General features: G+C 38.8%; 3 protein-coding genes across 9 annotated transcripts in view; 1 reads left to right on the top strand and 2 right to left on the bottom strand.

The window, feature by feature from the left end:
* Positions 1-3,990, bottom strand: part of fgf17 (fibroblast growth factor 17) — a 6,508-nt gene extending 2,518 nt beyond the window's left edge. Inside the window, exons 1-4 of one of the 3 annotated variants that reach the window (XM_043246272.1) lie at positions 3,034-3,990; positions 2,643-2,679; positions 1,895-2,042; positions 545-651 (exon numbers count right to left, since the gene is read on the bottom strand). In XM_043246272.1, coding sequence (XP_043102207.1) covers positions 545-651; positions 1,895-2,042; positions 2,643-2,679; positions 3,034-3,065 — 324 coding nt within the window. In that variant the 5' untranslated portion in view covers positions 3,066-3,990. Of the gene's footprint in view, positions 1-544; positions 652-1,894; positions 2,076-2,642; positions 2,680-3,033 lie in introns of all 3 variants that reach the window. The other 2 variants (XM_043246271.1, XM_043246273.1) reach the window with 2 other exon arrangements.
* Positions 3,991-31,247: 27,257 nt separating this feature from the next.
* On the top strand, positions 31,248-53,080 carry adgrd2 (adhesion G protein-coupled receptor D2). 3 transcript variants are annotated; one of them, XM_043247884.1, is made up of 26 exons: positions 31,249-31,501; positions 36,104-36,153; positions 36,252-36,312; positions 36,620-36,865; positions 37,692-38,321; positions 39,343-39,471; positions 39,582-39,667; positions 40,413-40,691; positions 41,612-41,723; positions 41,812-41,937; positions 42,035-42,143; positions 42,503-42,608; positions 43,775-43,827; positions 43,934-44,057; positions 44,200-44,303; positions 44,426-44,528; positions 45,393-45,546; positions 45,643-45,776; positions 47,180-47,295; positions 47,735-47,855; positions 49,656-49,697; positions 49,831-49,884; positions 49,964-50,114; positions 50,207-50,265; positions 51,715-51,745; positions 51,923-53,080. In XM_043247884.1, exons 2-26 carry the CDS (start codon positions 36,112-36,114, stop codon positions 51,928-51,930), a joined length of 3,180 nt encoding a protein of 1,059 aa, XP_043103819.1. In that variant the 5' UTR covers positions 31,249-31,501; positions 36,104-36,111; the 3' UTR covers positions 51,931-53,080. The 3 variants fall into 3 exon arrangements, with proteins under 3 accessions (XP_043103818.1, XP_043103820.1, XP_043103819.1); XM_043247883.1 differs by having other exon boundaries at positions 31,248-31,501; positions 51,715-53,080; XM_043247885.1 differs by lacking the exons at positions 49,656-49,697; positions 49,831-49,884; positions 49,964-50,114; ... (1 more) ...; positions 51,715-51,745; positions 51,923-53,080 and adding an exon at positions 48,590-49,312 and having other exon boundaries at positions 31,248-31,501.
* Positions 52,643-63,850, bottom strand: nr5a1a (nuclear receptor subfamily 5, group A, member 1a). 3 transcript variants are annotated; one of them, XM_043247888.1, is made up of 9 exons: positions 63,661-63,850; positions 62,440-62,573; positions 62,080-62,204; positions 61,394-61,535; positions 60,098-60,582; positions 59,086-59,244; positions 56,334-56,453; positions 56,110-56,254; positions 52,643-53,701 (listed from the first exon to the last, which is right to left on the bottom strand). In XM_043247888.1, exons 3-9 carry the CDS (start codon positions 62,179-62,181, stop codon positions 53,445-53,447), a joined length of 1,410 nt encoding a protein of 469 aa, XP_043103823.1. In that variant the 5' UTR covers positions 62,182-62,204; positions 62,440-62,573; positions 63,661-63,850; the 3' UTR covers positions 52,643-53,444. The 3 variants fall into 3 exon arrangements, with proteins under 3 accessions (XP_043103823.1, XP_043103821.1, XP_043103822.1); XM_043247886.1 differs by having other exon boundaries at positions 62,080-62,573; XM_043247887.1 differs by lacking the exon at positions 62,440-62,573.
* Positions 63,851-72,089: the final 8,239 nt, after the last annotated feature.

Genomic DNA, 72,089 nt, shown 5'->3' with positions numbered 1-72,089 from the left:
TCTTCAGACTCCCATTTTATTTTGTCGGGTCTTATTACGTGTGCACTGTCATGCTCTGGATTTATTAAAGATGTTTAATAAGTCCTTCCTTATCTCCAAGCGTGCTTCCCGGCTCAGAACCATGACAAAATGTTAAATATTATGAGAAAAATATTTTTTTCCTTTTTTATATGTTGTACTTAATAAAGTATAATGTTAGATGCCATTTTTTTTTATTTATAAGCTGATTTTTACTTTGTATTAATTTATGTACAAAATTAGTATCTATTACTATAAAAAAATAAATAAATAAATAAAAAATAAATAAATATATATATATATATATATATATATATATATATATATATATATATATATATATATATATATATATATAAAAAATCTTTACTACTTATTTTGCGCACTTTGTAAACTTTTCTAAAAAATTTTCCATGAAACCACTACACTTTTCCCCTTTAACAGTGACAGGCCTACAATAAATTTTGTTATGCAGCTCAAAAATCTGATACACTAAGATATCTCTTCTTAAGCTGGTGGTACATACCTTGCCCACTAGTTTCCCCCTGCGGTTCATGCACAGGTATCTGCCACTTTCTGCTCCTTTGATCCGAACACGACTTCCGAAGGTGTCCGTCTCCACATAAAGTCTGGCTGTAATGCAGCGCAAGTGTTAGCGTCAAACCAAATACAGCAGCGTTGAACATGCTCAGTCATTCATCCAAACCATAGAATACGCTGCAGTCAAAATGAAAACACAGCTCAACGTTATTGAGGCCAGTGTAAAAGTAATTGCACCTGACTGTTCAATAGTCACCTTTATTGGGATAAATTAATATAATCAGTCTGGTTGTTTCACCGGTTATGCTGCCACACGAAGCATCAGTAGTGTTTAAGATTTGCTGCGTGAATATTGCATTATTAAGACTCCTAAAAAGTCATGGCTAGTATTTATTATTTTATCGGTTTTCATGTTTATCAAGTCTCATTAATGTTACGTATATCACCAACCTTTCCTTTTTGTGGATTATCATTCAGTGGCTTTATTGAAAACTGTTTATACTCTTCATACCTCCAAGCATTTCCTAGTTTAAAATATTATTAGAAGAATATATTGTTTCTTTTACATTTTGTCATATTCACTAAAGTACTATTTTAGATGCAATTTGTATTATTTATTTTAAGCAGATTTTTACTTTGTATTCTTTAATTTATAAAATTAGGATATATATAACTGTTTACTTATTTTAATCAATTTATTTAAATAGAAATGTGGCATCTATTGATATGTAATATATCATTGCATTAATTATTCAAAAAATGTATTGTTTTTTTTGTTATGTGTTTTTATTTGCTTATTTAATTTTTTTACCATTTATTTATTTTAATTTATTTTCATTTCCTCTAAACTTTTTCACACCATTATGGCAAAAATTAAAATAAATATATATATATATATATATATATATATATATATATATATATATATATATATATATATATATATATATATATATATATATTGTGTGTGTTGTGTAGTATATTTATATATCTATTTATTAAATATTAAGCAAGCAGTTAAATTAGGTGGTGCCATATGAACCTACAGTACTGTTTAAGATTTCACTAGCCTATATTCACTGCACGAATATTGCAATGTCAAGATCTTCAAGAGGACTCCTGAAAGCTAGTCAGATCAGTCTCATTTCCCCTTGCCGTTTGAAGCAAATTAACACTTCCTAATCAACACAAAAGGGAAACGATTAGGCAAAGAGAAGAGTCTTTTGAACTATCGGCGAGTCCCTTTTCAGCCAATAAAGCAATCAGACGCGAAAACAGCGCTATCTGCACCGAAACCTGCCGTGAGTTAATTAGCGTAGATGAATGCGCGGCTCACCGAAAGCGTTCCCGTCCTCGGCGGTGGCGCTCACGCGCTTGCCCTGGATCTGCACGTGCCTGCCGCTGGTCCTGCTGTACAGCTGATAGACTCGAACCTGCCGCCGGCTCAGCTGGTCCGTCAGGGAGCCCTGTTCCCTCACATACTGCTTAAAATTAGGAGAAGGGTGATTCTTCTCCCCCTTTTCGGTGCAAAGGGAAAATAAAATCACATATATTTCTCTCTCTGTTGCTGGAATAGAAAAACCTGCTCGTTTTGTGAACGCCAGCAAGAGCGCCGATCTAACTGTAGTCTATAATCAGCAGACTGCCTGAAGTAACTGAAAAGATTTCACTCCGATCTAGAGCAGTGGTTCTCGAATAGGGGCCCGCTAGAGGGCCTCAGCAAACTTACAAGGAGCCGCGGATGAGTTCAAATTACTTTAAATGTTGCATTAAAGTGCATCGATGTTGATTAGAACGTTATCAGAATGAGAACTGACCCAACTATTCTATTCTATTTTAATACAAATACCACTATGTTAATATATATATATATATATATATATATATATATATATATATATAAACATTATTCGAGTTTTGACGTAATTGACTGTAAAAGTATATCCTAATGTAGTCAAAAAGGTTAAGAACCACTGCAAAACTGATTATATTTATTGCCGAAGCCGTGCAGTTATTATGACACACTTTCACGTCTTACAAAAAACACGAGAAAAAAAAAGAAAAGAAGTACAATACATATTTACCTGCGCGTGACACCACACCACGAAGAAGTGAAAAGAGCTATAAAATAAAACAAAAGCGAGGAGAATTAGTCGATAGGCCAAAGCAGCACGCTGTTATCTTAAATTCACCAAAGATTGTCTTATGAGAAATAAATCAAGTAAAAAGAAACATGTTCGCTATGTAAAGTTTTCGAATTAGTCGCATGTTCTTCTGAGGTGAAAAAAATAATTGAGATTTAAAAACGCTTTTTTTTTAAAACAACAACAAAAAAGTGCAAAAAGTAGGCTATAAAATAAACGTTTAGAAACCTAAATGTGCTTTTGTGGCGCTGGACATCATTTAGCTATATCCGCGACCTCAAAGTTTTAAGATTAAACGCCCACAAACACGGCTAGATATCAAAAGACTCACATGTACAAGCAGCGCTGATTTATTCCATACATTGTGTGAACGCAAAATATAATCTCGTGTCCAGGGTTCTCCCGAACGATAATCCAGCTCTGAGCTCCTCGGTTAAACGAGCCGGGTCGAATCCATGCGGCGCTGGAGAAGAGTGCGGCGGCCCTAGATCTCCGGACGCGCGTCTCCGCGAACGCACGCGCGGATAAATCCGATCAGGAAAAAAACGATCCGCGCGCGGTCCGGAAGATTGTGGGGTTCCATCGTAGGTGTCCCGTACGAGGCCCGCTGTCTAAATCACAGTTTGTCGGATACTCTGGATGTGGTGTCGGCGCGCGCTGTCACTCGTGGTCCCTCACTGCGCCGGTGTGATAGACGTCAGGATCCCTCCCATGAGTGTGGCACCTTTTCCCCCCTCTTCACGCGCTCTGTGTTCTGCTGGATGGGCACTCGGAGGGCTTTCCAACTCCTACCGCGTTCGGATGAACTGCACGACCTGCATGTTTCTGGAGTAGGTCGAGAGGCCTCCTAACTCGGTCCCGTCCGATCAATCTATCCGAATGATGTCTCCAGATCACCCTCTGCATTTAAAGCTCCGAGGGTTCTTGAGAAGGGGGTGTGCCGCGTGATGTTTGGTTTGTCAGGGCCCATCTCAGCGTTGGTCTTTCCCCGCGAAGGGGCCGCGACTCACACCTTTTGCTAACCTGGCAGATCTAATGAGAAAACAATGGCGGCTTTTAATCACAGGCCTCCAGCTGGTTTTTGTTAGCTCGTGCGGAATCAACATCAAGCACTAACGATATACCGTCAACAGGATGCTCGCTTTCCGACGCATAGTTAAGTTGCATCGCAGCAGTTAGTGCTGTCTTGCAAGTGCGACCCTACGCCAGAGCCACCACCTGGTCCCTTCAGGCGAGCTTCTCCTCCTTAGGAGAGTGAAACTCAAAGATCACAGACTGTCCGTCGGCGTTTCTGAGCTGGTCTGTGCTTCAGAACCCAGATTGGTCATCAACGCAACCAACCCATGTTTAATTTGTCTAGTCAAAACGACATGTGTTGGCGAAATGCAAGTTCAGTTGGATGCACCAAAATCTGTTTGCGGTCAAAATGCTGGAATACGTGCTTTATGCATTTTGGCAAGATTGCTTCATTTATAGAAAGTCTTTATGTCTCTGTTTTATCACATCAATGTCTTTTTTTTTCAATTTATTAGTGGCCTAATGGAGATCATACTGATTGTTTGGTGGCCGGACACGATGGCGACAGACGCGAGCGTGAGTCTTGGCGTATATTGCAATGTGTTCTCCACCCATCAGTTAGCATTCTGCTAACGATGGACAGATAGTCGGTAGGTGTGAATAGTTATTGACGATAAAGGCGGGTGAGACAGGTGTGTGTTTGATGTGAACGGAAAGGGGGACATATATAATAATAGCATAAGTCTCTGTGTTCTAAATCTTGCAGGATTCTATAACTGTACGAGCATTTTCACTGATTATTACATTTCTAAATAATAATAATAATAATAATAATAGAAATTTAATGCAATGCATATATATTAGTTTGAAATTAAATTTTTTTTTTACTTTTTTTTTTTTTTTTTTTTAAGAATTTCAAGCTCATGGTTAGTTTTTTTGTTCATGAGCAAGCCCAGACGCGCAACCTTATTTCTGCACAAATTTTGTATTGGAAGGAGAAATCTGCTAAATAGATTTCACGAGGACAAAGCAAAATAACCCAAATATTGTCAGAATATATGAAGAAACAGGCAAGAAATGCTATTACTGACAAACACTCCAATGGACCTTTTCGTGTTTTCAGAGGAATTTCATCATAATCGGAGAAAATATTAGTATAAAACAATTTTCAGCACGTAACATATTGCATTAAACATAATTCTGAAGTACAATGACTAAAATTTAATTTTCTTATTAAACACACTCCAATAATCTCAATAATCTAATTTTATAGTGGTGAACATTTGTGCATTTCCATTGGACACAATAGCAAGTGAAAAATCCATGATGGTGTTTCTACGACTCTCCAAAGGAGGAAAAACAGTGAAAAAAAAAATTATTACATTATCGGATAAGAGAAAGAGGTCAAATCTGCCGTCTCTCCCCAAAAACAGTCACATGTTTACATAATATATATGTACATGTGTACATTATGTATATAAAAATATACACACATACAGTATATATTTTGGAAATGCTCATGTATTTACATGTATATATTTCTGTTCATATAAATTAAATCATATATAAATATACGTGGTGGCGTTTTTTTTACGGTTCTTATTTATTAATATGCATATTACTAGAATATTAGCCATTTATTAGTGTTAATTAAGCACATATTAATGCCTTATTCTACATATCTAATCCTACATAATAACTAAACTTAACAACTACCACACTATTAATAAGCAGCAAATTAAAAATGAATTGAGGGAAAAGTCGTAGTTAATAGTTAACAACTGTTATCTATTCTAAAGTGTTATTGTATTGTGTGTATATATATATATCATGTGAAAACAAACATGCACCAGTGACAGCACTAGTGTGTGTGAAACCTTTAGATTTGTGATGTTAATAACAACTATGAAATAATAACTCTGCATCCTCACAGTCTGTAAAAAGCGTCCATTCAGCCCAAATCTGCTTTCAGTGAAATTTCGCAGGGTTCAGGTTCCAAGTGAACCTGCTAAGGGGTTATAATACTTAAAGCAATGCCCTGCAAAGCGTCTCGAAGAGTTATACCGACGCGAATTCCTCACCTATTAAGAGACAATGTCCAGTGGTGGGAAATCAAAGGAAGCCAGATGTTTATTAAACTGTGATCTGACCCTCACAACTGTTTGACATACTGTACATTTAAACAGTCACACCCTGACAAAGCAGCTTTTGCGAAAGCTTGAAATGAAGACCCACAGAGGCTCGTTACGTGTGTGTGTGTGTGTGTGTGTGTGTGTGTGTGTGTGTGTGAACGGCAAGCATCAGAGGGCTTAAGCAGTGGATCTTCTCACCAGACCGGAATTCCGTCGGCCCCAGCAGGATGCCAAGGGTGTCGGCCACGGTTTTTTAGGATAGGGAGACTCAGAGAAAGAGGGATGTGATGTGTCCTAATGAAACACCACACGTCTAGCACCCCCCCCATGTCCCTCTCCCGCTTTTTTTCCCCCTCCCTCGCTTCACCCCCTTCAGTTTACGAAGCGGCGGTGAGATCTGAGGCCCTGAAACCTGATCTTATTTATTCACGTCTCGAGCTCGGTGCTACCTTAGCGATGGAAATAAACCAACGGAGTCTCGATCAGACACCTAGCAACAGAAACCTAGGTTGCAGTTCCCCCAACCGCAGCCCCGGGCCCAGAATATACCCACGGGTATCCCGTTAAATAAAGACTGGGAGATGCACAGATGACACACAGATGACAAGTGGACGTGGGATCTTGTTTGGGTTCAGAGCTTCAATGTCAAAGTGTTGACATGTGATGACAGCGCACAGACGTGTTGAGCCATTCATTTCTATCACAGTCGTGTCCCAAATGGCCCAGGTCCAACATAAGCAACTCTAAAATGAACTAGTTATAAAACACAACACATTAATCTAGTTATTGAGTGATTGCTAATTGGCAATGCGTTAAGAGCCGCGTGTTGTTTGCTCATCCTGGTATATTCTTAGAGCGTGCAGAGCAGTCACGTCTTTTAGTGTATGCGAAGATTTGGTCATTATTTATTCAGATTCGCTTCACTGCTTTTTCAACCGTCTTTTTGAAGAATCTTAATGAAGATCTTTTCCATTAAAAAAGAACAACCGAAGACATCAGTGACATTGGTGTTTATCATTTCCAAATTCGTGTTTAAAACACACATGCGTTTAGTATAATTCGTTTTTTTTGTATTTATGAAATTATGTTAGATTTCAAAAAATGTTCACACCAGTTTCAAAAAGTGCGAAAATATGAGACAGAGACACTTTAATGAATGCTTACAGTGTATTTTTCAAGGTAAAAGTATAGTTTTTTTTTTATTATGATCATGAATGATTCATTCATGAATATTAAGATCTTAGGAGTTGCACCACATGACATAAAGCGACCTTGACTTGACATTAAATGGTCAAACTATTTGAGAATATTCATCGATGTATACACAGAAGTCAACTTCATACATGTCTTGAAGTGGTCAATGCGTCGTCACTCAGTAAAAATCAATGAGTTCTTCAAAATGACATAATATCGTGCAGCACATGGTTGTAAAAACCGAACCACTGATGTCACATGGACTATTTTATCCACGTCTCTTCTACATTATTGGGCCTTGAGCATGTCAGTTTCATTGCTTTTTATGCAGCTCTCGGATTTCATCAAAATTATATTCATTTGTGATCTAAAGATGAACAAAGGTGAATAATTAATGACAGAATGTTAATTTTTAATGGAACCATCTCTTTAATGAAGCATCTATGTATACATAAATATCTACTAATTGACCTTGAAACAGTCACGAGGGTCTTTAGGATCTAATTTTCAGCTTTTGTCTGCACGTCGGTTACACCACATGACCGCGATTTGCCCTTTTCTTCTCTCTATATATATATACGGATACGCAATCATGCAGAATTGTTAAATATGTACCTCCCGGACTGATCCTAATATTTTCTACCTGGTCTCTTCATCACACTTGCTCTCTTTCATCAACATTATCCTTTAGCTGTGTGTCGGTGTACTGTGAGCCGCAAGTGAAAGGTCGATTGGTGGTCTCTCTAACAGCTTAAACCACATCGTAAAAAAAAACCGGACCATAAAGAACAACTGGCTACTCGTTTCTGACCCCACAAAAATAGAGACAAAGCTTCAGAAAAGTGGGTGGTCCGCTCTCTATGAAAAAATATGAGCATTGCGTGAGGGTGAGGTGAAGTTCTTCTTCATGACACCTCTAATGCGCTTTGATTACAACACATTAGCATGGGATCAGAAAACTCCTCATCTGAGACGCCTGAGACACAACAACAAGAAGAAACCCGATCAAAACCTTCACACGAGCCAGTAACCTACATTTCTCTCCTAATGAAGTGTTTAGGGTGGATTAATGGCTAATTATTACACTGTCCACTGACCCTTCGTTTTACCCCAGCCATTTGCAAGCTGACCATTTGAGCTTGCCAAATTTGACACAGCTGACACAGGCAATAAATTTGAACTAGTTCCACCTCCCCCTTGATCTGCGAGGCCTATAGCCCCTCACCCTCACAACAAACACACTCCTTTAGTCACAAATCCACAGGTTAGCATCTACCCAGGGTAACAAAAAGTCGTATTAAAGGGTAAACTGGAAATCAGTTGAAATGGAATCATTTTCCCGGCGTGATGGTCATGTGACACCAAGGGAGCTAGATGGATGTTTTCTAAAAGGTGGTACTTAGATACAAACTGTTTAATTATCAAATAAACGATTTCACTCGAATATAGCACAGATGTGTAATAACTTAAAGACTGAATTTAAATAGCACACTTATAATACTAGATTCTTTCTTTTCTCAATGTTTAGTGTTATCGTAATTGTTAAGACATGTTTTATCTATTAACAACAATTACTCTGAATGCTATGAATATGATATTCCAAATAATAAATAATATTAAAATAATCATATGTTATAATATAAAAAGTAAAAAAATATTTTTTGGCATTTTGAATAAATATTGCACACAGTCATATAGATTCATTTTAATATGAGTTTAATTCAGTTTAATTTTGGAGTTTGGCAGCATAAACCAAACATTTCCTTTATGAAAAGGAAGCTTAGACGTTCTGCCTAATATCTCTTTTAGGGTTTCACGGAAGAAATGAATAACACAGGGATAAAATAATGCATGACGGAACTTTACGATGTTAAATGAATGCATTAAAAATAAATAGTAAATAAACAGCGTGTATGTATTTATGCATTTATTTAAGAGGACCAAAATGTTAAAAGTCTTGGGTGGGGTGTTTTCTCTTTTAGACTGATTAGACACAGATCGACGTATGTATAAATATACTTGTATACCTCAGCATGCATGAGTTTTAATTTTGCATGCCAGGTGCAAATATACCTCAGTTCAATTTTGATTTGTGCGAATTAATACTTTAGCATTAGTACTGAATTACGAAACGCTTGAATCCCTATGACTCTCTAATAAGAGAGAAATACACAAATCTATAAGGGACCTGCTCTGAATGTCCACTCAGATGTGGAAAGTTGAGCTTATGTTCCTCAGTTAACCCCCAATAGCTTTAGACAACCGCTGACTGCTTCGTTTGCCACCCGTCCCGCCGACATCTCAGAGCCCAAATCCAGCCATGTTACTCAGTCTCCAGTCATTCTCACACGGGCAGTTAAAATAGCCGCCTGCTGGACAGTGAGGAGGGGGTTGACAGGCACGGCCTGGCCTGCTTTGTCCAAGAGCACTCAAACATCTGTGTTATTTTTAAGAGGCAAAATGTCAGCGTGCAGTGAACAGACGGAAAGAAGGACCATGTGTGGCAGAATGCAGGGCTCCGGTCACAGCCTTATCACTGGACTGGAGTGACCATCACAATACAGAGAGCCAAAACTGGGATTATTGCTGCTAAATATGAAATGATCAGTTTAAAATCCTTATGAGTCAATTGCAAATAAAGACGACTGCTTTGGTTGATTTGGGGTTTTATAAATAAAACAAATCTATAAAAATTTATATATATTTAGAATAAAATGAATACTTTTATTTTTCAAGGGCATGCATTAAAACGAATCAAAAGTGACATAAAAGATAATATATTTTGCTGCAATAATATTATTCTATTGAATGCTATCTTAACTTCATAAAAAGGTTTATAAAAAAAAGTCACTTTTATTTCCAATAAAATACTGAGCAGTAAAAGCGTTTTCAGCATTAATAATGTTAATAGAAATGTTTTTGATTTCTGAAGGATCATGTGCCACTGAAGACTGGAGTACTGATGCGGAAAATTCAGGAATAAATAACATTTTAAAATACTGTATATTAAAATAAAAAAACACAGCTATTTTACATAGTATTAATGCTTTATAATATTACAGTAAAAATTACTACTAGGTAGAGTGTATGTGTGTATGAATTTAAAAACAAAAAATAAAAAAAAAAATTTTTTTATTATTATTTATTGTTCATTTGATTATTTTTTACATTTTGAATTTTAATAATAAAAAAATGATTTCTTGAGAATGTGCAGAGTGTGCATCGTCTGTATATGTGAATTCAGAAATGGAAAAAGTAGATTCAAAAAATGGAAAAGATATTTACATTTTGAATTTATTTAAAAAAAAAAAGTAATTCTTTTTTGAGAGTGTGTAAAGTGCACATTGTGTATATATGAATAAAAAAACGACTATTTGTTTAAACTATTATTCATTATTTATATGACTGTTTTTAAATGTTTTAATTTAAATAAAAATGTTCAAAATACATAACAACCAAAAAATATGTATAAAAGGAAAAAACATGCATTCACATTTTTGCAAAATGGCTTGTTGGTTATACCATACTGACTAAGCAATTAAAAACACCATTATGACTTTTAAAAGGAGACCTTCTAATTAGTTTTCTATACATCTAGGGAAGACAAACAAACCAGTATGTTTCTGATTAGCTTAGATCTTGATCAAACTCTAACAGCTTTTTATTAAATATGCATTAAGCAAAATAAATAGGCATTTATCAGCGGTGGGCTCTGTATAGAGACTGACGTGACCTCCATGTCTCAGTGGAGACGTATGTGTCCATTGAATCAGCAGTCTAGTCTGTGGCTGTAGGGTCTCGTCAGCGGTCATATTGAGGACTCATGTTGTCATCAGCAAACACAAACACTTCAGCACATTCATATCACACATACACAGACACTCACAAACACACCGCAGGCTCCATTAACAGTTCTGTTGAGTTCTACAGAGCCACTTAAAGTTCCTTATTGTGTGCTTTTGAAGAGCACTGGTACATTCACTCCGAGAGACTTCATTTCTTTCTTCAGCGAGCGGCAAGTGAACCAATAGCTGTCCCTTTCATCTGGTAAAATTAGCCTGTGAAACATCTCATCGTATTGCTCGCACATTAACACATTAGCAACTCCGAAAACACTTTATGACTTGTCCCAGCAGGAGAACATACCGCATATAACGCTCAAAATTCATACAGGACACAGAACGTGAGTCCTACGTGCTTGAGAATCACGAATGATTTGCAAGGGTTTGCAGGCTTTGTTTGATATGCTTCCTCAAATCATGTAGCAGGTAAAGCAGTATGATCTCCTAAAATACAAACATGCAGTTTTTCACCTGGTGGACGATAAAAAATTATTTTGACTGAATGAAGAATCAAAGTCACCTCCAGAGACTAAAATAGTACAGAGACAGAAGACATAGGCTCCTTTAAAGTGGGCCAGTTAGCAACAACTTGGAAACTACCTAGCAACGATGAAGCAATCGCCCAGAATATCCCGGCGACACATCTTAGTAAGTATATTCAAGGTATGTATAGTTATTTTTGCTTTAAATAAGGTCTTCATTGTATTAATGTTTTTGATACCATGGAAATTTCTGAATTCTTGTCACCAGTGTCAATATCACACAAAACTAATGCAGTCTAAATTTATACAAAACGAAACTCAAGCTTACCGGAGACAAGTAAACAGTTAAGCAGTTAAATAAGATTAAGAAACTGATTATAAACTCCAGTAGAGCCAATATATAAGAAATGCCACATACTTTGACGTTTTCAAATATAAAAAACTGCATATTCTTTACTGCGCAAAATAAATATATAGTTTAGTCATGAAAATAACGTAAGTGATGATATTCAGAGATTTAAACAACATGGCACAAGCTGATTGGTTCATGCTGATATGCAGCTAATGAGCTCACTGCTTTGCATTAATATGTCTGACAAGCATTCCGTTGAGATTCCTTAATGGAATTGAGTTGTGTTTCTCTGAAACCCTCCACCTTCCTTCTTTTTAATGTTATAAAAGTGATTAAGTCAAAAACAGCGAGAGATTTTCTTGCATTTTACATAGCAACACCTTAGCAACCGCCTACAACCACCTGTAAACTGCATAGCAGCACACTAAAATCAATTAACAACCAAATCAAATGCCCCAGCGGCCATCTTGTACATACTAATAGCAACACATTAAAAAAAGAGAATGTCTTTGCAACTGCATAGCAACACCTTGGTAACCACCAACTATACCCTAGCAGTTGCATAGCAACACACTAAAATCACTTAGCAACCACACTGAAATGCCATAGTAACCATCCTGAACATACTCATACCTACACATTAAAAACGTCATAAAACTGCATAGTAACACCTTGGCAACCACCCACAACACCCAGCATCTTATCCAGGCAGCAGATCTCTACTAGAAACTAAAGGAGTGTCACAACGGTTGACTTTTAAAAGCATGACTCTGAGCCGCATGTGTGTGTGTGTTGTGTGTATTTGGGGGGCAGCTGTCTAGCCTTTGACTCCTCCCCTCCCCTTCCCCTCTCTCCAGTCTGTGTGTCTGATCTCTCTGTAGTTCACACCTGATCCCAAACCACTGCACTTCACACAGGAATTTTCCATTTTCTATTTTCTCTAGCAGCCAGTCCGGCCCCTCCTTCCACCCCCAGTGGCCCCTACAACTGCCACACACACACACCATATATGCCAGTCACAGTCTGAACAAAAGTGTGCACAATAGATCACCACCTCCATCTGAAAGAGCAACAAACTCTTAAATTTTGAATGTGTTGTTGCCTTAAATTCTCTTTCAGGTAATAGGAGACTGATGACAACATCTGGTTTTTAGAAGACATGCACCTCATAAACTCAAGAAAAGATGCATTTGATTTAACATGCTTTGGTCAATCCATATTTTTTATAACTTTACTATCTTCTAAAATGATCAAAATAATAATAATAAAGAATTAAAGAGTTACTCCATTAAAGGATTTCTCATTATTCCCCATGTTGTTCCAAACCGGTAAAAGCTGCATTTGTCATTGGAACACAGTTTAAGATATTGTTGATGAAAGCTGGGAGGATTGTGACTGTCCCACTGACTGCTCAGTAATAAACACTGACAAGGTCCAGAAAAGTTTTTGTACACTGAAAAAACAAATTGCTGTATAGTTATGCCGCTGGTTGCCTATAACGTACTGTAACTTTATATATATTAAATTCACTGGCAACAGGTTGTTCAAATATGAATGAACATTAAACATAAACAAGTCTTAAAGAGACATGTTTTCAATCTAATGTTAAACTGATAAAGTGTGTCTGCCTCCCGAACAGTGTTAGGGAGATTGTTCCAGAGTTTGTCGAGCAGTCGATTTTGATAATCTAGATATTATCAAACTGACAGAGATCACAGCGGACGTGCACGACTACGTGATAAGAGCTCGCTCAAGCACTGAGGAGCTAAACCATTCAGGGCTTTATGAGTAATTAACAAGATTTTAACATTTATCCGATGTTTGATAGGGAGCCAATGCCGTGTTGACAGAACCGGGCTAATATAGTCATACTTCCTAGTTCTAGTAAGGACTCTAGCTGCTGCGTTTTGGACCAGCTGAGGTTTGTTTATCAAGCATGGAAAACAACCACCCAATAAAGCATTACAATAATCTAACCTAAAGGTCATAAACGCATGAATGAACATTTCTGCATCTGACATTGAGAGCAGGTCGCAATATGTAATAATAATTCGATTTTGAGATTAGATTATGTTTTTGAGATGGAAAAATGCAGTTTTAGAGATGCTAGAAAAGGATTACTATCAAACAGCACTCCTAGGTTCCTAACTGATGAAGACGAATGAACAGAGTGTTATTACATGTGGGGTAACAGTGTACAGAAAGAAAACAGAAATAAATATAGTGTAAGATGTCATAATATTGATGAGGGTAAATTTAAAGAAAATGTTCATGTATTTAATTTATTATTTTTGTAAGAGGATAATTATGACTATTTTATTTTATGTATTTATTTATTTTTTGCTGAATTCTCCGGTCATTTTTGACAGTGAAGCATCTTGTCCGTAGGCGGTCATTAAGCGTGGGAATTGTGTGGTTTTATTCGGGTCAGCCGGCATGCCCTCTTACCTGTCCCCGACCCCTGAACTCCCCGTCAATCTCTCTTCACCTTCCTTTTCTCTCATTCCTTCTTCCTTCTCAATGATCTCCTCACCTCCACAATCTAAAGCCGCATCTCTCACTGCGGTGACCTCTCAATCACACCTGCTCCAAAGTAAAATGCAGAAAGACCTTTCAAATGTTTGATTGTTTTGTGTGTGTGTGTGTTAGTCATTTTTTAAATCAGATTTCCCTACTCAACTCAAGTGCACTGCATTGTGGGATACAGTACTGCACACACGCAGCTGATTTTGTAATAGGCCTACTCTTTAGTGAATTTTTAGCAGGCACTTTAACTCAGCAGACGCCTTTGTAAAACACCTTTTAATTGGGTAAAAGTCAGACAAAGTGCATGCTATCTTGGCCTCGGGGACGCTTTATCCCAGCAGAAAAAAAAAGGAGAGTCACTTTCTCAGAGTTTAAATCTGAGCTTAGCATTATGTAAGCCACATTGTTAGTACAGAGAGCTGAAGACAAAGGTAAACCTGACACTGAGGATGCACTCGTTGAGGAGATGAAGTGCACTTTTATTTGTACCTCAAACCTTTAAAGGCTACTATTTAAAAGTCATACCTTTTAAAAAAGCAATATATTTAAAATAAATGTATTTCATACTATAAATATAGCTCAAACATATTTACTGACACACTGTGAAATAAAAATTTACTTTATTTGGAGTTCTTCTCTTACACAATGCACATTTCTTATACTTTTAATTATTAAGCACAAAAATATGTCATTGTATTTGCCATATAATAAGCATGAAATTAATTTTGTCATATATATATATATATATATATATATATATATATATATATATATATATATATATATACACACATTTATATAAACTCTATCAAGATTTACTGACCTGTGTGTTGTTTTGAACTTATTTCTTCTGCTGAACACAAAAGATGATATTTTGAAGAATGCTGGTTGACCGTTGACGGTAGCCATTGACTTTCATAGTATTTTTCTTCTGTAGAAGTCAATGGCTACCGTCAACTGAATTCCAAGAAAAGTGAAAAAGGTGGAAAAAAATGCACTTTTAATTTGAAACATCATGAATCGCTGAAGGAATCGACAGGAAATGCGCGTTAGGAAAGTCAACTGTGTGAATTTTTCGTGTCGACTTGAAACTTTCTATTTGAAATGTGAGACCGCTGAACACCTTAGTGTCTGGCTTCTTGGAAACGCATTCGGTCACTTCAGATTCATCTCTTTAAACGCACCAAATCAAATGCTCTCTCCAGCACAGACATCAGCACACAGCGAGTGATGGAGCAAGGCTTTGATGCTGTGTGTGTGTGTGTGTGTGTGTGTGTGTTTGAGGTCGGGCAGAGAGCAGGGTAACAGAACACCGCTGCAGACAGCACTTAAACACTCATTGAGAGACACTCTCTCAGCTCCTGTTTCCAGTCACCTGTGCGGAGGAGAGCTCTGCAAGTTACTACAGGACCCCCAACAGTGACGGCGCAGGGGCCACACTCATCCCACAGAGACAGTGGTTACCTCTCGCTGATGGCTATCTGGAAAAATATTTCTGACTGAAGTGCTCTAGTTTATGTGCGTAATATAACAAAATGACATGGTTACCACATTCAAAAATTCATTCACATTCCACATACTTAATTATACTTAATACTTAATTATTCCACGTTCATTAATTCTCTTAAAAAATATTATGCAAATAATATATACTTTAAAATATTAAACTGACGCTTAATTGCATGTTATTTGCAACTAAATACATTTTTAATTTATATTAAAAGCAATTTTAAGAGTGTTTTTGACTCTCTCGAGTGAGACTTCTTTATATGCAATTCAATAATGATAAAATTTTTTGTAGTTTATAATTATAAAACCATTGTCAAATGGTTAAATGTGATTAATCGCAACCAAAATAAAGGTTTTTGTTCACATAATATATGTGTGTGTACTGTGTATTTATTATGTGTATATAAATACAAACACATGCATCTATATATTTAATAAAAAAAATGTTGTTCATGTGTTAAATATATTTTATATAATATAAAATATTTAAAAAAATCTAAAATGTAAAGATTTTCAAAATATATACTGCATTTATGTGTATTTACATAATAAATAAACAATACACATGTAAACAAAAAAATTCTTCTGTATTTGATTAATCGTTCAACAGCTGTAATAATTACTTGTATTGTCTTTGAAATATAATTAAAGTGTACTGCTGAATAGACAATTATTTATTGTGAAGTAAAATGTACTTTTATGTAATTTCAATTTGAAACTTGTATCTCATTTATTTTAATATATTTATAATTACACATTTATAATAGTTAAGTTGCAATTTAGTACATTTAAATATATTTACTTTAAATGCAATATTAAATATAACTTTAAAGTAAAATGATAACAAATTACACAAACTTAATTTGATGTGTCCAACATAACAAGGCTGTCTGAAACAAAGTAATTGAAACATTTTTGAAGTAATACTTTTTTAAACTACAGCATACTAAATCTGACATTAATCGCAAGGAGCTTTTTTGAAATAAACTTTTAAAATATTTTTTGCACTGGAATTTTATTTAAACAAAAAGTGCATTGCAAACGTACATTTACTACATTAATTTAAATAAAAAAAATACTCTGCTATTGCTTGCCAACCATAAACAAAATATTTCGGCTAATAAACTATTTTGCTATTATGATAATTGTTTATAAAATTAGGCATTTTATCAACGCTACTTAACTCAATCTTTGTGTGCACATAGCGTTTTTTTGCATGAGGACATGGCGTACAGCTGGCAGAGCGTGTAACGTGGTTGGCCGGATAACATAAACACAGGTGGAGAGCTAGACAGCATGAACATGCATGTACACACACACATCTCTGAATGGTCAATGGTTACGTGTCAGTCCTCTCTGACAGGAGCATTCCAGAAAAATATCGGCCTCTCGCAGGGTTTTTGTCTCCCTGTCTCAATGTGTGTGTGTGTGTGGGATGCAGTGAGATACGGGGAAAGCCTAGCTGTCCATCATACAGCGGTGTGTATAGTGCTTCTGTCACACTCTGCTTCAAATACACAGAGACAGACTGTGTCAGACCGCAGCCTCTCATCATACTGTTCATTCCTGACGCATATCTCTGATATCCCTGCATGCTAATATCGCTAGGTATTAAATACACTACTCACAGTGTTGTTTTCTGTTTCGGCATTGCTTTTTTAAGAAGTCATCCATAAAGCCTAACTGGAATGAATGCTATTTTACACTAAACCGAGAGATCTGGCTTGAACTTTCCTGTTAAACTGGCAGATGTCTTGTTTTATGCGATGCTTTGTGTAATATAAATCACACAGTGAACGTTTTGCAGTGCATATAGTACTTTGCATCTTCTGCTGCTGTACATTGTGCATGCAATTTGTATATTGTGTCTATAATGTTGTTCCATCAAGCATTTTATGTCCTGCAAGCGAAAGCTTATTCAAACTAACAGATTTAAACTTTTTTTTTCCTTTTTTTGTTATTTCACTACCACATCCTTTTTTTTCAAGTTATTTTTCCAAATTAATTTTATGTAGAACTAAATACTTTTTACTGTTGTCAAATGATTAATCGTGATTAATTACATCCAAAATAATAAAATAAAGTTTTTGTGTACATAATATGTTTGTATATGTACTATGTATATATGAAGAAACACACATATATTTTGCATATATTTTAAAAACATATATTTGGAAAATTAATATGTGGAATTAATTAATTATGATTAATTATATATATATATATATATATATATATATATATATATATATATATATAACATTGCAAAAAGCCAGATATTTTATCCCAGAAATATTTAAATTGTTGTTTCTACCACACAACGTTATTAATAAACATTTGAGATGCTAAAAATGTGGAAATATTCCAAAGATTCACAAGAAAAAACAGACATAAACGAGTATGTCATGTACAGTTAGAATTTTTTAGTGGACAAAATAAAATAAACTACTTGATTTTTTTAAAAGTTCACAGAACCAAAAGTAAACATAGAGGTTAGAAAATGCTGTATCTTTAAATTAAAGTTAAATTGAACTTACAATTAAATTAAAAATATAAATAAATTCACTCTCGTGAGTCTTACTCTGCTGCACATTATTCACATGGTTTTTCTTTTCAAGACTTTCTGTACAAAGAAATATTTTTGTCAAGCTACACAAAATGCAGATCTATTCAAATCACACAGAAGGATGGGTCAAATGCCACTATCATCTTGTGTGGCAGGATCTTTTGGTCTTTCTGTTTTTGTACAACCTTCTATCCCTCGCCCGTGTTTGAATACACAAATGCAGCCAGCCTTTGTAAGCAGGGCAGAAATGAGGTCTGGGGTGAGGGGCATCATTACAAGGGTTTGGTTTATCTCCATCTTAACCGAGCAGAACGAGGTATGCTTTCCCAATCTGACCCACGCTGAGCCAAAGAATCCCCTCTGAATGGGCGACAGGGAAACAGCATGTCGTTTTGCACAAAAGCACAGTCAGAAACAATTAGTTCCCCAGGTGGAGGTTTGATTTAGGCGCTTAATTGCGGGTGGGAGGTGGAGGCTCGGTCGGAGGTGGGCTGAGAGGCCCAGGTACGGGCGAGAGCTAAGCGAAGGAGTCAGGGCTTCACAATGGCTGCCTTTCTTTCACATTCAGGTGCGACAAAGCAGGTATGCTAAAAGATTTAATCCCACATTCAGACCCCTGAGAGGACAAGAGAGGCCTTTCACACAGGAAGGTGTTTCAGGTATGTCTTCTAACTCCCATCTTACAAGACAGAAAATGTGCATTTCCTTAGTGCAACAGTAGGCTAGTGGAAGCGAGGAGGCAATATAATGCTTTGGTTCTGTGTTGTTGTCATGGTTTTTTGTTTTCTGTCGGTCGTACAGGAATCGACACATAGGCCCGTCCCAAATCCCAACCTCAGTAGACTTCAGATGAAGTGTTGAGTAGATATCAGCAGCAGTGTGCTCACGGCACCCATCTGAAGCATGAAAAGGACGAATGAGGAAACCAGCGCTATTAAAAATAAAGCTTCTTTATTGGCATCAGTGGAACCTTTCCATGATTCTTAATGGTGCAAGATCCTTTTGTAAAAGCCCTCTTTTAATATGTAATATTGTAATGTTTCACGGTAAATTACATTATTTATTTTTTTTACTTTATGGTAAAAAATAATGCAGGAGGGGAAGTTACAGGAAAAGTAAGTGGTATGTCCATTTTTTTAATTAAATTATTTTTTTTAACCTTATCTAATAAATATATATTTTAATAGGTTGATATAGTACATCAACAGCCACCAGCAGTCCAGCAGATTGACATTAAATATTGGGACACTCTCTATAGTTATTAGATTTGATCTTATTGAAAATGTGTTGTTGTTGCATATATCGGTTGCATTTAAGTGTGCTGAACTGTTGATAACTCAGTATTACATGTGCAATATTTCACGTTCATCAAGCATATCCTAAATATTGTCAGAATACAGTGTTTTTTTGCTCAAAATATTTGATCGCTAAGTAGACTAGATGAAGGGGTGAGAGCTAAAAAATGGAATCTTTTCCAATAAGAGACCTTAAAAAAATAAAAATAAATAATTAAATAATTATATGTATATATCTGTATACACACACACACACACACACACATGGAAATACCACTTTTGTACCACTTTTTTCACTTGTTTCTATCACTTTTAATTTCGTGTGTTACCTGCCTTTTCTTTTATGATTATCTGATGAGAAACCTGAACGGTTCTTTCATACTCTGCATTATCGTACTTTTTGAATGCTGGCTACATACCCAGTCATACGAAGCTGAACACAGGAAGATACGAGTCCGTGTCGCACAGAACCTGATCTTACAGCTTCGCAGCAAATTCTCCACTTCTCTCTTTTCCTCTCTTTTTTCCTCCAGTCAGGCTTCACATGCTAAGTACCCCTTACGCTGAAATATCACCTGCTCTCTGCTCCTTTAATCACTTGACTTTGCATTCCTTCATGCAATTTAGGAAAGCCTTTCGTGTACAGGTAGAAGCAAAGAATTTCCAAAACAAAAAAAGTGAAGCAATCCATGCAAGCCACAACCGACATCAGGTCCTCGGCAGAACCCTCTCTGCACTCAGTCATGGGTTTGTCTCTAAACTCACGTGTGACAGCTAGCAATAATTTTACGTTAACATCTGGAACTAATATTTTTAATATGACAAATAATAAGAACCTGAAATGTATGGTTAAAAAAAGGCTGATTCATTTGGTCATAATTGGCCCAATTCAAAGTTTAAAGATGATCGGTGCAATTTCTGCACTATGATAGCAAACACAATGGCTGTTTTTAAAGGTTTTCGAACACACAATGGGCCAGATTTACTAAACATAGCAATTAAAATGCAGATGAGCATGTAAAAAAAAATTGCACTTGCAGAATTTGGTGACAAAGCGCAAATGTTTGTGTCACAGGCGCCAAATAGTTTTAATACTATCCTCCAATAAATTTTGTGTCTAAAAGGGAAATTCCTACAAAAAATAACCGTTCCCACGCTTTTTCAGCACTGATTATTCACTGTCTTTAGTAAACCCTGACAATAATATTTTAACGCAAAAGATATGAGTCACTTAAGATGGCTTTATATGTCCCATTGCTTATACAGACAGCTTTAAACTCACTCAATGAAGAATAATATGTCTGAATTCTTAAAACAGAGGGTAAAAGCTACCCGGGTGAACTAATGCTTCCGCCATGATTGTGAAGTGTGCAATCGGCGCATTTGTGAATGGCACTGACACGACGCGTGACAGAGACAACATGATAGATGTTAAAAACAACGTTCATTATTATGCAGATTACATTCGTGAGCGCGCTTTCCACCTGATTGTAAACAATGCTGATTACGTCAAATACATTCAGTAATCTCCAAAACGGTGGAAGATGTAACTCAGGGGAGAAGAATGCTTTAGTGAATTAAATTATTTTTGTTTTGGTTTTTATATAGTGCCGCAAAAATGAAGTTGAGTCACATGGCCTGTTTTACCGATGTGCTTAGATCTAGTTTCTAGACCAGGATCATTTCAGTTGCGTCAGAGAGCTCTCATCAAAATATCTTAATTTGCGCTCTGAAGATAAACGAAGGTCTTACGAGTTCGGAACGGCATGAGGATGATTAAACCGATGACAGAATTTTAATGCTGGGCTGAACGAACCCTTTAAATCTCTACAATACATTCTCAGTGGCTTGTTTTCAGCTCTTCTCAGCTCGAAGGTCTTTGCGCAGTTCAAAGGTCAGTCCGGAAATCATGTCCGACATTTTTGCGTGGTAAAAAGTAAACACACAATACCTCACACAGTTAACGTTTACACGCTGCCTCTGAAACATCCATCCGTCGTGAAAACCTCAGATTGGGTGCGATTTTGCGCTAAAATGTATGACAAATACGAAAAAATTGTGTTTTGGACTCGGTGTGCCCTCGGTAGGGCAGAGGCCCCATCCTCTGCAAGCATCAAATGTCCTGTGACATTAATGAAGTATTTCTCCTGTGATAAGTGATGGCGTCATCGGTCATGAAAGCTTCTTAAAGCGCTCATTGATCAGTGTAACGGCGTAATAACCCCATTAACATTTCTCACTGTTGATTCATGTTTTCACGGCGTATCCATCTCGCCACATCAAGCCGTAGGCCTCATCGGCTACTATTGTGTGCAGGGTCTCACGTCTGTGTTGTGGCTTCCAGTTACAAAGCGAGCGTTGGGGATGGGAGAGAGGTGTTTTCTCTGTCCTGGAATGCACCGTTCGGCCCCAGTCCACGTCGGGTCGCCGGCTGGCAGTCCATCCACGGACGCTGAACTGTGGGTGACACCGGAGCGGGAGAAACCCTCTGGAGGTGGGCAGGGGGGGTGCAGATACGCGCTTGTTTTATTGCCTGAACAGAGCGGGGGGGAAGAACACAAATGGCACCGAGGTGAAGAGGTCGGGAACATAATTCTGAAATGCACAGATAAATCAGCGCGTGCAAGCACGGACAGAGCTGCTTCAAACACCTGATGTTTCCTTTACAAACAGATCCGATCGCCGGAGCTGCCACCTACCGCCGTAACACGCGTAAACCCGCCTCGACTAACCCCGGAGCACAGAGTCGGTCAGAAAAATGCCCACATTCCTGCAAACAGGCCGGTGTTACGCATCACTCGGGTCAGGGCAACACGGGGACATTCACACCTTCTTAAGTTTTACTACTTGTGCATTTGTTTGGCCCAGTTCTCTATTGCCCCCTTTGATGTAAACTGCGGCTGCTGTAGCCACAGGGAAACGAACAGAAGATCAGTCGCGCCGACTGCACTGGGACAAGACCGAGAGGAATGCACCGCAAAGGACTCCATTTGAACTGTAATACACTGTCCGGGGCAGACGGGGCTGTGCGTCAGCTACGGCTCTGCTTCCTGGAGTTGTATTGAGGTCGCAGCACGCTACAGCATTCGAATTTAAATAAAGAAAGAATTTAGGAAAATCTCATTCAAGAAAAAGAATTCAAATTTGATTAAATTCCGAAGAAATTACCGGTTTGAATTATAGCTACATTAGATGATAATAATGACAATCCATCAGTCGACGAATGCCAGTCCTATGTGGGTTTCAAAATTTTAAAAGGATTTAACCATAATAACAATAAGTGTAATACAGCTTTAAATTGTTGTTGCCCCGTAAAAAAAAAGAAAAGAAAAGAAAATCTGTTTAAATTACTTGCAATGTTGCTTTTGTTTTTCTGGGCAAAAAAATGTATTATTAAAATGCATTCAAATATTGAAAAGAACAGTTATTGAAAGTATTGAAGTTTTTCTTCTTATTGTTATTTGGACACAATGCAAATAAAATCTGGATTAAAGAGTTTGTTCACCCCCAAAGCCCGAAATTCTGTCATCATTTATTAATTATTGATTTTCTTTATTGTGGAACTCAAAAGTAGATTTTTTTTGTCCATGGAATGAAAGCTGTTGGAGTCCAACACTTTATTGCTCTTCAAAATATGTGTAAATTGTTTAGATCACAAACTGTACGCCTGATTAGATTTGTGTCAGAGCTTGACATTTGCATCGCATCATTCTGAGATATAATCTCAAAGACTTTAAGTTGCATCAGTAGTAACTAGATCCAAAGAGAAAGAGGGGGCCTCCAAAGAAGCTGATGCCTACAGGCCTTTCAAGGCCATAATTCATCTTTGGCAAGCACTTTTGAATTTAGAACTTTTTAAAGCAAGTAACTAATCAAAATGTTACCTATATAGAAGCAGCCGAGTAATTTTTTTCCGTCCATTAAGTCGCACTCGGGTCCTTGTGGTGGCCTAGAGCCATCCTTTTCAGGGGTCTGTGAGGTTTCACGACTGAGCGTCCTCAAAGACTTGTCCTACTGAGCCCCAGATTACCTCCGAGCGCCAGCACACACCCCGTGAGCCCACCCGGACCCCTGCAGAGAGTGTAAACACGCTCACCTGGATCAAAAGAGAGGTGCAGTCTGTCTCAGTACGTGAAAAAACGAGTAAAACAACTGTAAGGCTAATGATTACCATTCAGAATGGGAAATAAATTCAGATACTTTCGGTCATGGTATCCTGTGCTATTTGTGCCCTGGCATTCAACCTTTAAATGCTCCTTATTACACATATTTAAGAATTGTCACAGGTTAGAAAAATAAACATATTTTTCAGCTATAATACATGATTTATTATAATGGCACAACTGAGTAATAGCTAGGCTACGGAATTCACTCACTCGTCTTTAATAACACAACGCTTTAGACCAATGGCAGAGAGTAATTACAATAGCTTTAATGTTACACTCTAATTGTACTCATCTGTGGTTGTGAATAAAACAAAGGTCATAATGAGGTCTCAAGTCAATGAAAAAGATTGCAGTTGTTCAGCAATGGCCCCTTGTGGACAGATCATGCATTGGCGATATAAAAGATGATCAAAACTGGTTCTGAGGTAGTGACAGAATTTGATCACTGTGGTGTATTATGCTTGTGGTGTATTATATTATATAATTAGGCAGTGTTTTTTACTCACCCTCAAAGCATCCTATGCGACTTTCTTCTTTCAGATGAATCCAATCAGACAGTTCAGCTTTTACAAAACATGTCTCAGGACTTTATTACCGTTTTTTTCCCCGATCTGACTGCATGGCAAGTTTTTAAATGAAGACTGTAGTATACTCTTTGCGATTGGTTTTTGGTCTTTTAAACTATACGTACGGCAGTGCTGTTTTTTAATTGTACAAGCAACTTTATTAATTATGTATGCTTTATAAACATTATTTGAAACATTTATACCGTTATTATTTTTCAAAGATAGTCCTGTTATTTATAATGCTTTGAAGAGATATGCATAATTTTGCTCAATGCGCCCTCTTGTGGCATCATCTTGTGGCCTGCTCGCCTCTGAAGATGCCCTCCTGTGCTTTTCCGCCTTGTGGTAAATTGTCACTTAGGACGGCGCATCAAGCCTGTGGCGGGGGTCTGGTGCCCCCCGTGTTTTAGCCTGCCGCTAAATTGCCGTGGAGGTAGACAAAGCAGCCCTGACACAGGCAACCCAGAGATGTGGGAAGCTGCTCTTTGTCAGGAGATTCAGCACCTTCTCCCAGAGGAGGACCGGATGGAAGTCCTCTGGTTCTGTTCCGCTGCTGAATTAAGGGCCAGCAGTAATTACTTTGTCAAAGAAAGAGCAATTTCTGTGTTTCTTCAGGTTCTTATGCTCATCTCATTGATGAGCGCGCCGGTCTGTGGTACCACTGAAACACTTTCAGAGGCTCCTCGGGCATATGGCAGTCACCGCACGCCATCTACATTCTGGTGAAGCTCAATCGGGTGGTCCAAGGTGCTCAGATGACAGAGATCATTCCCCAAGGGATGGCAACTCCATATGGCATGGATGCACTGGCATTGGGGTCTTCGCAAGTATGCTTCTCCCCCAGTGAGCCTTCTTGCACAGGCACTGGATGAGAACATTTTGGCTCATCCGGACCTGGTTCCCAGAACTCCTCACGGCAGCCCCTCGTTCCTCTGAGTCTGTTAATGAATTGGTGTTCTAGCAGAGAAGACCCCCGAAGCTGCGTGATTGGAGTAGTGCTTTCTTTCCTGCGTGTGGCTGCTATCACACCTCATCACGATGCAGTGGACGGCCAGTCCTTGGGAAAGCACAAACTCATCGTGACTTTTCTCTCTCAGTCTGGTTTCCCGTATGGTGAACCCTGGTTGAGCATCCTCCAGCACCCTCAGCAGTCAGACTCGGCGAAGCAATCTGACGCTAGGCCCAGTAGCGGTGTTAGCTCACCCAGGGGTCCGGTCAGGTGACTAGGTGTCCACACGGCTGATTCCTTGCAGCTGATCCCATTATTTATTTTCCACAGTAAGGTTTACCTTGGGGTGAACCCGTGTCTTCCCTTAACAGTCTACTCTGTCTGTCTCTGCTGTCAGCCGTTCCTCCCTTTCTTGGGTATTATCTGCCTCATATGTTGCACTGACCCAGGTAGGAGCCAGTCCATATTAGTGTCTTTCCTTTGGGCAGGATATGGCCTCCTATGGCATCCTTCTCCAAGCAAGACCCCAATCTGTCGTCACGACATAACGTCTCCTTTCCCTCCTTTAGGGAACGAGGATTACATACGTAACCAAGACGATACTTATACTCTGTTCAACCAAGGCTAATAGCCAACTTCCACTAGTTAATTATAGTCTGTATATGATTACAATGATAGATTAAAACAATACAAAAACAAGTTTGCCAGTTTGCGACATTAAGCAGCATAACAGACTGTTTTGGTACAGTTCAGATAACTGGAAGCAAATAACTCTTTATTAATTTGCTTTTTGTTCGAATCTTCATTCATTCTTATATTTTAAATAAATAATAGGCCTATTGGTCACTCTGTTTATTTGAGGATATATACGTAGTGCACTGAGTGACCACAAGGTGTCAGTGTCACAAGGGTGCAATTAAAAACGCAATACATTTCACACACAAACACACGTACATATTTAAGATTTTTAAAAAAAAAAATTAAATTGATTGATTAAATTTAAGATAACATTCTAATTATTCTCTTTATATTAGAATACAGGAGATGCACACTGAAGACTTTCACCGGCTCATTATGACGGTCCAAAGTCTGGGGTCAGTTAGGACAAATTGGTCATGTGACCCTCCAAACCCAGCACGACTAACACCGTTCAGTGTTTTCTCTTTTTTTTTTTTCTCCTCTCACATCTCTTTGTTTTGCCCCTGACACCCTCAGCATTTATGGCAGAGCTTCTGAAAGACCGTCTCTATGGTGATCTGTTGGCCATCGGAGGGCCGGACTGATGGTCGTGGGTGAGGACGGTCATAAAGCCAGTCTGCTCTGGTCAGATAGGCTTTGACAAACACGTCGCACACAAAGCGTCTGATAGGAATGTTTGTACATGAGAGAACATTCTATTATTTTATATTCAAAAAACGTATACATATCAGTCATAGTACAGTGGTGTTTTTGGTCAGAATTTGCCTCAAAGTGAGGATAGTTTGTGTTGTCTACAGTCTCTTTTGAGGAGTTTTAACGCACCAGAGGTTCTTTGCAGTGAATGAGGGTTTTATTTGCTTCTCTACTGTAAAATTACACTCTAGTTGTCTCAGCATGTCCTCACAGGGCTAGGATTTTAACGCGTTCAGTTATGCTACAGCTAACGCGGTTAGGAATATTAAAATTAACTTTTTTGTACAATACATAGAAATGTGCCATTTTTGCACTGCTGGTGAAAAAATGACTAAAAACTAAACAAAACAAAAATATATTCAAAATAAAATACTTGAATACTTAAAAATAAAAAATGTCCTTTATTATATTGGATAAACGATGCACCTATAGATTGTACCTAAAAAAAATTAAGAAAATTAAATAAAAGATAGATAAATAAATGAATAATATTGATTAAATTTACATTATTCATGTATGGCTTTCTAAGTTGCACAACTTAATAATATAATAAATAATAACTTAATAAATAAACCATATTTATAATAATAATGTACATTAAAAAAGAAATATGATCATTGAATGTTGTAAAAAGACTAAATAAAATATGACTTTATGTAGGTTGCATAACTTGTCCACTTGGGATAGATAGATAGATAGATAGATAGATAGATAGATAGATAGATAGATAGATAGATAGATAGATAGATAGATAGATAGATAGATATCAGCTGACTCTCATGTTGCATGTCTGTCTTTTCATCTCATTCATTCATCACAGATCACATGGCAGGGGTGTGAGACCAAAAAACATGTTCAAAACTCAATCCCGTGGATTCCAGTGGGTTCTTCTGGGAAGATCTGCTTCCTCTCTCCACATGTAGGTCATGGTTTCTTTGTCTCTCCTGTTTTAGGCCGGGATACTATTTGACGTTGTCATGCCATTGATAGAAAGCTAATGTTGCCATGGAGACGTGCAACAAGTAATGGCGGCGGTGGGCTACAGTGGATGTGAAGGGAAGAGAAAGGGACTTGTCAGTGAATTTAAGTGTAATGTTGAGGAAAGGAAGATAAATGCCTGTATGCTTTTGTTCGCTCTGGATGCATGATGGGTCAAGGCTGATTAAAAGGAGCAGCTGGCTGCATTCGGCATGTAGATGGAGCCGAGCCGAAAAAGAGGGAAGGACTTACTGGAAGATGAGACGTGATTTGTTGTTCTCTTGTTTTAGGTCCCACTCAAACCTCTTGATGTAAGGCGTATATAAAAAGCGTGTCTGCTACTTGGAAATGCAAATATAAAATCACTCTTGGGGTTTATTTAAATTTTTTCACGTTGCAACGTGTTGTTAATAAATCTGCTTTCCCAGTATTTAAGCTTCTCAAGTCTTAGTTTGAACCCCATTAGTATGGATTTGAACCCCAAGTCATTTTAAAGAAACAGAAAAGCATGAATTTAAACTTTTCATGAATTTAAATTTTGTATTTAATATTTTCATGTATTTTTCTATTGATTTCAGAGCTATTCTTTCACATGCAAAAAAGGCTTTTCTTTATACTTATTACAAATAGACCACAGTTAACTTACCAAATATTATATTATAATTTTTTTTTTACAATATTTAATTTTCCATTTTTCTTCACCTTTAGTTTTTTTTCTAATTACATAAAAATAGTTATACTTAAGAAATACACTTAAAAAACATTGAAAAAAATGTTCTGATGTGTTTAAAATACATAAAATACAGACATAACGATGAGACATGATTTGTTATTCTGTTGTTTTAGGTTCTGCTCAGTCCTCTTGATGTTACATATGTACAGATTATGAAATATCAAGGGTTTGTCTACTAAATCCTGTATCCTGATTAATCACATTGAAAATAAACGTTTTTTGATATAATATATAAAGACATACACATAGTGTATATTTTTTAAATATTTGCAGGTATTTCCATGTATATATTTATATTCATATACTTTACCTTATATCTAATATATATTATATAATAAACATTTAAAAAAAATATATATATATATATATATATATGTTTGTGTGTGTGTGTGTGTGTGTTTATACATACCATGTCTGTATCACAAGTTGAAATATTTAAAAATATATTTTTTTCAAAATAGAATTAATATTTTACATATGTTTGGACATTTTTGTTTAATTAAAATAAAACTTTTCATTTTAAAATATTAAGCATATTTAATCATTTAATATTGCATGGAGAGTGAGAAGAAGCACACAAAGGAGTGAAGGCCATTCCTGTATAATAGGAGGTAGCTAACCATTTTTAATATTTAAATAAAAATGTACTATTTAAAATATAATGGCTAATTTATTATTGAATATGTTTTTAATAGAATGAATGCATAAATTAAATATACACAGTACACGCATATTTAATAAGCCTTGGAATTATAAGGCTCTATCCAACATTTTTGTATATATATATATATATATATATATATATATATATATATATATATATATATATATATGTGTGTGTGTGTGTGTGTGTGTGTGTGTGTGTGTGTGTGTGTTTGTGTGTGTGTTTTTAAACTTCCCAAGCCTTCTTTTGAACCCCTTTCAGCTAGCATGGTCTGAGTCATTTCGGAAAAGCACTAATCAGCTGTTTAGAGAGTGATTGAGCATCTGCCATGACAAAGCGACTGTTTAAAAGGTACTTCTCCACTTTTATTCACACTGCGGTTGTCTGTTGCTCTGGGTTTCCTTTGGAAAATGCCTGAACTTCTCCTCCTTCTTCTAAGGCAGCAAAACCCATTGAAGCCCAAAGCAGGGCTGTGTTTTATGACCCAGGATTCATTGCTGTAACTTAAGTTACTCTATCCAGTATGGCTGCCATCTGTAGATGTTACAGGAAGGTCCTTGTAAAGGTCAACAGAACCGTGGAACAATAACGACAGCAAAACTCAGCTCAGTTTCCTCTAGTAAATAGCATTTGTATTGTTGTAGATTACTCTGAGCGCAATAGTGACTAGTCCTCCCGTTTCTCTCTCTGGTGCCCCGTCCCCTGTTCGGCAGATAAGTCAAACTGCTGTGTGGGAGTCAGTATGGTGAGGACAGCTGAGGCCCGGGGCCCACGTTCAGGGGGCAGGCGTGTGGTCACTGCGGTCTGAGAGCTTTTGTCAAGGCCCAGGGGAATCATGTATTATGTGAAGAGGGGAATTCTGCTGGCTTCTTCAGTGCCTGTCCCAAGAGACCCCCGGAGCTGTTTTATGGGAAACAGCCTCAAATTAAAATAAATGATGAAATGAACTCATTTTGAAAAGGAGAGTCAAAAGTTAAAAAGTAAAATAGATAAATAAATGAAAAGTAATGAACTTTCTTATCACACCCTATAAAAAGATTTCATGAATTTCGTGAGTTTTTTCCAATATTTAATTTTGAGAGAGATTTAGAAATAACATTTTACATTATATTTCAAGTATAGTCATTAAAGAGAGTATGCTAGAAAGTGTGCTAGAACCTGATACTAGCAATACATTTTGTTTCTTTTCTTCTCCACATTTAGAAGGGCATATTTTTTAATTTACAGATTTGTAAATCAGTGTCAAAATTTTAGTTTTACATGAATGGGGTGAAATTTAATTTTACTCATGCTACCATAATTATTATTATATTTTTTTGTTCGTTTTTTTTTTTTTTTTACGGAATGCACTTTCACTATACAGCAATTCATGGAGTACATTTTATGAGCTATATATATATATATATATATATATATATATATATATATATATATTCCAGACCTATATGCTAATCTACATATACAGACCTATATAGGAAATTTCAGATGTTACAAACACAGCAAGGCTTTTTTACCCCATACATTTTTTTATGTCGATTTTTTTGCCCTGATCTTATCTGAAATGCATTACGAGACCATTCATTACAGTTTGTTAGTCGTGATCTCAGAGCTCTTGCTGGTGTTGATGCTGTACTTTCTTGAGCTCCTGTCTCCAGTGCATACTAATAGGTCTTCTTTGGCCCGCTGGTGTACGCTGTGCATTAGTGGCGTCACTGCTTTTGTTGTCCTGCAGGACACCGAAGCTTTAGCCTACACAAAACAAACCAGCTTTATACAGAAGCTTTCAATGCAGCACGCAAAAAAAGCTGAACAAACATCGTGGTGGAAATGACTTTCACTAGTGCCAGTTTATGCGTGCAGTGTGTGATCATCTCACCGTTTGAACAAGTGTTGTAGTGTTTTACAGTGTGTGTGTGTGTGTGTGTGTGTGTGTGTGTGTGTGAGTGTGTGTGTGTGTGTGTGTGTGTGTGTGTGTGTGTGAGTGTGTGAAGTTTGTCCACTAATAGACCTAAATAAATGCCATTCTGCATCGTAGGTGTCCCGCAGCTCTTGATGAACTCTGTGTGCCAACTTTCGCACCGCTTGCGCAAGAAGTCTGCTTTAATAAATGACATGCATTAGCATTACAAAGCGCAGTACTAAAATGACGGCCGAGCTGGTGGGCTGGACATCTACGAGGGGGTCTGCGCTCACCTCCTTCCCGGAGACACAGAGGATCACACACCAAGGAGGAGGACGGTCTGGAGGAGATGGATTATGGAACGGATATTACACTTGCAGGCTGAAGGATGAAGAGTAAGTGCACATAGATAATATGAGCTAGATATACAGATGCAACTCCACAGCACTGTCCGGACAAGCGCGCGGAGGCCAGGACTCGAAGCGTGGAAGATCATCACATCAGAAGAAGCACAAGGCAGAGCTACCAATACACCTGTAAGTCTAATCTCTTATATTCAGTACAAAATCTGATACTGCTGCTGAAAGCCTTTTTTGCAGTCTTTTCTAATATCTGATGCCATCTAATATGATTGATCAAATTTCATTACAAGTAGCCTTTCCACAAATTGAGGCGAATAGTCATTTCTTAAGGTCATTTACACTATCATGGAAAACACAAAATAACGCAATAACAAAGTTAAACACGTAGATGAAAAAAATAGCTTAGCAGTGAAAAAAAACATTAATTGTGGCATTTTTGCTTCTTATTTGGGAGTCACACTTGGGACTGGACACTAATTTTATTTTAAATAATATAATTTTTTTTTTTATTTAGTATTTTTGAAAAATATATATATTTTGAAATATATACTTTTCAATTAATGCAGAATTTCAAGTTAAAAGGGAGACAATGTCTTTAAAATCCTGTTTTTTAAGCCAAATTAGTGCCATCTGGTGGGAGCAAAATAAAAAAAACAAAACAATTCTATATAGATTCCTATATAGCTCTATAAATGCCTATAAATTCTTAAAATTCTTGTATGCCTATAATTGTTTTTAGACGTAAATATGTATTTTTTCAGCTGTGGGTTTGGATATACGTTTAGACTTTTTTAAAGTATATGTCTGTGTGTGTGTGTGTGTGTGTGTGTGTGTGTGTGTGTGTGTGTGTGTGTGAGAGAGAGTGAATGTGTCTTTTTAGACTCTTGATGTTTTAACCCCTTCGTTGCTGTCCACTTTTTTTTACTACATTGTAGTTTAACTAATGTTTTTACTTTATTACCATCACACCAGTTCATAGCTGTCTGTGTGTGTGTGTGTGTGTGTGTGTGTGTGTGTGTGTGTGTGTGTGTGCGTGTGTGCGTGTGTGATTTGTATCTTGAATTTTTTCAATCAAAGATGACCGCAGAGTACCAGAGGGTTTTATACAGGTAAAAATGAAAACCATTCATGGCGTAAATTAATATGAAAGTATTTTTTAATCTTAAAACTTGTATTTTGTCTATTAATCATTTTAACAATTAAAACAAAAAATCCATTATTTGATTGTGAGCTCCCTCCACATGTGGTGTTGTGTTTCATACGGCCGTTCAGCCTGATCTCATGTTTAAACGTAGCTATGAATACGTTTACAAGCATAAAACTTACAAGTGCACTGATGCCAAAATGAACAATTTAGACGTATTTAAAAGATTAAAACGTAAAAACATATATATATATATATATATATATATATATATATAAAATGCAATATGCAGTTCAATATTCATAAGGGTCCATTTTTAGACGCATGAGTCGGTTTCTGAGAATACGTAGTTGTACATTTAGATGCTAAAAATAGAACAACATTTTACATAAAACACATCAGAATTATGAGATCACGTCGGCCCGCTTCTCACGCTTTCAGAAATACATTCATGTTTCACCCAAAAACAAGGAACTTAAATTTGAGGAACAAAGTTACAGTGAATTAGCACATGGCTCTTACACCGATGTCTTTTTGGTTTGCATTTGTCACGGTTGTGTGGTAAGCATGAGAGCACACAACGAGATTAAATGAAAATAAAGGGGTTTAATTCCAAAATAGTAAAATAAAGATACAAAACGGCAGGCAGGTAGAACAGGCAGGCAGGATAAACACACGTAAAGACATCAGGTAAGGACCTCGACGCTCGGACAAACAGAACTGAAAACACAGGACTTAAATACACGTGGTAATTGACTAAATTAATACGACACAGCTGCAGACAATAATACAAATCAACACAGAGGGAAGGCAGGGCACAGGGAGCACATGGCACGAAACGAAAACATAAACACAGAGTCCGGGGAACGTGACATTACCCCCCCCTCCCGGAAGGTGCGTCCTCGCACCTAAAGGGTAACAAACAAAAACAAACAAAAACCAAAATGACTAAGATTTGGGGATACCGGGTCTTGGGAGGAGGTTGTGGTGGAGGACGGATCCCCAGGAGTGGGCAGGCAGAAGGCAGAAGGGTCCAAGGTGGTGTAGACGGAGGGAGGAGCCAGGGAGGAGACAGGAGGAGTCCGGAGCAGGAGGAGATCCAGAGCCCAGCTATGGTGGTCCAAGGTGGAGCCGACGGAGGAGGAGCCATGGAGGAGGAGCAGCCATCGACTCCATGGGGCCGACCGACGGCGGCGGAGCAGATGGTGGAGGAGACTGAGGTGGAGACGGAGAGCCGAAGAGCCAGGGTGACGTCGAGGCGCTGGAGGTCAAGGCGACGCCGCAGGCTTCGGCGACTGACACGAGACGGGGACGGGAAGGACGCGGCGGAGCCAGAGCGACTGAGGACTGAGGTGAAGCTGGAGGAAGGAGGAGCCTGACAGAGCCGGTGGGATGGAGTGACGAGGCGGCCGAGGAGAGGAATCCCGAGGCGACGGATGGTCGACGACAGACCAAGGCGGAGCCGGAGGGACGATGGAGCCTGGTGGAGCTGGTGGACTGACGGACCACGGTGTAGAGGAGGGAGCTAGGAGCCCAGGGGAGCCGACGGGTTCACGAGCCGAGGAGGAGTCTGGGTCTCGGAGGCAGGACGGTGAGGCGAGGGATCCTTCAACCTCGATGGCGATGGAGACCGGCAGACCCGTGGCGAGCTCCAGATGGTTTGCTGAGGATGAGCGCAGGGGCTGCTGGGATCCATCGACGTGGTGTGGCATGGGTGGGAGGGTGGGAAAACTTGAGGCGGCACTGGAGGAAGCGCGCACGGGCGCGGGCACAGGAACGGGACGGAGCGACGGGCGCGGGGCACAGGAACGGGACGGAGCGCGACGGGCGCGGGCACAGGAACGGGCACAGGAACGGGACGGAGCGCGCCGCGGGCGCGGGCACAGGAACAGGACGGAGCGCACGGGCGCGGGCACAGGAACGGGCACAGGAACGGGACGGAGCGCACGGGCGCGGGCACAGGAACGGGACGGAGCGCACGGGCGCGGAACAGAAGCGGGACGGAGCGCCACGGGCGCGGGAACAGGAACGGGACGGAGCGCACGGGCGCGGGCACTGGAACGGGACAGAGCGCACGTGGCGCGGGCACTGGAACAGGACAGAGCGCGCACGTGGCGCGGCACTGAAACGACAGAAGCGCACGCGGGCGCGGCACTGGAACGGGACAGAGCGCACGTGGCGCGGGCACTGGAACGGGACAGAGCGCACGTGGCGCGGGCACTGGAACGGGACAGAGCGCACGTGGCGCGGGCACTGGAACGGGACAGAGCGCACGTGGCGCGGGCACTGGAACGGGACGGCTGGGCGGAACCAGCGGGCTAACGGGACGGCTGGGCGGAACCAGCGGCTAACGGGACGGCTGGGCGGAACCAGCGGGCTAACGGGACGGCTGGGCGGAACCAGCGGGCTAACGGGACGGCTGGGCGGAACCAGCGGGCTAACGGGACGGCTGGGCGGAACCAGCGGGCTAACGGGACGGCTGGGCGGAACCAGCGGGCTAACGGGATAGCTAAACGGGAACAGGAACTCAGGATACTGGGGAGGTGCCCAGTCTAAGTCCAAGTCCAAGTCTACATCATCCAGCTCCCTTTGCAGATCCAGCAGCCCCAGGTGGATGATCAGCTCATCCTCAGTCGATGTGCAGTGGGCGGAGCTCCACTCCGCGCTCTCCCTGCAGACGACTGACTCCATCGCGGTGAACTCCGTTGCTGGCTCGCGCACCTGGTCTGACGTATACGGCTCGGGTCCTGTTACGCTCCACGACTCTGTCGCCCTCTCTGGCGATGGGTCCGTGGTCGCGCTTGACTCCGCCCCCGTGTCAGCGGTGGGCTCAGGCTGGGGCTCGACCTTGCGGTGAAGGGATGAGTTGGGCTCTGGATCTGAAGTGGGGCTGGTGTCGTTGTCCACAGGCGCAACCATCATGGTTGATTTGCAGGACACCAGCACCCACTCGACGTATGCGGCGAGGCTCTCTCGAGGACCGCTCCCGGACAGCTGCGCTTGGCTGGAGGTGTTAAGTCCGCGGAAATAGAGTTCGAGCAGAGAGCAGTCCGGGTAGCGAGAGTCGTTGGCCAGTTCGAGGAATAGTTCTGTATAGTCCTCGAGAGAGCAATCCCCCTGCTCCAGCAGGCGGATGAGGAAGTTTGGGTCTTTAAACTGGGCAAACATGGCAAACAAAAACTAAAAAAAAAAATAAGGGGGAAAATACGCCGCTATTTCCTTTTTTGTAGGTCCGAGCGTTCTGTCACGGTTGTGTGGTAAGCACGAGAGCACACAACGAGATTAAATGAAAATAAAGGGGTTTAATTCCAAAATAGTAAAATAAAGATACAAAACGGCAGGCAGGTAGAACAGGCAGGCAGGATAAACACACGTAAAGACATCAGGTAAGGACCTCGACGCTCGGACAAACAGAACTGAAAACACAGGACTTAAATACACGTGGTAATTGACTAAATTAATACGACACAGCTGCAGACAATAATACAAATCAACACAGAGGGAAGGCAGGGCACAGGGAGCACATGGCACGAAACGAAAACATAAACACAGAGTCCGGGGAACGTGACAGCATTCTTCATGTTGCTATTCAATTCATTTATTTATTGATTGATTTTTTTTTTTTTGTCCAGATGTGAAGATGTCCCCGGTGCTCTTTGGAGTGATTTTGGCTAACGCTGTGGTAAAGTTGCAAATCAGATGCGTTCATCTCATTTTTGTGCTTCTTCAGGTATGACCTTATTTTGGTGTCTTTCTTCCTTCGTGTGTTTAACAATGAAGTTTAAAGGTACGTGTGAACCAACTCAGTCATGGTCGGACAGGGCAGAAAGAGGACTTTGGGGTGAGTGAACATTGTATTTGTGCCTCTCAGACAATAATTAAGCCTATAAAGACACTACATATTCTGATTGATAGTTTGTTTTCAGCAGATAAAAGGCTTTTTTAGTTGCAAAGACATCCACCTTCAGACTTTTTGCTGTGAAATCCTGACCGATTTTTATAAAGTGAATGTATATAGTTATGCATTGTTTATATATTATCAGTCACTTGACTAAAGCAGCTTAATGTTTACTTGCTTAAATGGCGTTTGTTATTTCAACCCCCTATATTTAAATGGGCCATAAAATCCTGATCTCAACCCGTTGCAGACGTGCCAGACTCTCACCTTCTGGTCCAGAAAGATGCAGTGTACCATCTCGTGAACACATCGTTCACTTTCCCAGAAGCTGTGCGTTACTGCCGTGGTCAGTCCAGCAGCCTCCCGACCTCAGGGGTCAAAGAGGACGAGGAAGGGGCCCAGACGTTGCTCTCTAAATCCAGCCTGCGGGGCCCGGTTTGGTTTGAAACCAACAAAAAACAGAACCCGACAACTCATCTGGCTCTTCCTAAACAACGTAAGTTTGGTGATTAATGTTAGTTATAAAGTCGTTACATGACCCCGCAACGCAAAACCAGACATAAGTAGCATGGGTATATTTGTAGCGATAGGCAATAATACACAGGCCTAATTATTTATTTTTCCTATGATATAAATCACTAGGATATTAAGTAATGGTCATGTTTCATGAAGATATTTAGTACATTTCCTACAATAAATATATAAAAACTTACTTTTTGATTAATAACATGCATAATGAAGAGCGTCATTTAAACTACTTAAAGGATATTTCACTATTTAGATTTTTTTGTCACCCTGTTGAAAAAAAACATGCTGGTTAGGTATGTTTTGAAGCTGGGATGCTGGTTTATGCTGGTCATTTGCTGGTTTTTGTTGGTCCTTTGCTGGTTTATGTTGGTCCTTTGCTGGTTTATGCTGGTACTTTGCAGGTTTTTGTTGGTCCTTAGCTGGTTTATGCTGGTCCTTTGCAGGTTTTTGTTGGTCCTTTGCTGGTTTATGCTGGTCCATTGCTGGATTATGCTGGTACTTTGCTGATTTATGCTGGTCTTTTTCTGGTTTATGCTGGTCCTTTGCAGGTTTTTGTTGGTCCTTTGCTGGTTTATGCTGGTCCTTTGCAGGTTTATGTTGGTCCATAAACCATCACCCCAGCTTCAAAACATACACTAACAGATTCCAGATTTACAAATAAGTTGTATCTTGGCCAGATTTTAAGAAGTCATACATAAACGTATAAATCTCAGCGTTTAAAACGGGGGACTGTTTTTGTGGCGCAGGGTCAAAAATCTCAGACTAATTAAGTCGATGTCTCTGTAACTCCACAGAAACGCTCCTCAGAGGGCTATCTTTCACGTCTAAGGAGGGCTACGCGCGTGTGAACGCGTCCTTCCCGCCGCTGTCCGCGGTGAGCGTCTGCTTGCGCGTGCAGTGGGAGCCGCGGCGCGACGACGTGTCCACGGTGTTCTCGTACGCGGCGCGAGCCTTCGTCAATGAATTCCAGCTGCGCGGAAAGACGGACAACAGAAAAGTCCGCCTGGCGCTCCTCGTTCAAGGACAGCATCACGGCTACAAAGCCGAGCTGCCCGTTGACGGAGACTGGCACCACGTCTGTGTCACGTGGCGCTCGAGCGATGGGTTTTGGGCCATTTACGTGGACGGGGAGATGGGAGACTCGGACAAAGGGAAAGCTCGGGGAAATGGAAAGGACATCCACGGAGACGGAATATTTATACTGGGCCAAGACCAGGATACTTTTGGTGGCAATTTCACGGAGCCGTTTTTTGGGAACATGACCGATCTGAGCGTCTGGGACGAAGCTCTGGAGTCAGAGCAGGTGACCGCCCTGCGCACGTGCTCGCAGCTGACCAATCACAGAGCCTTATTCAGGTGGAGCGACTGGACCCTCGCTGTCCACCAGTCCGTCCGGAATGTGTCTGCTGCACTCACCTGTCCAGGTTAGCTGCATTCACATCCGGCAAAACATCAGAATGTAAAGAAATAACAACCGCGGTTGTTTTATAAGATTAGGTTTGGGTCAAATTCAGCATCAAATGAAATTGACAAAAGTGATTTTATGTGCATTGAAAGCACATTAAATGTAAGCAAAGTGTCTACTTTTAAGGTTTTAAATACGTTTTTGGAGAATAATTTGGTTGAAATTTGGTTGAAAAAAGTTACATTGCCATTCACTGTAACACAATATTTATGTAAACATTTAAACAACATGCTTATTCTGACCTGTACATTATAATATATAGAAAAATAAGGAAGCATTTTACATTTTATTGTATTTTTAAAGGAGTAAAAAAAATCGTACTGACAAATTAACCTAGAAAAGTGGTATATATTGTATTTTTTACTTTACATTTAATATTTCAATTAAATATTTTGTTAAAATTAAACGTTAAATGATCCAATTAGAATCTGTAAATAAATGTTAGTCTAATAAATGGTTTTAATACATAGTCTTTAGTCTAATATTGTTAGATAGATATATAATTTGTATATTTAATATGTAATAATATACTTCTCTAAATGTATTTGCTATTTAATTTACTTATACGTGTTCTTAAGCATAGTTTAAAATGTATTTGAATTTAATTTATTTGTATATAAATTTGTATATTGTGTGACAAAACAGACTGAATAATTATAACAAGGTGAAGATATTGTCCATTATTATTCCCTTCCACAATCCCTCTTTATTAACAAAATAAAGTATACATTAACAATAACAATATGGTTATAATAAAATAATAATTATTATTTGTTGATATGTCCTGCTTGTATTTTCTGCTATAATTACACATAACATATATATACATAACATATATATACACACATACACACACACACACACACACACACTGTATATATTTGCAGTAGAAGTAGTTATTTTAGCTGAAATGTGAACATGAATTGATTTCAACTTCAAAGTTTCTGTTAACTTGTGGTGGATATGTCTGCATTCATCAGGGTCCCTGAAGACAACCCAGAAACAGGACGAGGACTGTGATGTTTTTAGTGGCTGGTCTGACCCTCAGCCTCAGTACAGCACTGCCCCCTGCACACACACGCTCCCCTTCATCTGCAGAGTCAGCAAAGGTGTGTGTGTGTGTGTGTGAGAGCTACCGCAGCTCAATATAGCGTGAATGCATTGAAGAAAGTGAGCTGTGTGAGTGTACGGAGTGACAGTGCAGCTTTCTGTCCCACAGACCATTATCTGAAGATGAAGGACTTGAAAGAATCTCTGACGTCCGACCCCAGCTCCTTCATGCAAAGTCTCATGCAGTATGGCGTGGTACAGTCGATTTCTGAAAAATGCTTTCATAGCTTGAATATTTGCAATATGAACATTTTATTTCACGGTGTCCTTGTTACATGGATTACTGTTATGATAACAAATAATAATAATAATAATGCATAATTACACGCAAGTAAGGCTAATCCTAACTTTCACCATATAGTAAGTGCATGTAGTTATTTAAAGGTATAATTACACTGTAACATGGACACCTTTAGCGGGTCGTATGATGTTGTGTGTTTGGTGTAATGCAATGTGTTTATGCAGTTTAAGTTACAAAAAACACATTATCTTCCACTAGCGGTCATTATTTGTTTCCTGAAATGGATCAATCTGTACAAAGCTCATCGTTCAAAATAAAAATGAGGTGTGCTCTGATTGGCCAGCTGTACCATAACGTGACGCTGTGACACAAAATCAATAAAAGCCATTGCAAATAAGGCATTTGTTGCATCCACTAGGGACATAATTACCGATTATCATGACTTATTACTGTCTTTTACACACTGTGTTGCATCGCGCCTCGTAAACATAACATCATGCCTGCATTTGCGATCGGAGACACTGCTCAAGATTTAAATAGTAAGTAGCAGATTCTTTTAATAAGGTGCGTCCTCTTTTGGAAGCGCAAACAAAGTAGTTTCTCTTTCACAATGAAGCACAGCGTCTCCAGAACATGGCGCCCGCAGCAACACTACAGCTGCGTTAGCGTCCAACTGGTATTTTGTCTTGTTTCTCTCAGACCGCAGACGACGTGCTCTCCGATTCTGTGGATGGGCAGAGCTGGACCTCAGTGTCCCGTCTGCTGAGTGTTTCTGAGCAGGTTGTTCTGAAGGAGCAGAAACAGCTGGAGGACAGGGACATGGCCTCTCTGATGCACATTCTCTCTCGGGCCGCTGACCTGCCCAGCACTGCCAACCACAGCCGGCGTGATGCGGAGCAGCTCGGCCAGAGCTTCATCAACCTCGCAGAGTCACTCATCAGCCAAGAAAACCTCAGCAAATGGAACAGCATCAAAGAGGTCTGTTCGTTAACCGTTATTGATTACTAATGATTTTAAAGGATTTAGATGTTATGTAATTATCATATACATGTTTATATATTCTGCAATAGATTAGAATTCAGATATCCTGTTATCCGATTTCCGACATTCCTCTCCATTTTATTCATTCATTTACACATATCATATACACAACTAGCGCTTAAAAGTTTGGCATCGGTCAGGGAACTTTTTTTTGATCAAAAGTGACAAAAAAAGACACTCATAATACAAAATATTTTCATTTTAAATAAATTCTGTTCTATTGGACTTTCTATTCATTAAAGAATCCTGAAAAAATCTCAAATCTAAATCGCAGTTTCCACAAACAATATTAACCGGCACACTTGTTTTCGACACTTATAATAAGAAATGTTTCTTGAGCAGCAAATCGGCATATTACAATAACTTCTGAAGGATCGTTTGACACTGAAAATTCAGCTTTGCCAACACAGGAAAAAACATGGTTAAACAGTTTTTTGTAAATTGTTTTAATATTTCATAGTTGGATCAAATAAAGTGCCACCTTTGGCGAGCATAAGAGACTTCTTTAAAATCTTGAACAGTCCTTATATGATGCTTGAAAATTTAGTAATTAATGAACCTTCAACAGTTTGCTTTACACATAGAAGTAAAATCACAAGAGCAGTTCCACCAAATCTCATCCCTACAGCACATTGGTGTGGGATATTTGGTTTATACAGCTGCTAAATGAGCTACATAATAGCAAGTTAATTAATAAGTTAGTTCAAAAACAGGTTAATATTGCATTTTACATACAGTGTGATTAAGCATTTCAGATTTGTTTTTAATCAGTATATTTATTTATTTATTAATTTATTGGGTTTGCCATCAAGAATAGTTTTATAAAACATTTAATTTCTTCACTTTCTGCTTTGTAGGTAGTGAAGGGCCCGATGGCGGTCATGCAGAAGGTGGACCGCATGGTGAGCAACCTTAACTCTCTGCTGATGGACGACACGGACAGTGTGCAGATACACAACAGCAATATCAGTAAGTTACACAGACATATAGGAGGAACAAGGCAGAATGACATGCACTGAAGTATCAAACGACAAAAACCGGATTTCCCGCGTCGCAGAGCTGCAGGTCCAGCAGAAGCTGCTGTCTGAAGCTTCTCGTGTTTCTGAGTTTTGTGGGTTGGATGTGGGAAACCATGACTGCATCTCGTTCCCCGCTGAAAACATGAAGGAACTACAGAACAATGGTATAACAGCGTATACTTTTTTTTATCGTCACAGTGAAACCAGGATGTGTGGGTTTTTTTTTCTTTCCCTAATTTTTTATATTTTGTGCTTGTTTAGGCTTCAAAACGGTGACTTTGCTGAACACATGGTACAGCTCCGTGAAATGCTTCTCAGAGAGAGAGGAGAACATTACCCTTTTTCCTATAGTCAGTGATGGATCTCATAGGTGAGATATGATATGCAGTATGACTGAAATAAATCATATCACCTGTGTCTGCGTGAAGACGCACTTAAAAACAAAAGTTGCATAAAAGCCAAGCCAAAGAGCAACCATTCAAAGCACGTTTCACTGAACAATTCATAAAAGAACGTAATCTGAAGAAGATTTTCAAGTGTAAAGAACCTTTTGTGGAAGGGAAAGAGTCCACCGGCGTAAAGTGCGTGTGATATTTCAAACCTAAAACGCTTCAATTGCAGGGAAATCCATTATTACACAATTTGTGTATTTCTTGTTATTACGTATTTAAGTGTAATCACAACATGAACGTGTTGACGTGTTGCTGATGGTGTGACTGTGTGAATCAGGCACGTGAGAACGGTCTTGGGCTCATCGGTCATCTCCAGTACAGTGCTGGCAGATGGACAGCCAATCAGCATGGCCATAAACTTTACACTCCAGCACAAGATTCAGGTACAAGAAATACATTTTTTTTTTGAAACTATGAACTCATTTCTGAAATTAGCTTTGGCTAAAGTCAATCCGGAGTGAAACCATTAAAAACAAAGATGTTAGGATAGACCTCCGGAGTTATGTTAATCATTTAACCACGTGCGAGTTTAGTTTTCACTTTTATACAAATTTAAAGATGACATATCATGAAAATCTGACATGTCCAGGTTTTAAGTGATATAATCAGTTCCCCAGTGCATACCGACCAAGGAAATGTGAAAAAGAGTAACCCGATAACTTTGTTTTAATAAGCTTTTTTATGAACGCATCTTGTCGCATCTTGTGACGTTGCAAAAGGATCTCATTATAATAATAACAACATCGTCGCCTAATCTGTATTAATGTCCACCTGCTGCCACCGCCATTTTGATTTCACAAGCTACGAAGGTGCACCACTTCTAATGTAATGGCAAAACTTGTTAACTGTTGTGTCTTTGAGTGCACAGACTAACCCCAGCGTCAGAGGAGACAGGAGAACAGTGTAACTTGTGTGTTTTAAACGTTAACTTGCTCTGAGAGGGTGTTTTTAGCAGGCACGAGCTGGAATGATGCAGCGGTGAGCAAAAACACTGTTTCTGCTTCCATTTAAAATAGAAAAAATAATATAATAAATCATCACTTAATAGAACTTCAGACACATTCTGGGGACACCAGAGACTTATATTAGATTTTGTATAAAAGGGGCATAATATGTGTATTTCATTCCTGTGATGCAATGCTGATTTTTTAGCATCATTATGCCAGTATTCAGTGTCACATGATCCTTCAGAAATCATTATATTATGCTGGTTTACCTGCTCAAGAAATATTTCTGATTATCGTATTATCAGATATTTTTAAAACCGTTTTTACCATCAGACAGGTGACCTTAATATCTGTGAGAAAACCGATTTGTTTCCCAGGATTTTTTGTCGTCGTTATTTTCTTGAAATGGAAATCTTTTGTAACATTATAAATGCCTTTGCTGTCACTTTTTGTTCAATTTAATGCATGCTCTCCGAATAAAACCTCAAACCTCTGAACCGTGGTACGAGCTGTCGTTTTAGGAGAACTGCTCAGGATTTAATTTACTATTCAATGGACTGCCATGCCCTTCAACTACAATGCGTTTCTCTTTCATTCTCTAGAACAGTTCACTGAACCTGACACCTATCTGTTCTTTTTGGGATTTTGATCTGATGTAAGCAATTTTCGTGCACTTCGTTTATTTAAATTTTCCAATTCTCAAAGGTTCTGATTTATGTTTTGTATAACCGATGAAGTCTTGTTTTGTCTCGACACCTCAGGCCGGAGGGGGGAGGGTGGTCAACAAACGGTTGCACCTCTATTTCCACTAATAATAACTCAACTTCCTGTTCCTGTAACCACACTACCAACTTTGCCCTGCTGCTACAGATCTCCGAAGTTCAGGTAAGGAGGTTTTTAATAGGCAGTAAGTATAAAGACCGCATACTATACATGAGTTTGACCAGTAATTATTCACTACATTTACAGCACTTTTTCTTTAAATCAGTAGTACATCCTGCTTTAATTGTGTATGTGTGTGTTTTAGCTGAATCCTGGTCATGAGACAGGCCTGCAGATCTTCAGTTTGATTGGCTCTAGCGTGTCTCTGTGTGGTCTCATCTTCACATTTATTCTCTTCATGGCTGTTGGGTGAGTTTGTCTGTGTTTATAGGCGGGTTTACACAAAAATAACCACACAGCAGACAGTATAGTGCCAGTATCCTCTATCTTACCTGCCATTGCATTGTGTGTTGCTCTCTGTCTCCCTCTAGCGTTCCCAAGTCAGATCGGACTACAGTTCACAAAAACTTGATTGTGGCGTTGGCTGTAGCTCAGTTGCTTCTTATTTTCAGCAAGTGGGCCGAGGGAAACCAGGTGTGACTTCAACATCTGTCGACATATTCTTTTTAATTATCAGTGCAGTTTTGTAAACCAGTATGTCACAATATGTAATGCTTGATAAAACAGGCTGTAGAACTAAAAATTAATCTTATTTTCAACATCACAGATTAATTGTATGTCTGTGTTCTTATATATGTTACATTGTGGGTATATATATATATATATATATATATATATATATATATATATATATATATGTGTGTGTGTGTGATGTTTATCTGAAAGTACAGTGGTACAGGTTTTCTGTAAGGGGTAGGGTTAGAGTTGGGTTAGGTGATAAAATAATATTGTTCAGCCAGAATAAAAGTTAGAAAAGTCTATGGAAAGTTCCCACAATTCACAAAAACAAATGCACATTCTTTCTAAACGGTTTCCTTAGAGATACATTACACACACACACACACACACACACACACACACACACTGCCATTCAAAAGTGACTGCAAAGACTAAATTTATAAATTTAAAACTCAACTTTGATTATAATAAGAAATGTTTCTTGAAGCAGCATATTGGATTATTTAACAATCATGTGACTATGGATTGGGGAAATGATGCTGAAAATATAGGTTTGATCACTGAAATAAATAACATTTTTAAAAATATTCAAATAGAAAACATGTTTAAAAACTGTAATAAATTCACTGTAATGTTTTGACCAAAAATAAATGTAGCCTTTAGTGAGCATAAGCCTAAAAAAGCAGTGTACCTATTTAAATTAGTCTAATAGTATACTGTATTTTTTGTTTAATAATAATAATAATAATAATAATAATAAACTCTGATGACAGAACGGTTTTGTCAGCATGTTGAATAAAGTGTGTTGTTGGTGAGCAGGAAGCCTGCTGGTTGGTGACGGCGCTCCTGCATCTGTTCTTCCTGTCCTCTTTCTGCTGGATGCTGGTGGAGGGCTTGCTGCTCTGGAGTAAAGTGGTCTCTGTGAACATCAGCGAGGAGAGGCGGATGAAGCTGTACTATGCTCTGGGCTGGGGTGAGACCTCTGTGTGTGTAAACCATTATGATTCATGTTCTGTTTGATTAGCCTTCCTCTCACGCATTGTGTCTGCATTCGCTTTGTCTTTCTTAGGGCTGCCGGTTGTTATAGTCGCCGTAACCTTGGCAGCCACTTTGGATCAGTATAAAGCGCAGCAGTACTGCTGGCTGAACCTTCAGTCGCATGTTATTTGGGCTTTTGCAGGCCCTGTGCTCTTTGTTTTGGCCGTAAGTATGAAGTTCCTCGAGTAAGTGTGTGAGATTGTCACAATGCAGCTCTTGAGTGTATGAGCACATGCAATTTTGTTCTCTTGGTTATAAAGTCAGCATGAAATCTGTTTCCTAATTGCATTTTATAAATCTCTTTACAAGCAATTCGCCTGCGCATAGTGTACTAGACTTCAACAGTTTAATTAGACTTCCTCCATCCAGTCAAGATTCACAGGAAGTCCCACTACTTTTTATTAATACATTCAATTCAGATAACATATTCTACTTTGTCTCATCATGGCTTTAAAGCCCTCTGGACTGTAAAAAGACACTTTCTACTAAATGCATAACGCTTGAATGCCGTGTGGACATTAAATGGCAAACATCTGGGACCGTATTCACAAAACATCTCAAGGCTAAAATTAGCTTCTAATTTGTCGATTTAGGCGAAAATATAAAAAAATAGTGGGTGTGTCAGTCCAACTCTGTTTTTAAAAATTAAAATTAAATTCAAAGTTGTTTGCACATTAAATACATTTTAGGGATAATATCATCAGGAAGCATATTTTCTGCAAGTAAAAATGCATATTGCACATTTCTGTTAATTATAAAGATTTGCTTGAGCCTAAAAAGATCATCTCATTCTGACGCGTGTTACTGTCATGCAGTAGTCTATAGTGTTACGGTAAGGACCGAGCACAGAAGTCTGCCCAATAGGATTTTTCCATTGGCTTTTCAATTGCAGAAAATAAAATTTGATTCTGATAATCTTTAAATTTCGAAGCTTAAATACAGTAATCAAACGTAAAAGCTCATCGTGCTCCGTGAATGAACTTCACGTGACTTCATCAATAAGCTTTCAACAGCTCCCTGAAACTTTGTTGGAGAATAATTGGCGTTACAGGGCTATATAAATAAAGAGAATTGAATAACGAGAATGCTAGACAAAAATAAATCTTTTAAGCTTCCAAATATGAAATAAACAATGTCACTGCAAATAGGCAGGCAGGATAAAAACCACCCATATAAATGGCAACAATCGGACAAACTGAACTGAAACACACGGGGAATAAATACACAAAGTAATTGACTAAATTAACAAGACACACCTGAAGATAATGATGCAATTAAGAGAGGAACCGAAGGTAGAGCACATGGGACAATCAAAACAACAACAAAGAGTCCAAAGACGTGACACTTATATTTCGAACGTTTTGTTCATAACAGACACTACTTTAGGCATTTAACCAAAAATTAAAATAACCCATTTACTTTACGGCTATGGAACTAAAGTGCTACAAAATCATCCCTGCTGCTATGAATATGACACAGCATAAAAAATTTTTTAAAAAAAGATCGATGCCACAAAGCTGCTATTATAAGTTCATCTTTTAATGGGGTACGTGCTTCTCTGTTTTTAGGTCAACTCTGTGGTGCTCTTTCGGGTTGTGATGGTCACAGTGGCCAGTGCACGCCGCAGAGCCAAAATGCTGACCCCCAGTTCTGAATCGAAACTTCACGCGCTGGATCTTACCTGGTGAATGTTGTTTCACTTCTCAACTTCCTCGGAAATAGATAAAACAAACAGGCCAGAGTTAAGAGGCGGAGAGCAGTTTTAGCCAGCCGTTTCTGATTATTGTACGCATTTCTAGTTCTTCTCTTATCTTGATGAACAGAGGAAGCGGCGAGAAAGCACCTGTCCGACTGTAACTCATTTATTCCTATCAGCCACCTGGACTTCAGAAGATACCGTGCAGATAGCCACTGAGACTTGTTTGTCCTGTTATACAGATACTTCCTACAATGAATGAGCAGAAATAAATCAGAAGTGTCTGTATAATTAGCTAGTTAAGCAGAGACCCGGAGTGTCCTTGAAGAAGAGTTTCAGTAAAACTGAGCAGCCTTAGCCGATGCATTCAGCTTTCCTGGCTGTCAGTAATATGAAGGATTGATATTGTGTTTGTGTGCGCATGCAGGGCAGCGACGAGGCCAGTATTGATCCTGTTACCAGTGTTAGGTCTGACCTGGCTGTGTGGAGTGCTGGTGCATTTATCTGTTGCCGTGGCCTATCTGTTCATCGCACTCAATGCTTTTCAGGTAACGCACCACGCTTATACTGTGGCTGGGTGATTAGTCGCGTTTGCTTTCAGTTGCAATTTTAGCTTACAGTGAAAATAATAAAAATGATGAAAATTCTGTTGTCACGTGGACTTGAACCGTTGTTAGTGTCTTGTGTTTTTACAGTGTGTGCATTGTTATAAATATTTTTTTTTTCGAATAAAAAAAATAATTATCCAAAAACTAAAGTTAATTAGAAACTGAAACTGAAATAAAACAATACTGAAATCTATACAGATGTATATTTATAAAACATAAACTAGAAAACTGTTTCAAAATATTAATAAAATTCTAATTAGATATTATCCTAATGATGCACTGCATACTGTGCATATATATTCAATTCAATATGAATATATATATATATATATATATATATATATATATATATATATATATATATATATATATATATATATATATATATATGTGGCCTACTCTATGAACTTATAATATAATAATATACAATTTTATAATTTATATAATAAGATTTTTTAGCATCATATCTCCAGATTCTTCAGATATTAGTCTAATATGTTGCTCAAGAAACATTTCTTATTATGATCAATGATGAAAATAGTTTACGCTTAATATTTTTTGTGAAAAACGTGAAAAAAGGTCAGCTCTGACTTCCCATGCACGTTCTGCCTTTCTCTTAATCAGATTCCAGTCTATCAACACATTTGAAATGAACTTCCTCTCTGTGTTTTCAGCTTCATGTAGCTCTCTTGGACTGTCTCGTTCTTCCTCCCATGTCTATAATGAATGAGAGCTGAATTCCCTCCCAGAGCTTGTTAATGTGGATTTACTGTGCGTGTCTGGGAAAAAGATAAAAGAAGTAGAAGACAGATAGAGAAAATGGGGGAGAGGAGGAGACACATGAGCAGAGTCCATCACTGGAAGGAAACTCTTCTGATATAATTAGCCAGCACAGATATTTCTCGAATGTTTTATGTAGCAGAGGTCTCTGAGAAAAGCAAGTACAAAGACGCAGGAAAAATACGGACCGTTCCTGTTATCTGGAATATATGGCGGATTCAACGCTAACCAACAAGAATAAAACTTGTCCAAAATGTCCAAAAACAAAAAAAAGTTTCTCCTGTGTGTTTATAGTAATATATTATAAATAATAACACATTTGTTTATTACACCACAGATACTGAATCTTTAGAATGTAATACATTATAAGAATGGATAATAGAGGATATTTTAAACATTATGAAAGTGAAATTTTATGTTTATTATACTACGATTTTTAATGCACATTATTTAGTTTCTTTTCTGTTGCTTTATTTTTTAAAAAACAGTCATTGACTGAAACTTACGAACCCTGTTGTGCTCTCTTGTCATTTTATACCCTAAAAATGAGAAATTATCTTGCATACAAACATTATTGTCAATGCATTTCAACACTTTTCCACCTTTCCAAATTCTTGTTATTGTATGCAATATATATATTTTTATATATATATATATATATATATATATATATATATATATATATATATATATATATATATATATATATATATATTATTATTATTATTTGTATGGTATAGTATTTGCTACATTGAGTTTGAATGTTACTTTAATTTAATCACTTGCGCTTGATTATTGAGCCGAAAAATAAGCTTGTCCTTATGCAGAATATAACTTATTTTAAAAAATGTGTAGATTTGGAGATGAAATACGGTTCATGAATTTTGACTGACACTATAAATGATTCACATTTTACTTTTATTCTTATATTACTGCTTTGACATTCTCCTCTCATTCTAGGGTCTGTATATTTTTCTGGTGTATGCCGTTTACAACAGTGAGGTATGACGTCTGATCTATCAATATTTTACTTCTTACATTTTTATTGTCTTACAGTATATTTCAGTGTTCAGACCGTGATTTTAATTTCTGAATCGCAAGATGCCGTTTCTGAATGTTTTTTACGGTGATGCAGGTGCGAAATGCTATAAGAAGAATTCAGGACAAGCGAAAAGCTTTGTCATTTACAGTAAGGCCTTATTTTTGCTCATCTATAATAGTTTAAATTTGTTGATTGTACTCACTTGTGACGTCATTTCCTCTCGCAGAACTGCTCACAGCCTATCAGCTTCTTGCCCTCCCAGAAATCTCCCAGTGCTTCCTGGGTACAAAGCCTGCCGACTCATTCCAGCCCAGAGAGCAGCGAGAGCTCGACTCCCATCACCACCTCCGCAGCCAGCTCGCTCGTCTTCAAGAACGGTGCGTTCCCACCGTCTGCAGTTTACTGGCGCTTTCACGAAAGCAGATTTCCTTACACGTCACATCTCTGTGCTTTCCTCTTTACATGTTAGAACGGTTTAAAGAGGACCATATTGTGAATTTCCCGTTAAAACCAGCCAACAGAAGTCAGGTATGCTGCAAACCACGCATATTTTATACTTAAATATTATATACTCATCACTTGGCCGTAATAATACACATAATCAAATAGTTATTAGGCTTGTAGCAATAACCAATATTTATAAATTGAACATAACCCAGAATTATTAATGAATTATACAACTACTAAGTATATCCAGTATTATTTGGATGCATAGTACACTCAAGAATTTGCTTGATTGTTCTAACAATATATAAACACACACACACACACACACACACACACACACATATATATATATATATATATATATATATATATATATATATATATATATATATATATATATATATATATATATATATATATATATATATACATATATATATATATATATATAACATATAACATACTGTATAACCACATAAAGAAATATTCTATATAGGAAATCTTCTAGATTATACATGATTTGTCACAAAAAAAATTTTAACTGTATTTTTGGACAGCCATATATACATACACACACACATACACGCACATAAATTATAAATTATTATAAATTATATTCAACTGCATGTTTAACTGCATACATACTTTACACTCAAGTGATATTTGCCGTACTATATAGCAGATCTCAAATGCCTGATTTATGAATTTTTTTTTTAACTATATTATTGTGCACTTTATATTAAAAAAATGTGTATATAAGTGTAATTAACTTTGTCTTTATGCGTACAGTAGGATGGCAAACTTGTTGTTGCTTATGTAGTCGGAAATATTATTATTATTATCTCTGTTCTGGCTAAATGCAACTACAAGGCATGAAGACATTAAAAGCATAGTTTACCCAAATATTTTTTTTTGTCATTAATTGCTCACCCTCATGTTGTTCCAGACCTGAAAGGCCTTCATTCATCATCGGAACACGAATGAAATTATTTGAGATGAAATCCAAGAGCTCTCGGACCCTGCACAGACAGCAACACGGCTACCGCGTATAAAGCCTGGAAACACAGACACTGTTAAAACAGTCCACGTGACATCAGTGGGGCAACTGTTATTTTACCACATGCGTTACGGCACACTCGTGAACATGCGGCATGAAACTGACCTTGAAGAAAATAAACAGTTGAATAAAGTCATTATTTTTGCATTCTTTGCACAAAAGAACTATTCTCGTTGCTACATAAAATTGCGGTCGAAGCGCTGAAGTCCCACTATCTGTCCTTTCTGGGTGGTGAATGTGTCGTCTGTGCGGGGTCAGAGAGCTCTACGATTTCATCAGAAATATCTTCATTCGTGTCCTGAAGAATAAGGTCTTACTAGTACTGAGCGACACGAGGGTGAGTAGTTAATGACAGAAATGTAATTTTTGGGTGAATTACCCCTTTGAGGCATTATATACAATAACTTAAAGTAAAAGCTCTGTACAGATCACACTGACCTGACCCGATCTCACAGTATTATCTTGTGTTTCAGGGGGTTCAGCTGACAGCCTTCAAGCCCTCAGGTAACCGTTTCACACGGACCACGTCCGCACCGAATCTCTAGGGGGCGCACTAGTTCTTCACTGGCGCTTCTCAACGAATCGCGCTTGTCGAATCACACCCGAGCTCGACATGTTGTCAATCACAGTCTTGGTATTTCACGATTAAAGCTGCCGTTTCCCGCTCTGCTTCCCCGACAGGCTGTTGAGAGGAAAGCTACGCTGCGCTCCTGCGCGGACACGTGACTTCCCCCGGGGGCCAAGGCGTAGCTCGTTGTGTGGAGGAGCCACCGCTGCCTCCTCCGCAATCCTGCAGGACCGTCTCGTTCCCAGAGCTCGGCCTGTGTTGAGTGAACGAGGGCTTTCTGATAAACATGAAACGACTCTTTCAGCAAACGTTCAGCGGTCAGCAGGGACTCCTCGATGTCGCGTTCATCATTTTATAACGTACACACGTTGTGAGAGCTACTGAAAGTGGAGCGCCACCACAACATTAATCGTGACCAGACAACAGAATGAGTTGTTAGTGATTTTCGACTTCGGTTGGGAACGAGCGGCCCATCCGTGGAGATTACATTCGGTATTTTGCAGGATAGTAAAACTGCGGACAATGAAACCTATCAGCCGTTTGAGCTTTCTGAAGAGACTGTATCTAGATATCATTTCAGTGAGACGCTGCATTTAAAAAAGAACAAATGCTTAGTGCGCAAAATAGCATTTCTTTTTAACGATTTATTCTATTCATGCTGTAATTCTACTACCCGTTTGAAATAACGCAAAACAGTCATGTAAATAAATATTTTATTGTAATAGGCATTCCCTATTTTTATACGATGCATATAAAATGCATTACTTTTTTACTCCCACTATTAAAACTAATTTGTTTGTTTTGATGTGGAAAGTGTAGTCATTCATGAATACTGATTTTTTAATTTTATTTTTATTTTTCCAAATGATACAGTTGATTAGAATAAAACTGAATAGAAAAATAATTGGTTCGAATGGATTTCAAAAGAAGCACTCTCTCTTTATCCGCGCACAAAGGTGGCAACATGTGTGAATGTTTTCTGACCTTCCCATAACCTCTTTTTATTGGCACGCTGAAGAGACACTCAGAGCGGAGCAGCATGTCTGTCTTTAGAAACAGACCCATTCACAGTAAGATTGCTTTTAGCCGCACACACACACACACACAGTCCTCAAACAACTCCGTGTCGTTTATTTTATTTTATTGCAACCAATTTTTTTTCAGTTAAATGGAAAGACAAATAAATGTGTAATCTATGTAAAAATGTGCTTTAAATAGTTTAACTGATACTGTTAATTACATTGTTTCAATAAATACCTTCTTTTGTCTCATTCGATTCATTTTTGGACAGGCCCTTTTGGAATGTTATTTTTTTTTTTGAAATACCAACTTAAACGTATTCGAAAGAAAATCACAATACTCATCGTCGTCCATTCAAAAGCACAGGAGCGTTAAGGTAAAATAACGGAGATACGTAAAGCGTCACTCTCAGACTAAGAGATTAACGGCACGAAGAAGGAAACACTATAAAAACACCTCCGCGTCCGACAATGATTGTCATGCTCGAATGATTTTAAAAGAATACAAATGAAAAAAAAATCCTGTACATTCATCACATAAGAAAGAATTGCCTTTGGAAAACTGTTCACCAGCTATGTCGCGCGTATGGCTTAAACTCTCGAAGCGGCCTCGCTTTCAGACGGCGGTGGACCTCTTGGAGTGAAGCATTTCTATGAGCAGGTTGTTGCAGGGCACTTCTCCGCACAGGTGCTTGTAGCACAGGAAGTCCTCGGCCTGCGCGCTGAGAGACCGGACCTCGGGCAGCCGCAGGATCAGCTGACTGAAGCGGTCCAGACACTGAGGGTAAGAGTAGAGCGTGTACTCCAGCAGAGCGCTGTTCACCTGCTCCTGAACGCTCTCCACGTACTGCTGGTTCTCCAGGAGCTTCACATCTGCAGACCAGAGACAGATCATCACAGATCACAGGCTGCGTTCGCTCTTGCGCCCCGATTGCTCGGATATTTCGCGTGTAGCGTTACTGTTTTAAATGAGATTGGGATGCGACGGAGACTTGAGCGCAAAAGACAAACACAAAACGCGGGGAGCTTGCATATAGAAACACACGGAGCACACTGAAATCAGGTTTTTAACCCTGATCTGACAAGTATGAGGAAAAGGACGGATATCAGAATTTTCATTTAGTTTTTAAGAGCTCAAAACACTGTTGACGTCTGCTGGTAATGAAGCTTGTTTCTGTCACTGAACAAACGATAAAAAAGGTAATTGCGACTTTGTCTCACAAAAACAAGACTTTTTTTCTTGCAATTTCGACTTTTCTTACAATGTTCTGGCTTGTGACATATCACTGACATATTGTTTTTTTTTCTCCTCAGCACTGGACTTTTAACTCACAGTTGTAAGAAAAAGTCAGAACTTTGATAGAAAAACTAAAAACTGAATTTCAAAAGTATATCTCACTATTCTGACTATTTCTTGAAATTGGGACTTTATATCCCTCAATTCTGACTTTATAACACGTTACGCAAGTTTAGGGAAGGCTCGGCTAAACAGGACGATAAAGGACTGTTAAGTAATCCTCTTCTCTTTAGCGGACCCATCAGCGTTGCTACGTCAGACAAGCCATAGACAAGCAAAGACAAAAACAACATTGTGGAGCAAAGAGGAAAATGACAACTTGCTGACAGGCAAGAAAAAGAGGGTTTGTTTATGGTATCAAACAAAGTCTTAGTTTTTAAATTGTGTCAACTTTTTAAGATATTAAAAAAATAAATACCATTTTGACAACGTTGACCTACAGTGGCATGAAAGTGAATGACCGATAACGGCCCAAAAACAGAATTTAAAAAAATCATGTTGGTTGTGCTTTTATGAAAAAAAAAATCTTGAGAACATTTGAGAGAAGAAATCGTATTTGGGAAGTCTGAACAGCCATATAATCCAAGTGAAAAAGTGTGTGTGTTTTACGCTGTAGTCTGTGTGTGTGTGTGTGTGTTTGGGCGACAATAGCTGGGCCCATTAATGGAGCACTTTAAAGCATTAGCGGAGCTCATCAGAAGAGCCATTCACACAGTAATTAACATGTTGAATAATCTTTTCAATGCATCTGAAGGACACAAATTACTCAATAAAGGTTCTTCCATTTAGGCAAAGAATGGAAAAAATCAATGTGACATAGTGAGAGGAGATGACAAATTCTTTCGCTTTCAAATACAGTTTTCTCCTTTCAGCTGTTTGTTTATTGTGCTTAATGAAATTGAAATAGGACATTTCTAGGATACGATTTGTTGCTAGGTACGAGAAATTTGGCGTCCGCTGCGTTTATTAAACTGTACTGTACTCACGATATAATGATTACAATTAGTGCCTTCAAAATCAAAGTATGCTGAAAATCTTGCTTAGACAAGGGCTGGTTTTCATATAAGATCTTTGTAACTAGAAGGTCAAATTAAACAACTGTTGAACACAGTTTGAACACACACACACACACACACACACACACAGGCACATGTTTAAAAGTCACTAAATAATGTAGGCCATGATTTTTTTAGGAATGTCAGGATGTAACATTTGTATCGGAGCAATACAAGTTTTGTAACTTTTTTGCACGTTTTAATTTTATACAGTGTATCACTTTTTTGTCCAGTGGTTCGACATTTTTGTGTTGTCTTTGACATTTCTAGCTTCTTCAGCAATTGTTTTGTTCAATAAGTATTCGGCCGCTCACGTTTTTGCTTCATCTCTACTAGACTGCTTTATGACACTGTGACAACTTACCCCACCTAGCATTAAAATGAAGTTATGTTGACCAATAAGATCATCATACATGTCATCTTTTTTCCTTTTAAGCCAGTGCTTCTCATCCTCTTTGAAATCAAAGCCCCGTGACTTCCCCAGTGAATTATGGACTAAAAATAAGAATATGTGTTATTTTTATTTCATCATATTTAACGAATGTTTATTACATTATTGTTTTATATCATATTGTTATATTTTGTTAATTAATATGGTTATTCATTCCTACATAAAATAACATTTTGGATCTTGGCAAAATATATAAATAACCCTAAAAACGCTCATGAAGTTATAAGATTGCATTAATTTGCGTGTCTTTTCCATTACACCCTGTCTTGTTTTTTTTGTCACTTCGGCTTGTTTTAATGCTCGTTTAAACTTTAAATCCTCATTAGGTTAGCACATCAGTTGAGAACGGACTATGGCATCAAAATGTATCGCGTATCAAGCTCCTAGTGGATTTTTAAAATGCACAAACATTTGTGTTTTGCGTCGTTTTCCTTCACTTCCAGTCGGTCACTCTGTCACTGAGAAGCGCGGTACTCACTGGGGTTGAAGAGGATGAGAAACTTGAGACAGGCCATCTCTCGTCTGTCCACCTGCAGCAGCTGCAGTCTCCTGGCCAGCTCCTGTCCTCTCTGAACCATGCTGGCCAGAGGAGGTCCTGCGTCAGACACAGCCGACAGATCCACCTGCAGCACACGGCACCTTCACTACACTCTGCACCGACAAGGATGCTTTCCTGTAGCGGTGACGGACGGTAACACTCACCTCCTGTCCAGTAATGAGCAGCAGGCTGTTCTCTCTCCCATGATGCACCTGTCTGCAGATGTGATCGAGAAGCAGCAGCTCGCTCCAGCAGTTATGCAGCAGTCGCATCTGATCTCCTACCTAAACGAGGAGAAAGCAAGAGTTATTGCAAGCTTACAGCAATGGTTTTTTTTTTGCATAATATTGTAATTTGTATCATCATTTATTCACCCTCATGTCATCCCAAACCCACATGACTGTCTTTTTTTGTCCAGACAGTGACATTTAAGAGTGTTGTTAAATTCTATACTAAAACTATGAAGAATTGTTTGCTTGTTAAATTAAATAAAGCTGAAAAAAAATTAATTAAATTAAAAATATTAAATTAAATAGTATGTGAGTCACAGCGATGGACTAAAAATGTAAATTAAAACTAAATATAAATATTTCAGGGGAGGAGGGGGGTAACAAAAAGTATGCAACAAACACAGTTACCTAAATTAACAAAATTATTCCATTAAAAATATGGGATTACAATATAATGCAATATATATTAATAAATACAATAACTGCATAGAAATTGCATGCTAAATAATAATATTACTAAATAATAAAAAACATTTGTGCTGTCAAACAATTAATCGCAATTAATTGCATCCAAAATAAAAGATGTCTTTGCATAATATATGTGTTTGTACTGTTTTTATATATTTATATATTTTATGTACATATTAAAACACACATATGCAATATGTTTTTTTAAAAGCATTTACATGTAAATGCAATTATATATTTATTTTATATATTTGATGTTATATATAAATATATTTAATACATAAACATAACACTTTTTTTCACATATATGCGTGCAAGTTTTTGGATTTATATATACAAAATATAAATAAATGTAAATATATATATATATATATATAAATATAAAAATATATTATGTAAAGAAAAACATTTATTTTGTATGTGATTCAGTGTTTGACAGCACTAAAAATAATACTAAAATAATTCTGAATGTGGTCTAGTGTTGTTTCGGACCCCACTGGCATCCATTGTATGGACAAAAACAGAAAAAAAAAAAAAAAAAAAGTGTCTGTCCGCACAATAAAGATCAAGGGGTCCAAACCATCATTAGAGACCTTTGACTTTCACTGTACGGACAAAAAATGGAAACGTGTTTCAAACTATCTTCTTTTGAGTTCCACAGAAGAAAGAAAGTCAGGTTTAGAATGAACCAAGGATTGTAAATAGAGCTGAGTGAATGGTTTGAGTTGAGATCTCAGAGCTTGCTTGTAACTGCGTGCGCGATAAAAGCTTCACAAACGGTATACAGACTACATCAAAAAGGGCGCAAACAGAAAATCGACTACTTTTTGTAAAAAATCAGACGATATTACAAACGCGAACTAAAAAACAGCCTTGTCAACAAGTCAATAAAGAGTCTAAATGACGATAAACGAGGCGGTGTTCCTCAAATCACAGCACACCGCAGAAGCTCGAGCGCGTCTAAAACCCAAAGAAATACAACCCTTGTGTACAGATGAACAGCTAGATCATAAAACGAGGGAATGAGAGTCCTTGTGACGAGCAGCCGTCGAGCGCTGTATTTATGAGCGCCGAGCGCTGACCTCTGGCCCCTCCTCACCTCTCGGCCTTCGTCTTCCTCCCCCACTAATCCTCCGTCCGCATACAGTACGGAGCGTTTCGAAGGCCACGCCGTGTCAGTATTACGCGCAGCGGGCGGCACCAAAGCCCTAACAGAAGCGCAGCGCCACATATATCAACCCCAGCCCAGGCAAAATTACTCAAACCGTATATATCCACATCTAATCCACAGCCCCCCGACCCCCGGAAAACTTGACCTCTCTCGCGCTTGTGGATAACAACCCAACCCCCCCGGTATGTACACAAACATGCACCAAATAGAGTTTATTAAAGCGCTTTTCAATCCAAACGCACATTTTCCACATCGCACGGCAGCTTTCGGCGGCCCCGGGAACAATCGGCGAGCTATCGGCGCACGGAATGTAATTAAGCGTCTCTGAAAGCGATGCGTCTGCAGGAGCCTGGCACGCGTTTGCAAACTCTCACACATTTTGCGCCAGTTGCCATGGCTGCGGAACGGAGTGAACCGCGCGAAAAATATGCGACGGCCAACGCAGGTGCGGACGTGCAAAAACAAAGTTGGAAATTATGCATGATTCGCTTGAATTCGTCGGCCGAATACTCCGTCTGGCGTGAGTCGGGGCGGGTGATCGAGGGCTGAGAGCTTTGAGAGGGCAGATACTGTGTACGTCAACACTGTAGCGGAATCGCAGCGACAACGAATCTTTTGTGATTTCCAACACTCCCTGATGGGATTACAGCTACTGAGTGTCCGAATTGGAGATCCCTAAATTCGCATCTGATGCCTTTTCGCCTAAATTCCTCACGGGGTGTTAAAATTTGGACTTCGAAGTGTGTCTGTGACGCCGGCGCAACGTAAACGTTATACGTAATCTTGCTTTTAAAACTGCTTGACAAACACGCTGCAACAAAACATTCGCAATATCTGAACGCCTCGGCGTCCCTAAATGTTATCTCACGGTAAGATACGTGGTTCGGGCGACAAAATAGCAGGCTTTCTCCAAAATAGTATTAGACAAAACACTGCTGAGGATCATTTGGTTGATCAGAGATGTATAAACACACACACACACACACACACACACACACACACACACACACACACACACACGGACTGCGTCTTATCACGGAGCCGTACCTTTAGTTCCTTGAAGAAGACACAGCTTCTTGCCCACTCGACTATTGAGAACAATGTCTGATCTGCCATGACACACAGCAGGCTGAAGGGCCGAGGCTTGTCCAGCTTCCCCTTGCCGCTTTGCTCCTGGTGAAGGTACGCACAGATCTTGCCTCTCACCTGGAGTCATGAAGAGAAACAAAGAACAGCTGTCGGATCGAGAAGTCAATGTTAAATAACTGAGCTCTGTTTTTCACTTAAATACGGTATCATTTCAAAACAGTACAAGATGGGTCTTCTATTTTTTATTTTATATTAAAATAAATGTCACATAGTTTAGTGGTAAAGGTAATTAATGCACTAACAATGAATAATACAGGTAAGTTGTTAATAATACACTTTGTTAATAATAATACTGCTCATTGTAAATTCATGTCAGGTCCATAATATAAATATATGTTTTATTTGTAATTGATTTTGTACTGTTGTATTAGTAAATGTTTAAATTAAGAAGATTAATAAATGCAATTTATTATACATATTACTTTTATTACTGCAATAAAATGACACGGTTCATGCTAGCTAACAAACAGCATTCGCTAATGGAATACAACAAACAGAATCTTAAGTGATACCAAAAAATACTATATTATTAAATTTAAAATTTATTTTCCAAAATAGCAAAGGTTTGACTTGAACAATGAACCCTTAAAAATGCCAGAATCTTCTCCCTTTAAAGGGACAGTTCGACCGAAAATAAAAACACAACAATTCAATGCGATTCCAAAGCTTAAGTGGCAAAAGTCAATGGGGTTCAATATTTTTGTTCTTTCAGTTCAAAATGTTTAAAATCTTATCTTGCATTCAGAACAGATTTGCAAAAGGCGTATTCTACAGAAACTTTGTAAAGATGCAGGAGGCGATGGGATTTTGTTCAGTTTAGCCGGTTTTGTCCACGTGTACGATCTGACTAAAATTGCTTACGCTAACTCAGAGTCACGTTTATAAAGTACTGAAGTGATTCGACTCGCACCTGCTCCTCATCCGGATCGCAGCTGACCAGCTCGAGCACCAGCGGGGGCAAGCCGGGGTTCATGGGGCTGGTGTGTGGAGACGCGGGCATGCAGCCGTCGGGGTAAGGGTACCCCAGTGAGGAGTCTGGGGAACTGGAGTACACGTCTGGGTACTCTGCTTTGATCGATCTGCTGGGTAAGGAGGGAGCCGTGTACTGGTACTGAGCCGGGAACGAGCCGTAGCTCTGCAGCGCTACACCCAGGGCCGGGGGGCAGAGAGGAGGGCAGTCGTACTCCGGAGAGGACAGGGAAGTGGGATGGAGACCTGAGAGCGATCCGGGAAGCGTGTACTCGGTCTGGCTGCTGGACAGGAGGGACGGGTTGGCCTCTATTTTAAAGCCGCTGGCTCTGATTAAAGCTCTCTTCTGCTGTTTCAGGGCACGGTCCCGCTTGTACATGGGACCGAACTTGTTCCTGCCTCCTCTCATTCGATCCGCACGGACAGCTGGGAAGAAAGAGGGTGAGAGCGTTACGGGACGCGCATCAGACTTATCATATATCGTGTACATTTTGTGCTGTTGGAATTGAAGTGTTAGCCTATTTTAGGAGCACGGCGGATGAAAAGCCAAATAAAGCAAGGAATGCCTGGCGAGGTTTTGCTGAAGCAAGTCGGGGCAAAAGCGAATGGATATTTCTCTTCATATGGACATTTTCCGGGCTGGTTTTTGTGAGCTCTCGACATGAATCCGCGAGTCTTATCAGCGCGTGAGGAATGTGTCACAGGCGCGCGCGGAAACAGGTGCTTCTCTGCACTCGGCCTGGGAAACGCGCGGCCGGAGAGCAAAATAAGACACGGACAAGTATATTTTCCATCCCTGAAAATGTTAAACGAAATAAATAAGTCATTTCATATTCATTTAAATTAATTTGGAAGGAAATAGACTTGTTCATAAATATTAACTGTTAATGAATGTGTCAGAAAACGCTGGTAAAGCAATGCTTTTTTACATATATATATTTTATTTTTCGTCTTCTGGGTTTAAACTCCATAATGAGTGTCATTAAACATTAATACAATCATAATTATTAAATATTGCATTAAATGTTTTCCCTATTCTCCGGATATATTTTACTAAAATGCCTTTACAACATAAACACATATTACACATAAACCTTATGCCCTCTCAGGTTGAGGTTCAAGACAACAGTAACAAAATCGTCGCATTCAGGGCGACTTTTACCATGACAAGACATCTTTTACGCTTGATCGCTCTGTTTTGTCCACGTGTAACTTTTCTAAAAGAAGCAGGGCTCACCCTCGAGTCTCATGCCGACGCTGAGGCACTTCTGGAAGCGACAGAAGGGGCATCTCTTCCTCTGGGTTTTGTCAATGCCACAGTCCTGGTTCTGTGTGCACGTGTATCTCTTGTTATTCTGCACCGTCCTCTTGAAAAAACCCTGACATGATAATGCACACAACAAGGATTACATTCTGTCTACTCTTTAAAAACAGCATCACAGTAGCCTGCGCTAGCAGTGGGCTGTTCTACATTAACAATTAACAGATCTGTAAAAATGAGTTTTGGCTTTCTTACGGTAATATGGATGTCAATGTAAATAGTCAAAGGCGGTATGTATTTGCATACAAAATTAAACCAGAAATATATTAAGTTGCACTTGATTTGCAAGGCGTCCTTGTTACATTTAAGTACTGAGAAATATCAACAGCACGCGCTTAGGGTTTGGTTTCGGGTTATAAGCATGCATTTATTCATTGCATAGCATTACCGTAAAATAAAGCGAATGCTGTTATTACTTAAAATGACTAAATAATAACATAATAAAATAACAAAGGCCGTTAAGCAATCATTTTCGCAGAATCCCCCACTGTTAAAAAAGTTTTTGGTTAATATTTAAGCGTTTCCGACACGTCTACAAAAAAAAAAAAAAAAAAAAAAAAAAAAGCGCGACCTCGCCGCTGGAGAGAGAGACAGTGTCGTACCTTGCAGCTTTCGCAGGTAAGGAGGCCGTAGTGGTACCCGGACACTTTATCTCCACACACCGGACACAACTCCTCCAGCTCCTCGTCCGCCGTGAAGTCCATCTCCCTCACAGACGCGCCTGAGACTGAGCGACAGAGCACGCGCTTCCGTTAGACGCTCGTTTGACCAAACAAAACAAAAAATTAAAAGAAAAATGATTGTCGTCGAAAAAGCGCCCTAGAGATGTCCGGCGTTATTAAACTCTATTCAAGAGCGTATTTGTGCGCGTGCATTCCGGCCACATCACGGCTGATATCATAGCCGCCTAAACATCGCGTTAACTCCTTTATCACATAAAATAAGGCGCGCCTATAAAATACCTTAGAGTAATCGGCCAGGGATCAAATGAAACGAAGGCTGTGTGAAAGTATCAAAGGAATGCGATGCTGATTGGAAAATTGAAAAGAAAATGTATATTGCTGGAGATTGCTCGGCGCGTCTGTTCTGTCTGTATCTGGAGGAGAAAGAGGAAAGGATGGATCTGATTATATTGACTCTTGTCATCCCTCCTATATGGACGTGACACCTACCCACCGACCCACTCACACGCCCACTTCCACTGGACACACACACACACACACACACACACACACACACCTAAAAGAGCTGAGCTGGGCAATTATCAAAAGCAATTGTATTTTAAATAGCAAAAACAAAAAGGCTGTACGCAACTTTTATTATTAGTTATAAATTACTGATAAATGAATGAACATTTAAGACGAACACAAATAATTTTTTACTACAGGCCTATAGAAATTAAAACTGCAGATCAAATATCCAAAGTGTTGAAATAATATTCTAAAATAAGAATACTGAAGTTCTGAATGTTTTTGGAATAACTACCGAAACACCGAAAGGCTCATTGCCGCTTTGTGTTCATATTTATTTCATACAGCTCTTTTTAATGTAAGAAAATAAAAAATAGCTCACTATTAAACCGACGCAAAAAGCTAAGCTTAATCAAGTTTGACGTAAAGAAACGGCTGCGTGAGAAAAAAAAAAAAAAAAAAAAAAACAATCACAGATTTCAATGGATGACATTAACGGATTTTTAAAAATAAATTAAAATCAAAAATTAAAATAACCTTTTCAACATCGGTGTCGGTTTTATTTAGGTTATTTGGACCTATTTAACTCACTATATTCACTCAGCCTACCTGCATAAATGAAAAAGTCTATTTTTTAGGCTTTCCCACGTTTAACTAGGCTGTGATACATTTAGGCTAAATAAAAATGAATATGAAATCAAACAAAATCTGTTTCCTACTTCAGAATTAAATAGCGTATTTTAACGATATAGGCCTGTCGAGTTTTTAGAGAAACGACGCATCTGCATCCGCGCCTTTAAAACTGTTTCACATCATATAATCAGGTTATCAGCTGCCTATTCATCTGCCTGCATTGCGATGTTTTATCGCATAAAACTGTCCGCGCTTCCCAGCGTGAGAAACTTAAAACGAGACGAGGGCGGACGAGGCAAGGCGATTTTTCTCAACGCGTTGTTTTACGAATAATTGCTCTGAAACCTAACGCGCACTCACCGTTAACCCGCGCGTCCAGCGTGCGCCGGCCGCGTCTTTATCATTCAGCTCCGGTGCTTTCAGCCCTTCACAAACTTCAGGAGCGGATCTAACAGGTCTGAGGTCCTCCTCGGCGTCTGAGCGTCTTCCTCCGCGCCGGATCAGAGCGTTAGAGAGGTCTTCATTGGATAACGCGCTCATGTGACAGCTCTCCAGAAGATGATGCGCGCCCGTCCTTATAGACGCGGCGTTTTATTATCACACCAACACAAAAAAAAAAAAAAAAGAAAAAAAAAGGCTTGGCCATTAACGCTCACTGATTGGTATAGATGACAGGATTCACGTGTTGTTATTTTATGCATAGTTGTTTTCATTGCTTTATTTTCTCTTCGTTGTTTTATGAAGTTTATTATTACCCAGTGATATGATCGCCTTATAGCTGATATAATTATGCTGGCGGTTGCCTTTAAGATGCACCGAGACTCAAAACAGCTTATAGCTTGCTTTCCCTGACCTACAAAATACACCTAGACTCAAAACAGCCATTGCCTGCTTTCTCTGAAATATCGAAAAAACGGAAATGTGGCTGGTCGGTGGCGCGGCAAAGTCTGAATTTACGAAGACATCCAGAAACGCATGAATAAAGGCAACGCACTTCGGCCGCGTGTATTCGCAAAAATGCATTAAATGTTAACATAGTGTTGAGGAAACCGTCAAATCAGAGGCCCGTTATAGATTCACTTCTATAGCCGCGTTCGTTGCGAAAAGGCAGGCTTTTTCTGAAATGGAATAAACTTTAAAAACTTTGGTGCGCTCGCCAAAAAAAAATAAAAAAACGCGTGATTTAGCCTGCCTTGAGAACTTCTTTAAAAAACTATCGCGTGAAAATGAAAGGAGCATATTTCAGCGCTTTTCCCCCCTGGCGGTTGCACCGCTTGACATCTCGGAGTCATTAACGCGTTTACAAAGACCGCGTTTTAACCGGCTCCGGTGTGTTTTGAAAAGGATGCGCAAAATATGTCTCCATTTAACGTCACATCCACGGGCAAGGGGACAAAACGGGTGGCTCTCGGGAGAGTCTGAGGAGACCGGGTATCATGGGTCTCTCTCTCTCTGCGGGCCAGGCCTATACAGGCAACTTTACCAAAAACGTGCCTATTGTTCTGTGTTGCACGCGCATCCATGACGCATATAAATAAAACTTCAAATTTTTTTTAATAGCGGTCTGGAGTCACCTCTCTAGTCTAAATTGTGTTAGCTGGGTGAGGAGTTAGTTAAACGCGACGTGATAGTGTATCAGTTACGGCTGTCAAGGTTAGCGGTGTTATGCCGCGCTGCTGTGGCTGCGCCGCTCGGGTTTGGCGTTCTGTTCCTGATATGAAGCGCTTCGCCGCGATGCTTTGACTCCGGGGAGACTATTTTTGCTTGGCGAGCATTCCTCCGTCTTCTGCTAAAGCATCAGCGTCTGATAGCGAATGGATGCGGTGAGGACGAGGAGCTGCGCGGGAAGAAGAAAAAAGCGCCCTCGATTGCGTCGAAGGCGCACTTGTAGCGCAGGCTGCTTCACTTCTTAAAAGTGCTTTTTATTACCGTGTTATCATCCTGGCGAAGTAAAAGGAATCGTAAGTGTGCTTAAAGAGCTTCCGTGCAGCTCCACTGGAAAAAGTTGCTATAGTTTTAATATTTCGTAGTTTTAATGTTGTTTTGATCATCACGTGTCGCCCTTTGACGCATAGGCTAATTGTAACCGCAGCGCGTCGCTGGATATTACATTTTAAAATAAAATATGATAAAATGCACTTTTCGTTAAAATAAAAATGTGCTTCCCAATGTAATCGGCGCGCTTTAAACCCGTTTCTAAGGGAATGGAAACTGCATATTAAGATAGGCTACTTTAAGGTAAAAGTTAACCCCCCAAAACATCTTTATTCACTCCCTTTAAGTATTTCCGAACCTGTATGGGTTTCTTTTTTTCTGCTCAAAACCAAAAGAAGGTGTTTTGAATGATTGAAGCGATTGGCTTCCCTTCAAGGAGATGGAAAGGCGCTCTCGTTGCATTTGACGCAGGCCTACAACGCATTTAAGGGACATCAGAAACATCACATCGAGTGGCATCCGCAAACAGACAACTGGAAGTTCACTTTTTCGGCGCTCTTTTGCCAAGGACTTTTAATCAGTCGGTCCCGGGGTGGTTTTATTAGATGTCAGTCCTGCTCAAGGTCACACAGGTGTCCCGTACAGGTGTAGTTCATCAGGAAACACACACAAGTGTCACGACACCTTTGTCTTCCTTTAAAACAGCGCATCTATTGTTGTAGCATTTAAGACCTAACAAAATGACAAAAACAGACAATTATTTTGTTGAAAATTATTAAAATGCATTCATTGTGTATGTATATTCCACAAGGGATTTTTTTTTTTTTAAAGAGACCCATAGCCAGTCCTAAATCTTAAAGGAACAGTTCACCCAAAAATGTAAATTCTGAGTAAATTTAATTTACTCACCCAAATCTGTCTGTCGTTCTTTGTTCTGCCGAACACAAAGTAAGATATCTTGAAAAAAGTTTGTAACCAGGTCACTGTTATTATTAAATTTTTCCCGCTACGGAAGTCAAAGGTCACCCAAAACAGCCCGGTTACAAAATATCTTCCTTCGTGAACAAAGAACTTCACACAGGTCTGGAACGACCTGAGGATATGCGAACGGTGGCGGTGTTTCCATTTTCGGGTGAACTGTTACTTTAATTTTCTTAAGAATAGTGCATAGTCTCGCATTAATAACTTCAATGAAACCCCCGGCAGTTCCCTCAAGGACAGCCGGTTTTAGCAGATGGATGACATGAATGCATGTGGGTTCAGAACCATTTTATAAAAGCAATAAGGCAAGTCTACGCATGCCGGTTTTTAAGTCGTTTTTGAAAACTGTAGTACAGTCACTCGTAACTCGAAAAAAACACCCCTTAAATAATACACACTTCTTTGCATTGCAATATACACAATTACTATTAATATCATTATGCGCGCACACTTCAAACTTCCTCCGTCCGGCTGCCACATCTCCCATCTTAAACGCACACGTCACCCCTTTTGTTCTCTGCAGGGGGCGAAAACACAAAAACGGCCTCAGCGGCAGACTCCCGGTTCTTCTGGAGAGGGGTCAGGGCATTCTCCAGCAAATTTCTTGCCCTTGAGGGCTTTCTAAAACTAAGACGCGCTCTTTTCCCGTCGGGGGCGCGTTTCGAGAGATTTACTTTTGTCCGTAAACAACAATGCCGCCGTGCGTGTTTTGACAGCCACAAGGCCGATTCCATAGGCAGCCTTGGACACATACGGTATAAATATATTTACCGAAGTAGTAGGGCGGTCTATCTCGACAGGATGTTCATTTCAACAAGGCACACGGAGTGTGTCTTAATATGGAAACAATCCCGGGCGTGCGTACCGTGACGCTGCTTTCGGAGCAATTTCAGGTTTTGGTAACAACGTTCTAATGACGCAAAGTTTAATCGCTGCCACTATTGGAGTAGTATATAACCCACTTTTGTCCTCAAAAGCGGCTTAGAAGTCCATGCCTGCCAATCTTTGGACGTGAATAGTATCTTAAACAGATGAATCAAGTTTTTGAGCGAATCTCAGACCTCTCTGGCCCTCTGTGGACAGTGTCTACACACGAGATATCTGGACTCCGGCAGCTGGTAAGATCCAGAGCCAGAAAAGCCTCCTCATCCCCCACGTTGTCAAGGCCGCCGCGAGCCTGTAGGTACACACACACACACACACACACACACACACGTTCACTCTCTATTTCTCTTCTCATTCATCTCAATGAGTGACCTGACATGCCACATAAGAGAAACCCTTTAGAAAATACAGTCATGGCCAAATTAGTGCAGCCAGACAATAAGCAGCTTTCTTAGCGTCGGTGCTTGCGTTAAGTAGTTTCAAATGCTGCTTTTGTATCGTTTCTGTTCGGTCCAAAACTTTTGCATTTGTGTTTTTTATTTGCATCGACAAACCACGCAGCTCTCCACAGCCCGAAGTTACACTACCAGTAGATATAGATATAGATACAGATATTTTTCACTAGCTAGCATTCGTCATTCAATGCATGTAATATGTCACATTTTTTTTTACATATGGCCTGTCACACCATTTTTATTTGTCAACTAACCCTATACGACCCATATTTACTAATATTAATTTAAAATGTTATTTAATATTTATACATTTTGGAATAGAATATAGTATTTTAGAAAGTAGTATGTTACTGTAAAAAGTACTCCAGTTAAGTTTTATTGGCAGCTCTATATATTTAGAAATATATGTATAATACATGTATGTGGTGGTCAAATTTGTTGAATATATATATATATATATATATATATATATATACAAATACATATACATATACATATACATACAGTTGATCTTGATTAACTGCATCCATGATAAAAAAATAATAATACATAAACATAATAAATATGCACAGATATTAAGTAAACAAAAACTTTTATTTGGGATATAATCATCTGGTAAAAATGCTAGTGTTTAGATCATTTTGAGCACCACATACATATATTATAATTGTGTTTTTAAATATATGCAGTTGCAAATAAAGCAAGAATAACTTGAATACAATTTCCAATAAAATTTTAAATATATATATTTTCTAAAATATAATTTTTACGTCAAAACGTTATGTTTAATACTAAGCAGTATTTCATGCTTCTTTGTACTAAATCCTCTAGCAATTTCTGAGTGAAAATTGTTTCTGCACTATTTTTTATTTTTCAGTGTACACTGATTTGGTGCTCAAAACATTTTTTTATGCTAAAGTTAACTGTATTAAAAAAAATTGAAATCCTAATGTGATATGTTATTGTTGAAATATTTATTTAAAAAATATATATATATATATTTAGCGAGTAAGATTTAGATGAATAAAAAATTATATGTGGATTTGTGAGTTAAATGAGTTTTGAAAGACGAAAGCCTTCCAAAGACGTAAAAAATCCTACGATATTGATAATTCAAATGAAAATGAATGTGTTTATGAACAGTTGATGCAAAGTTGAAACTCTTAATAAAAGACTTTTGTAAATCCTGAGGTCAAATGCTGACTGGTGACTAGTCTATTTGTGAATGCACTTAATGTATTTAATCGGTCGGCTGTTTTAGAAAGGAGTATTTAAAAGATGAAAAGGAAAAAAAATATATGGAGAATCACTGCATTATGAATAATTTGTTGCTATTGTGGGAACAATACGTAATTATGTAATCCATAGGAAAGTAACCGTAGTCTGATTACAAATGTAACTTACTCTAATTACAAATATTACATTTTCGGCATCTACGGCATTACGTAATCCCAGTTACATGTAACCAGTTACTACCCGGCTCTGTTTACAGCACAAAAAACCCAGACGACTCTTCTTTGGCCTGGTGGGGTAGTGAAGTGTTTAGTGGTCCTCGGTGTCCTTCCAGACACGCTCCTGGAGCGCGCCGGCTACAGGTGTGGTCCTCTCCTCCTCGATATCTCTTATTTCTCCCCTCTCATCTCGTTCCCTACAACCCTGACACACGCCGAACGCCTGCCGTCTAACGCGCCACACACACTCGAAGAGAAGCCACACACACACACACACTGGCGTCCTTACCCCTCGACCCTGACACACGCCAAACCGCCTAACTGATAGCAGACAGCCACACCATTCCCCACCAAAATCCACCAGAGCAGTGCGCACACACACACACACACACACACACACACACACACACTTCATCAAGCTGACACGCATTCCGACAGATGCAACCTTGTATGCAAGCATTCCTCTAACATCTCCTCCATGCCTCTCTATTGCTCCCCGCATCGCGTAAATGACATAAAACCCCTTTACCTGACTTTTTATGCACGAAGCATTTAGGCAGACAATGGTTCGAATGTCACTGCATTAGACACAAAATTATCAAAGAAATGACGCCGGAGCTTTTCTCAGAACTGCATTGTTCCAGGCCATTTGATTGGACGAAGCCAGATGACACGAACATGAGACACCAATGCTCAGACGGATGAAATACTCTTTGTTTTGTTTCGAAACGCGAATTTCTTTAAAATAAAGGTCAGTTGTTTCGAGGCGTTCGCATTTTTAAGTGCAGCTGAAGTGTCAGCTGTCACCGGGGCAGTAATGTGACATTCCTTAAGTTATATATAAAAACTGGAGAACTTCTTTGACAGAAGTAGTTTGACTCAGTCTCGCATTGTTTCTTTTTCAAAACTTTTGTCCTCCAGAAATTCAGTGTAACCAACATGCAGGAATTGTTGTGTGAAAAGTGTACATAAAAAAGGAAATGTCACCCCCTTTAAACCTACAAGGTCATTACCCTCGGTGGGTTTTGTTTCTTTTTAAAAATTATTATACATTTAACCTTGAAAAGGCATGCTTTTGTATGGTCGCATTTATTAAATTAATATAAATTAAGTTAATATTTATATATATATATATATATATATATATATATATATATATATATATATATATATAATTTTTATACTTAGCTGCTTTCTCTGTGATGGATTTTGTTAATTTCTGTTTCGATTATATGGAGAGCTCTTTAGACCGCAGGCTGTCACAGTATCACGGTTTCCCCAAAAATATCAATAAAATATGACGATAATAACGAGTGAGGGATTTCTGAAGAATCGTGTGGCACTGAAGACTGGAGTAATGATGATGAAAATCGGCATAAAGGCTGAATATGAAAAATATACACAGAAAACAAATATTTTAAGTTATTACATAAAGTTATTATTTTAACATTTTCAATGCAACCTCGATGAGCACACCGGGATTATTTACAAAAACCAAAAACATACTAACCCCAATCCTTCAAATACAATGCACAAATAAAATTTTTTACTTGATTTATGAGGAAAAAAAACCCTCCCACGTTGCACTTTGAAAGACTTTGAGGTGTTTCTGCTCTGAAGCGTCAGCGCCGTAGCTTTGAAATCTCGCACAAATCAAAGCAAAGGCCGCTTTTTAATAATTTTGTGTTCTGACAGATAAGGACCAGCGGAGGAGCAGCTGTGTCTGAGACCCCTGAGACCTGCGGCTCCCACCACAAGCTGAACCCGCTAAACCTGCTCAACCTCGCTTTCATCGGGAGCGCCCGGCTCTCAGGCCCACCTTTCTGAAAGTGACAACACGGGGAAAAAAAAAACGGTGAATGTATTGCAAGTTTTGCATAGTGTGACCTTGAGCGTGAAAACGTACAAAAGCCCTTCGTTAAAGTCTGTAGTCAGCCACTCCCTTCCTCACGGTTTACATGCGCTCCGTTACGCGCGCAGTATACGTCTAGGATGAATGTATGTGCTGGAGCTGGGAGCTGAGAGCCTCAGCCTTGAGGAAGGGTGTAGTTGTGAAGGCCAGATATGAGAGAGGCTCGTCTACGAAGCAGAGGAGGAGGGAGACGAGGAAGAGGGATGGCGTTTGGCCGTAGCTTGTCGATTGGCCTTGAGGAATAAGTTACGCGCCCTGCACCCTCCCGACCACGGACACGAGCGTGATGCAAACGCTGACAACCAAGAATTAGTCCCACGATAACCCGAGCAGAACGTGGTCAGAGGGGTCAGGGGTCCTGCTCTTACTGTCCTTGTCAAAGTTGGGAGATGCGGAGATTGATGCTCTTGAAAGAATGAAAATGAAACGGGTTTATTGAACGTTCAGAGTTAAAAAGGATTTTTTTTTTTTTTTTTTTTTTTTTGGTGATGATGATGAGACACAGTCGGGAAAGAAAATCGTACATACAGGTCCATACTGAGCAGGAATATGCAATTTGTTGCAATTGCTGATATTTTATGACCAAAAATAAGACCAAACTCTGCTGAGAGTCAATCAATGAGATCTTCATTTCTAGCGGGCGTTCCTAATAATTATATTTAAAATGATTAATTGTTAGTGCTGTCAAATGATTAATAACAATTAGGTTTTTGTACATAATATATGTGTGTGCATTGTGTATGTTTATTAAATATTTATATATATATATATATATATATATAAACAAACACATGCATGTATATATTTAAGAAAAATGTGTTGTTTATATATTAAATATATATTTTCCTATGTATATACGTAAGTATATGTATGTGTGTTTTTATATATGCATAATAAATAAATACTGACAATAATGACTAACAATATAAAATATACTATATATATATATATGTGTGTGTGTGTGTGTGTGTGTGTGTGTGTGTGTGTGTGTGTTGTATAAGAGCCAGAAAAGATTAGCATGACTTAGCAAGAGCACAGAGTATCATTCAGACGACAAAAGGCATGTAGAAAATTGTGAGTGATCATTTCGATAATTTACATTTGATAAATTTAGCAATTTGATAATGAACATATATAAAGCTTAATACAGTTAAAAAGTTAAAAATGTCC

Source organism: Puntigrus tetrazona, chromosome 8 (assembly GCF_018831695.1).
Source record: "Puntigrus tetrazona isolate hp1 chromosome 8, ASM1883169v1, whole genome shotgun sequence".
In the NCBI taxonomy this organism is placed as follows: Eukaryota; Metazoa; Chordata; class Actinopteri; order Cypriniformes; family Cyprinidae; genus Puntigrus; species Puntigrus tetrazona.
Note: the sequence above shows the minus strand (reverse complement) of the source record. Positions and strands in the feature narration are given on the sequence as shown.

Coding starts and splice junctions, on each gene's coding strand:
- adgrd2 (XM_043247883.1), top strand. CDS start 36,112: ATGTCCCCGGTGCTCTTTGGAGTGATTTTGGCTAACGCTGTG. Junction 36,866..37,691: donor TCTGGCTCTTCCTAAACAAC/GTAAGTTTGGTG, acceptor GTAACTCCACAG/AAACGCTCCTCAGAGGGCTA. Junction 44,304..44,425: donor ATTCTCTTCATGGCTGTTGG/GTGAGTTTGTCT, acceptor GTCTCCCTCTAG/CGTTCCCAAGTCAGATCGGA.
- nr5a1a (XM_043247886.1), bottom strand. CDS start 62,181: ATGGACTTCACGGCGGACGAGGAGCTGGAGGAGTTGTGTCCGGTGTGT. Junction 56,454..59,085: donor TCTTCTTCAAGGAACTAAAG/GTACGGCTCCGT, acceptor CTCCTCGTTTAG/GTAGGAGATCAGATGCGACT. Junction 56,255..56,333: donor TGCTCATTACTGGACAGGAG/GTGAGTGTTACC, acceptor CGTGTGCTGCAG/GTGGATCTGTCGGCTGTGTC.